Source organism: Nipponia nippon, unplaced genomic scaffold (genome assembly GCF_047370975.1).
Source record: "Nipponia nippon isolate SJK-2023a ecotype South Korea unplaced genomic scaffold, ASM4737097v1 scaffold_17, whole genome shotgun sequence".
NCBI lineage: Eukaryota > Metazoa > Chordata > Aves > Pelecaniformes > Threskiornithidae > Nipponia > Nipponia nippon.
Window position 1 is genome coordinate 11,114,223 of NW_028262333.1, and position 63,089 is coordinate 11,177,311.

The 63,089-nt window shown below is 40.4% G+C and overlaps 2 protein-coding genes across 4 annotated transcripts; one reads left to right on the forward strand and one right to left on the reverse strand.

The window, feature by feature from the left end:
• Positions 1-7,376: 7,376 nt before the first annotated feature.
• On the forward strand, positions 7,377-35,297 carry SMAD5 (SMAD family member 5). 3 transcript variants are annotated; one of them, XM_087753958.1, is made up of 8 exons: positions 7,400-7,514; positions 11,359-11,483; positions 25,342-25,948; positions 27,180-27,431; positions 28,630-28,749; positions 29,398-29,619; positions 32,025-32,281; positions 33,233-35,297. In XM_087753958.1, the coding sequence occupies exons 3-8, from the start codon at positions 25,546-25,548 to the stop codon at positions 33,374-33,376; spliced, it is 1,398 nt and encodes a 465-aa protein (XP_087610084.1). In that variant the 5' UTR covers positions 7,400-7,514; positions 11,359-11,483; positions 25,342-25,545; the 3' UTR covers positions 33,377-35,297. The 3 variants fall into 3 exon arrangements, with proteins under 3 accessions (XP_087610086.1, XP_087610084.1, XP_087610083.1); XM_087753960.1 differs by lacking the exon at positions 11,359-11,483 and having other exon boundaries at positions 7,377-7,514; XM_087753957.1 differs by lacking the exons at positions 7,400-7,514; positions 11,359-11,483 and adding an exon at positions 15,417-15,598.
• Positions 35,298-44,903: 9,606 nt separating this feature from the next.
• Positions 44,904-47,978, reverse strand: SMIM32 (small integral membrane protein 32). The gene has a single exon (XM_087753944.1). It carries the CDS (start codon positions 46,974-46,976, stop codon positions 46,602-46,604), a length of 375 nt encoding a protein of 124 aa, XP_087610070.1. The 5' UTR covers positions 46,977-47,978; the 3' UTR covers positions 44,904-46,601.
• Positions 47,979-63,089: the final 15,111 nt, after the last annotated feature.

The window sequence follows — 63,089 nt, forward strand, 5'->3', positions numbered from 1 at the left end:
CAAGAACATGAAACGGGCACAGATGTAGCATTGCAGTGTGCAAAAGTGGGGCACTAAATCGTGCATTAACATAGAGCTGAATTCTGCTGTCGTTAATCAGGCCCTATTCAGAAAGAAAGCAGCAAGGCATTTGCCTGCATAAAAAACCCATATGACTTGGCCTTTAATATACAATAATGTCATTTAAATTTTACTGAATTCACTGAACTTTATGAACTCAGAGTAGTTGCTCGGGTATACATTAATGGTGAACCGTCTGTAAATGATAATTTGCTCCAAAGAAGCTATTAATTCTTACTGCTTTTTTTCTCTGATTTCCAGGGCAGATAGAAAGCACTTCTGAAGCCTTGCATTGTACTTGATGTTTAAATGCAAAGAGCCTAGGAAGAATTGTCCTGAATTATTGTCATCTACAACAGGGAAGTGAACATGTATGGAGGTCCAAAAGCTCTTCTGTACTCAGAAGCTGGGATGGTTTAACTTTGTTCTCCTTTTCCATTGAAGTAGCTTCATAACCACCCAATGAGAAGTGATGGTTATAGTGTTGTAAAACTGGTGGAAATAACAGGATTATCTTTGACTAACCACAAGGTTTTCCACGTCAGGAATTTGAACAGCCTGAAATCATTCTGCCCCCGGACGTTTTTTTTCTTTTTAGAAGAAAGGACTAAATAATATATTTAGGGTTTATACATGGGATTATGCTTTTCTGAGTGCAAATCCTGTGAAAGTAAGTGGAAACGACAAAAGGCAGGCAGGGGAAGCAATCAGCCAGAGACAGACCTCTGCAAACCAAAACTGGTATTTCTTCAAGTTAGAAAAAGATATTTGTCAGTCAGGTGAAGGTTAGGACCTGGGAAAGCCATCCTACTCAGCATTTTTGTGGTCCATGAATTTTGGACCCCCCAGCAGCAGTACCAACATGTTGTAATTTGAGAGAAAACCTCCCGAGTTTGCTTTTCTCATAGTCTCACTTCATTGTCATCATCTTGTTTGCTGCAGCAATACTGGCCTGCAAGAGGGAAAGTCCACTCTCCTTCCACCTCTCCAGGCCCGACCAGCTCCCTGGGTGTGTGATGGTGCGAGTGATGGCTCTGCCTTCTGCTGGGGATATCCTCAAAGGTGCATGTGGCGGTTCAGGTGTTGGCACCCACAGCACCCTGCTTGTACCCACAGTCCCCTGCCAGTTCTTGCAGAGCTGAGCAGCTGGTGGCAGTTTCTCAGATCTCTGCACTGGTTGTGAATCATTCAAAACTTTTCAAAACTCTTGGTTTTGAAGGTACCAGCTTTCCTGTCTAAAGTTCTCCCCATATCCATTCAGCATTGTTCTTCCACCAGGAATATTTTTTCTTGTATATGAAAATAATTACGGTAATGTTCACAACATAAAAACAGAAGTATGCTACATGTATTCAATGTATTTTTTTTATACCAAGCTTTCATTAATATAATTATTCATAGAAGTAATTGTATGGAAAACAGAAATTCCAATTTTGCTGGGTTTGCTTTTGGTCTGGTACCATAAGCACTTAACAGTGTTAGAAAATTCTGCAAATCTTTTATTTCACGTTAATTGAAGTAACTATGACAACATTACACAATTTATTTCCTTTAAAATGGAATGGTGGTAAAATTGGCATTATTTTATGTCAGTTCTCAATTTGCATCAGAAATATTCTAGCCAGTGGTGTAAGCTGGTTTATGTTCAAATTTTTCAATTATTCTTTTACTTCTTTTTAAAATGGTCACTTCTCTGGTGAACGGATCAAATGTTAATGATGTTTGAAAGGGTTTTTTTGAGCCACCTAAGACTTAATAAACCAATAATTTTGCATTTTACTGCTTCAGTGGGGAAAAGCTGTTAATTAGGAGTACCACGGTAAAGAAAACTGCTTTTTGGCTCTGCCTACCAACTGGTTTATTCTTCTTATAAACAACTGGTCCCACTTAATGACCAGACCATACTGTATTTACTAGCTACCGTCAAGCATTCCCAGACCTCATAGTCCTATGTCTGTGAAACACTTGCATATTATGATCTCACCTCATGATACAGAATCTCTCTATTCAAGTTTATACATGACGTGGAAAGTCTCCGAGATGTACTCTGAGGTGTAAAATTAGTGTAATTCCCCTGGAATGAAAGAGACGTGCCAATTTGTATCAAGTGAAGCTATGGCCCACAATGTCTCAAAGACATTTGCTTTTGTCTAGCAAACAAGCAAACAAACGTTCTTCACTTCAATGGAAAATAACACTTATGTCTCTCCTTGCTTATGTACAGAAGGAGATCAAAGATGGCACAATCTGTTCTTGCAAGGCAGCGTTTCACTACCAGACAATTAATATGATAGTATCAGGGAAATGAAAATCTATTCCATGCCTAGGTGTTTCCCCTCATGGACTGGAAAACTACTCGGTTTATCATTTTCTGTCTTTAGGCAAAAAGGTAACTCTTATTTGCATGTTTGTCAGTTTGTGCTTGAGAGTATGAGATTTACTTAAAAACAAGCTCAGCCAGATAAATGAAATGCCAACAGTTTTATTATCCTGAGAGAGCAAAGCACTTAAGCCCATGATTAAAATGAAGTTAATTGAATTTAAGCGTGTGCTTAAAGTAAAGCATAGCCATAAATATTTGCTGAATAGACGGGAGATTATTCTTATGCTTAAATGTAAGCACTAATCAGTATTTTCCTAAAACCAAGGTTTATAGCCTTCTATCAGCAGTTCCAACTATCCCACTATTAAAAACTGGCACCAAAATCAGAGTTTTTCTAAGAAATTTGTTTGACAGAATGAAGACCAAGGTGCTGCTTATATAATAAATTGGCAGAGTAGGTTTGAAACAAGAACACAAATATTAAAATCTGGGTGTGATGAGTTATGTGTAAGAAAGGCAGGAAAGAGCTTATTTCAAGTTGAATTGTGTGGCTTTCTCAGAAACACATCCTTGGTAATCTAGAGTGGAAACACCTCCTTGTTCTACGAAACCCCAAAATGGCAGTATTTAAGGGGTAGTGGGAACTGCAGTGAAACTACAACTGCTCTGTGTTTTTACACCCGAGATCCTCTGTATCAGTTTAGTCTCTGGAATTCAAAATTGGGGGTTGAATTAAAAATTTCAGCTCTGAAGTTGCCACTGATATATCTGACTGATTTTAGACACGTGGCATTTTCTAGCTGAACATAATTTTCTTTGTATTTCTAATAGGAATGAAAATGTCTTTCTCTTAGAAAGTGTAATAATTAAATATCCATCAAGTATTTTGTTGTCCTTCTGAGCTGGACCAAAGAAACTCTGGCCTAAATCTGTCCCATTGGCATATATAAATTTGTTAAAATATCTTGGGAAAAACTTGCATTTTACTGCTAGTTTAGGGAAGGAGGAGAACAGACAAATGGAAAATTTCAGCTGCAATCCCATCTCATTACTGTCAAAGCACAAGTTTTGGAAATGACTTTTCCATTAGGTGTTCCTCATTTGCATTACTGTTTGAAAAGGAATTTTCTTTCTATCAAAACACAACTTTTCAAATGCCAAATGATCATCCTTCCTGTTACCGTCTTTCCTTCACAGAAAATGTAAAAAAGCCATTTTTTTTTTTTTCCTGTTTGGCATGAAGGGGAGTTTCCCATTAGTGCACAGCTCTGGTATCACTGGAGGAGAGCAGACACACATTTCAAAACATAACGTTCGTTGTTGTACATAATGATACAAAAACCTGGAACAAAAGATGTTATGTGGTTAGTTCAGTTAGTATCTGTGTTGGTCTACAAGCTCTGCATAGTTGTGCTCTACCATCTAGCTTCACTAAATTGAAGATTCTATTTAAATTACCTGTAATGTGGAGTTCTTAATAATAATTCCTTAATGTAGATTAAAGTAATTAATGCATTTTTGAGTTACACAGTGTAAACTCATTACTGAATTTTTGGAAGCTTTGCTCCTGAACATATTGAGAAAGCCAGAGCGGTGCACTGAACAAAAACGATTTCACAGCTTTTGACCAGGAGAGTTTTATTCCTATTAACAGATGCATTTATATGTGTAATTTGTAAATATGTAATGATATTTGTAGAACAGTGGAGAGGTAGAACTGGGGTATCACGCAATCTGGAAAAAATGCAGACCAGAATTTGTGATTTTTAAACAATAAAATATGACTGCAGTGAGATACGAGTTTAGGACGAAAAGCAGTTCTCCTAACAGCAAGTGAAGAACATGGATATGACCCAACTGGGCGGGACCAAAGGTCTGTCTAGCTCAGTGTCCTGTCCGACAGCCAGCAGCAGAAGATGCCCAGAGGAAGAATGTAAGTACAGGGCGAACAGTAATGGCACAGCATACTCGCCCCGCAATTTGCAGCCGAGGGACTTTGGAGCCAGAGGTTGGTGTCTTTATATTTAGTGACCTCTGATGGGTTTTTCTTTTGTCAATTTGCTCTGTCACCAGTTTTGGTTTTTGCACTCGTAAACTTTTAGCATCGACAATGTTTGGTGGCAAAGATTTGAACCCCTTATTATTTTTATTTTGAACCCCCCTTCACACTTTGTGTGAAGAATGACCTTTTTCTTCTCAAAAGCCTGCAGCTAAGCTTCCTTTCATAGAATCATTAAGGTTGGAAAAGACCCTTGAGATCATCGAGTCCAACCGTTAACCTAGCACTGCCAAGTCCACCACTAAACCATGTCCTCAAGCACCACGTCTACCCTTCTTTTAAATACCTCCAGGGATGGAGACTCAACCACTTCCCTGGGCAGCCTGTTCTAATGCCTGACTACCCTTTCCGTGAAGAAGTTTTTCCTAATATCCAACCTAAACTTCCACTGGCGCAGCTTGAGGCTGTTTCCTCTCATCCTATCGCTTGTTACTTGGGAGAAGAGACCGACCCCCACCTCGCTACAACCTCCTTTCAGGTAGCTGTAGAGAGCAATAAGGTCTCCCCTCAGCCTCCTCTTCTCCAGACTAAACAACCCCAGCTCCCTCAGCTGCTCCTTATAAGACTTGGGCTCCAGAACCTTCACCAGCTTCGTTGCCCTTCTCTGGACGCACTCCAGCACCTCCATGTCCTTCTTGTAGTGAGGAGCCCAAAACTGAACACACGATTCGAGGTGTGGCCTCACCAGTGCCCAGTACAGGGGCACTATTACCTCCCTGGTCCTGCTGGCCACACTATTCCTGATACAAGCCAGGATGCCATTGGCCCTCTTGGCCACCTGAGCACACTGCTGGCTCATGTTCAGGCAGCTGTCAACCAACACCCCCAGGTCCTTTTCTGCCAGGCAGCTCTCCAGCCACTCCTCCCCAAGCCTGTAGCATTGCACCTTCTCCAGAACTGGAAGACAAAGTCTTTCGCCTTCCCTGTTCCACTTGGGCTTTTTGCAGTTGTCTGTAATATCCCTTCTCAGCTGTTCTTTTCCAGATGGAAGAGACTATTTAGACATCCTCTGCATGGGACCCATTTGGTGTTTCAGTTCACTCTTTTTGGCCTTGTCTGTACCTCTGCAAAATGCAGCATTTCTTTTTGAGACAGAGAACCGGCCCTCTGCATGGAACCTGAGATGCCGGTGCACCAGGAACTCACAGTGTCAAAGCGATCTTTGCTTTATTTGCCATTCCTTTTGTAGCAATTCCTGACATTCAGTGCACTCCTTGGTGATCAAAAATGCATTCAACACCTGCATCGAACTACTATAAAATGTTGTTCCTGAGTAATAGTATGTTAAAGCACATCATCTTGGATGTGACCGCTCCCACATGTGCAACTTTACATTTACATTTACACCAAATTTCATCTGCCTTTTGTTTCCCACTCAGTATGGCGAACTCCTCCTTCAGTTCTTCATGCTGAGTCCTCATCTTCACTTTGCTAGACAACTTCGTTATCCACAGATCACTTTACTGCCTTCTCCAGCTCCCTCAGCAATACGCTAAGCAGCACCAACGTGCACACGCTTGCCTGTGAAATTCCACTTCCCTCTGCTGTGAGAAGCAATGAGATATTGCCCCTCTTTGCTGCCTTTCTTTTGAGTAGTTATACCTTCTTAGGAGGTATTACCTCCTACCATTACCTCCTGTCCCCTGGCAGATTATCTTCCCTGAGAAAGGTGGGCAACATTGCTAAGAGTCTTTTAGAAATCCAGGTAGAATACATCAAGAACAATTTTATCTTCCTCATACTCTGGCTGAATCCTTCAAAGAAATCCAGTAGTGATCTGCAAAGTCTGACTTTCCTTTGACAAGCCACACTCATCCTTTCCCACTCTGTGCCTTACGGGGGGTGTTTGAACCTTCCTTTCTCCTGTTGGCTCAGATCTTGCCAGATAATTGGAGCTCTGGCAAGGGAACTCAAGCTTGCAGTGTGAGGGAGACGCAAGGCTTCTCACGAACAAGGGTTTGAGAGGGTTGAGCTGATCACTTAGACACAACTCTAGTCATCTTTATGAAGACCAATGGCTAATGATTAGACATAATCATAATAATCTCATTATTTTAGTAAGAAATGCTTTGATTCTGTAAGCGTCTGATTGCATGAATTTTATTTTCTCTTTTAAGTGGTTCTTCTAGGGTGTGCAGCTGTCAGACTGTTCCTATTAACTGGACTTTGAAACCTCTATGAGCTCTGTTGTCAACAAGACTAATCAGCTTTTATTGTGTTTGGCTCAGTAGATTCACAGAGAATGATCCGTCTTTTGCAGACTTACACTCTCATTTATAAATGTTACTCTCTATTTTTGCCATCTTTGTGTATACACAGAGACTCGTAAAATGCAAATGCAGAAGGCCTGATATGAAGATCATCCATACTTTATAATTGTATTTTTCACATGAAAAGCGCCATTATCCTAATTAAACTGGCGCATTTTGAAGTGTGTGTGTGCATGTGTGCATAGACATATCATCTGAATGCCTCAAAGGTGTGTATATATATTTATATGTGTATATGTATTTATTTATATGTATTATACAGGTATATGCACATTTATATCCATTAAATGCATTCAGATTGCAAGTATTGTTTTTGTGCAGAGAGACTTAATGCAAAAAGTTAGTACACTGTGATTGTAGTTGTTCCCATTTTGCAAACTAGATAAATTATTCACCGAAAGGGATCAGGCAGCTCTGGCAAAGCCAGGATTTACACTGGCAAAATGCTTTTGATCTACAGATTGCACGAAAAACACAGCACAAAAGATGGCTGCGTTGCATCGGACCGAAGAGCATTATTACAGGATGAAGGAAGGAAGCAAAAATAGACTTGACACACAAGTATTGCAGAAAGTTTCTAAAGTGGGAATTTGTATTCTCTGCAGCCAGCTCTGGGTGTGCTGCTGGGTGTGTTACCCGATCCGGTCCCCGCTCCCCGGCAGGCTGGGGACCCTCTGCGCAGGGCTCCTCCCCAGCCGCCCTGCTGCCAGCATGAGAGAGAGAGAGAAATAGCAATCACTTGGAAGGGAACTAGTGAAAAAATCAAGGGTCAGAAAATGGAGCTGCAGTAATTTTCTGGAAGGTAAAGCTTTGTTATTGTTTTGGGGTTTTTTTACAAGAGCATGCCTGCCACTTAATTTGTTAAGCCTTGAAGTACGTTTTGCAGCAGAGAGAAGGAGATTCGCAGAGATGGCGCCACTTTATAAAAGTTTCCAGATTTTACTGAGCTTCTTGTTTGTTTTCTTTTTTTTAAGGGGGGGGGGGGGGAGGTTTGTACTATTCGTAATGCAAGTGGGCGATGTGGCCGAGATCTAAATATACGCCTGTGAAAACAGAACCCCTGAGATAGCGACACCGATAGCAGAGGCTATTGTTAACTTTTGGGATTCCAATTCAATCCTGCAATGTTAAATATTTATTTAATTACTGGACAGAGAGCAGGAATTCTCTCTGACTACACTCATGGAGTCAGAATAATGCAGTAAGGGAGAGTTTTTTCTTCCTACCTCCCCCTTCCAAATCTAAATAGCTATAGGCAAGCACAGGCTGGAATATGAACATTAAAGGAGAAAAAGTTTAAGCTTTGTTTCAGGAGTTGTATTTCAGTCGGGTAAGCAAACTATATTGCATGTATTTTTCCGTATCTTCAGCTCAATCCAAACATAACATTCCAAAGGATAAAATCTGTTACAAAATAAAACCTACTTCGTGACAGCTGAGCTTCTATGCAGAGTCTAAAAATTATCTAAAAGCGCCTTGAGAATCCTACATGTCATTCCCAAGATGTGGTGAATTGTAATTAGGGTTGTGAACTATTTTAGTGACAGTGCCTTACATGGGGCCCATCTAAGCAGCTGGAGCAAAATGTTTATGAACTTTTTAATATTTCCTTTACTGTGTGAAATATGAAGGTGGTTAGACAATAACAATAATCCAAATTTATTTCAGATTTGCAAAAAAGTAACCAAAATTGAAAATGTGTTGCCTTTTGATTTTCCTCCCTGTTTTTCCTTTTAAAATATATGTCATAGGGCAGTGCTTAAAGAGTGGAAGAAATGTCATCAACGATAAAATAGTGAATGAAAAATAACATTATTATTATTATTATTATTATTGTTATTGTTATTGTTATTATTATTAACTATTTTGTGATTCTCTCATCTTACTGGCTTCTCCAAAAAGTTTTAATTTTTGTTTTAGAAAATGATCCAGTTCCCTCTTTTCTTAACAAAAAGAGAGGAAAATAAGATTTCTGTGGGAATTTTCCAAAGAGAAGCAAATAGCTTGCAACATGCTGTGCAAAACCTGCACTACACTATGCCCAAAAGCACTTTAATTTTATAATAGCTGTGATTATGCTTGTATATGCAGATCTTGATACCGTACAGGAAATTATTAAACCCAACTATTTGGTCATGAGGGTGGAAAAAAAAGTTGTGTCCCTAAGTGTGCCACAGAATTTAAATACAAGGTGTAAAGGCCCAGCGTCCTGTAACCTGGGGACTCTGGCAGAAATAAACCCAGAAGGAGAAAGTCAGGTCCTGTCGGTTCCTACCTGAGCAAGCTTGAGTACTCTGCATTGCCATCACTAACTGTTTTGTGTTGTGAAATCCTGAGGTGATAAACTGCTGTTAGGAAGTTGGCTTGTGAGTAATTAAGTGCAGGTCTAGCTATTAAAACCTGATTTGTTACTCATAGGCTACACTCATCTGCTGTGTCTTCTCTCAAGCTACAGATAAACTCAGTGTCCTTTTTACTGGTCTAAGCCAAAAGTATCTGCATAATGAATGGAGAGAGATTTTAGCTATAGGTATTGTTCAGACAAATACAGTGGGATGAGATTACCTTTACCATAATAGGTACAATTATTGTAATAGATCGCTTCTATTTCAAACTGCTCCTTTTTCCTTTCCTTTTATTTATTTCCAGAGGAAATGCTGGAGGATGTGCACCTTTCTTCATTTAAAGTTTAAAATACTGATTTTACTCATATGCAAAAGTTTCTCTTGTTTTGATTTCTGTTTCAGAGTGTTTCTGTTTATTACGTTCATGCTTCTCCATACAGTGGGTGTAACCAGGAGAAGAATTTGGCCCATGATGTGAGCTAAATTTTCAGTGCTTCCACTATTTAGAGCTCCGTTGTGCTAAAAATAGTTTTCCTGTGGTTTTGGCCATGGAGCCACAAATACAAGTTTTCGGTGCACAGTTACTGTGGATGTTGGTCCCAACTATTGCTACAAGAAATGGAATTCCAGCTCATAACTGTGTCAACAGATGATTATGTTGAATGTGAGGCTGCATGTTAGATCTCCTCACTGTCCCAAAGCGAGAACGCGTCCCACCCAAATGCCAGTCACTTCCAAAAGGGAGCATCAGAAGGCAGCGCTTGGGCTGGGGAGTGAAGAGCCCTAGGAAAAAATGGGTCTATGCAGGCGATAACATTGAAGAATACAGCCAGGAGGCTCCGCCTTTGGCTAACAGTGTAGGACGTTAAACAAGTGGTAGGGAAGGGAGTAAATCTTTAAGAAAATAGGACACAATTTTGTTCATGGCTAATTTTGAGCAGAGTTTTCATAAAAGAAAAAAGCTCATAGTGATCACGTGGTCATGGTAAGTGGAAGGAAGTTAACCATAATGTTAGATTCATTCTCTTTCTGTACTACCTTTTCTATCCCACTTCTATGGTTCAGCTTCTCTGTTGTCCACAGGTATTTGGTCTGGTTGTTGAAGGCAGCTTTTAGGAGGCAGGGGCTATCTTTCTTCTGAATTTAGCAGTGGGTGTCAGACTCCAGAAAGTGTTCTTATAATGTGAGGTCATGTTCTGGAAATAGTTGAAAATCATTGATTTATAAGAATGAGAGTACTACATGTTTCTGGACTGCTGATGCAATGGTCAGGGCAAGCTGGGGGATGGTCTAGAAAAATAGCAACACTGGAGGAATAGTCAAAGAATTGTGCCATTTAAAATTCTTTTCTTTATCATTTCCTCTGTGAGAGCACTGTATTACTTTGTGTTAATCAGCTGGGACATTTTTTTCATTCCTCCGGGAAGGTTTCCACCCCCCATTCCAAGAAGCAGATCCAATTTAGCAGTACTTTGCCCTGACCAGACTCTATCCACAGGTGTCAATGGAAGAGGGTTCACACTCTGATGTGGACTTTGCAATGGTTCTCACGCAAAGGTTTCTCTTATTCATTACTTCGTATGCATCTTACTCTTCCCGCAGTGTCCTTTTCCCTTTTTTAGGATTTTGCCTTTTTTGTATGTTTTTTAGACATTTATTTTTTGAATTGTGTGTTCAGTTTTGCAACCTTAGTTGACTCTCAGATCTGTCAAGCTGGATATAGCATCCCCAATATATCCACATTTTTATTCTGTAGATAGTGAAGAGATACTGTTGCGCTGAACTTACAAACCTTTATATAATGTCTTTGTTTCTAACATCTCCATAGATGTACCAGTACTCAGTTATGTGTCTCACCTCATTTATTCTTCCAGTCTAGGAAGAAAAGTTTGCAGCTGTAAACTTGCCAGGAAGTGTACCTTTGGTTTGCCTTTCCCTCCCCGGTCTACAATTTCATGTTAATGTCTTATATCTGTAACTTCAGGAAACAAGACTAATTCTTCTCTCCCTTTCTCTGTATTGCTGTGTGAGTTGAGTCATGCAAGGTACCCAGAAGTGTGGCTGTAACAATAACAGGGTACATAATTCATTATCCTAGCAGTCAAAGGTTGTGAGCCAGTGAATGTAGCTTCCCAGGAGCCCACACCACCAGGGGCTTTGTAGATAAACACTTTCAATATACTTCCTCCAGACACTGAATATTTTTTTCATTTTCTTACATATGTGATGCGATGTACACAATGTTTGTATTGCCTTCTTGTTGTGAGGCAGCCACTTACCATCTATTGTGCTTGTTCTCAGCATGCTGGAATTTGTGGGGTTAGTTAAGAGGACCAAATGGCCAGAGCGAATGCCACCTCCCTTCCCACTTGCTGAACTCTGCTCAAACATAACGCTGTTTTTCTGCCTCAAAAATATACGTAAAGGTATGTATAGTATGTTAGCCCCTCCTTAGCCTTTCCCACCCTGAAACTTTTCAAACAGGGATGGCATGTTTCTTTCTTCACTGCCAAAAAAAAAAAAATTCCTTTCTCAGCATTTCCCCCTTCCCCTATTTCTTCTCAGCTGACAGCTGTGAGAGTGGAACTTTCTTGAGCTATCCTATCCATTTCCCCCAATTCTGTTTTTAAGCTAGATTTGGGTTAAATATCCAAGCCATCTTTCACACTACAGGAATTTTTAAACATAGTTAAAAATAGTGGCTTTGCAAATGTTTAATATGGGTAGAGACATGGCAACTGGTTTGTTTTTTATTTATTCATTTTTTAAATTTCCCCCTTCCCCCCAGCAATTTAGAAAGTTGATAGGGAATTAAGTTGAACAATGCAGTCGTTTTAGAAGTCACAGGAAGGCCAAAGTTTCATAATAAAGCAACTTTTTTCAAGACTATTTCCTTATAATTCAAACAATCTATTTGATTTTCAAACTATTCATTTCTAACCAAACAAAAATCTCATTGAGAAATGTAGGGATTATATTCAAAATCTGGAGAGAAAATCAAAATAACGTAACTTAAGATATTTGTTGAACTTCATGGCTGCTTCTCAACCATGCAAGGCCTGATACAAACCAGCAGCAGTTTTTCTGTTGATTGTTTTGTACTTTGATCAGGCTGTAAGGTTATAGCTAGCTCCAACACAAACACCTACAGTAGCATAGGTTTACAAGAAGACAGCTTTCTCCCTTCATTGCTGTTAGACTGTGTGCAAAGGAATGTGAGACAGGTACTTGTACTTTAGTTGACTTTACAAGGCAGGACCAAATGCATAAACGTGTGCAGTTGACTCTGCAGGATCTGAACATTAATTAATAATTAAAATATTCAGGTAAGTAGAAAGTTAGCTAGCCATTTTTCCTTGGATTATCACAGCTGCATCTCTATATGTTGGAAAATCTAGGTTTGCCAATGCTAAAAGAGGATTGATGGTTCCATGAGTTGTCAAATTCACGAATTCGTGAAATCACATGATTTCTGGAAATCATGTGCTCAGGATGCCTTGAGTCTACTTGGTGCAAGCCTTCTGTTGAACTTGATATGTTATTAGAGTGGACCCACTGGAGTGTGGCACTAGAGATTTAAGTAATGCAAACCATGTATGAAGTAGACAGTGGTGTAAGTGGTGTTAATTTTATTGTGATCTTAAGGATATACAGACTTAAATCATTAGATAGCAAATGTCGTTTACTTTGTTTGTTACTCTGTCCCATTGACTAGAAGGAGATAACTTGACTTTAGACATTTGGTCTTTCACCATTCAACATTAGCCTGTGACAAAATGGAAAAAAAAAAAGAGGAAAACTATTTTTCAGCTGGTAGATCATATTCGTTATTACCAGAGTCCAAACCAGTCTGTATGTTGTGCTTAAGAATCACGGCTTTCTGAGGAGTGGTGTGCTGCAAGCAGACAAGTCAAACTTGCCTGTAGTTTTAAACTGAGAACGTCTTGGAAAACTTACTTTTAGAAAACTTAAAGAGTTTTCCTCATCCTCTCCCGTACACTTGCATGCACACCTTCAGCTTTCCTCATCACTGGAACTCTAAAACCTCTGCAGGAGGAAGCACATCAGAGCTCTGTGTTGTAGCTTCATCTGACAACATAAAACTGTTTTGTAACTTCTGAATAAGAGAACATTTTGTTTCGTAGTGACATGATGGCTGGCACATGAACAACACCTAAAATGCCTGCTGCCAATTTGTTGTTTGTTACTTGGTTTATTAATTAAGTTACACAAAAGATTTGGAAAAAGACCAATTTTTTTTTTGTCCCATATTTTGGACTGCCTGGCCAAAGCAGAACAATTGCTGGTGCAGAGATACATAGGAGTCCCCAAAGGTTAGCTCTGTTCTTTGACTAAATTACACCAAAGCCTTGCTCCTTCACCGCTGTCATGAACTTTAGTAGAGATACCCTGTTGGGCTATTAACTGACCTCTGTATAGATCTGATCAGAGTACACTGGTGCTAAAACTTCTGTTTACATCAAAAATTATCAAGAACGAGAAGAAAATGTCTTCAGAGCTCAAATGTATTTGAAACTGAAACTTCAGTTTGGCTCACTGCATATTTTTTCCCTGTTGCTACAAACTTTACATTGCTTTTTCTTTTTTTCTATTTGGTAGATGTCTTACCCTTAATTTACACAAATAAAACTTGGGGTTTCACACGGTTTCTTTTTAGCTTAATTATATATGTCTTTGTATATAGACATATAGATGAATATATAAAATCACTTTTCATTACATTTGCTTGTTTCTAATATTTTTTCCCCAAAGGAATAGCAAGATTCAGTTGGCATGCCAGACACAATTGGCATGTCAGATTTTTAACTGCTACAAGATGCTGTAGTTACATGTCCTACAACTGAGATACAAATTTATGTACAAATTACGATTTTGCCCCATATATTTGTTCCCACATTATATTTTTGTCTGTGGGAATTTCTGTAGTGGATCAGACTAGGATTCAGTTAAGCTCAGTAGTGTGTCTGAAACAGGCTGAGATCGGCCTCCCCTGAGGAAGGCAGCCTTTGGGTTATGAAGTAATCTTCCTGTAGGAAAAGTTTCCTCTTAAAATCACTTTGTGGACTGAAGTGTGAAATACTTTCCCCTAATTGTGGATATTCCCATTGCCCATATAAAGCTAAATTTCTCAATGTCATCATAGTTCGGGCCTCAACAGTACTCTGCGGTGAGCAGTTCCACCTGCTCGTGAACCAAGTGAAGAGCAGAGCTGGATGTGGTTCAGCCTTCTGCGCGCTGCTTTAAGGTATCTTGTCTTCTGTAAGGGAAACAAGACTTTGTCAGTCCTTCCCTACAATGAGAGGCCTTTGAATGGACAACTGATTTTATTATTGATTTCAGTGGAAGTAAGCGCATTCTTCAGATCTAGTGGAAATGTAGTTCCAAAAGTCTATTGAGGGCAATTTAAAAGATGAGCACATTCTAACATCAAGTCATGGTGTGGAACACCATTCTTCTTTAATTTACCCTCATATCAATCAATTTATGTAGTTAAAAATGACAGAAACAATTATGCCTGCAGTATGCTTAACCAAGGTCAGCTGGTGGTGTGGCATGTTGGAGGTGGTTTTGGCCTGGTACCTCTCTGAAACTTTCTTCTGTGCTGTTCAAAAAATAGCTTTGAGGAAAACAGCGGTCATTTCCATTTAATGCTATGAGGGCAATTGTGAGAAAAGCAGGGAATTGTGCGACAAGCAGGCGCTTGTCCCATGCTGGCATTATATACAGTATGAAAATCCTCATCTGTACAGTCCTTTCTAGAGTCATTCCTAACATAGCTGTAAGGTTTACCACGTAGTTTTAGTAATGTACTACGAGGTGCAGCCATCTGAAGGGCCTCAGCTGCACCTCAGCACTGCGGCTAAAACCCAACCAGTGCCACAAAACCAGCCGAAGTGCGAGGGCCAAGGCTGGCGCCGGCCACTGGCAAGCCAGCACGCACCACCGGCCGGCGGACAGTGCTGGACCTCGGCCCCAGCAGCGCGCTGGGCATCGCAGCCTGGCCTTCGCCCACCGGCTGCCATTAGGGCCCCCGGTAGGCCCCGGCGGAGGCAGCCCTCGGGAGGGGTCACTGTGGGACCGCGCTCAGCTTGAGGAACCTTGTTTATTCCTGCGTCTTGGGGTAAATTACTTGTTCGACAACAAAGCCGAGCATCTGGCTTTTTTATTTATTTCACTTTCTTTCGCGGGTACGGGGTTTGACTCCCGCACGCCCCTTCCGACGCGGCCCCTCGGCGCGGCCCGGCCCGGGCCTTCCCGCCGCGTCCGCTTCCTCCCGCCGGCCAGGCGCATGCGCGGCGCGCAGGATCCCGCCCGCGCGCTCCCCCCCTCCCGCCCCTCGCGCACATCCGGGTCCCGGCGCTGGCCCCGCCGGCGCCGCCGCGCCGCTGTCCCCTCCGCGGGCTCCCAATAAAGTTTTGTTGCGAGCGGGCGGCCGCGGCCCAGCCGGCGCCTCCAGCCTAACGGACACCCGCCCCTGCCTCCGCCGCCGCGGCGGGGAGGCCGCCTCGCTCCGTGCCGGGTGGGTCGGGGCGGCCCGGAGGGGGGGGGACGGACGGGGACGGTCAGGGGTGTCGGGGGCGGCGGGCCGGAGGGGAGCGCGCCGAGCGGCGTCGGGGCGCTGCGGTTCGGGTTCCCGGGGCGGGAGGGAAACGGGCCCTTTCGGAAAGTTAGAGGGGCCGAGGCCTCCGCGGGCCCGGCGGTGACGGGCTTCGGGTCGTCCCGGGGGCTGCCGGGGGCGCGGGCGGCGGCGTGCGGGGGAGGGGGCCGGGGGCCGGCGTGCGGGGGAAGGAGCAGCCCCGGGAAGGGGAAGGGGAGCGCGGGACCGCGCTGCCGGGCTGCAGAACACGCTTCGTGCTGAGAAAAATAAGTCTGTGTGCGCAACTGTAGGAGCAAACTGTTGCAATGCTAATAAGGGGCTCGGTGTTTTTCGTTTCTTGGGGTTTTTTGGTTTTGTTTTTTTTTAAGACGAGGAACTCCGCTCTTAAGCGGTGTAAGGCCTGACCAAACCGAAGGGGAGAGTAACAAACCCACATGTTTCAGATCTGTCGGTAAAGAGGCGCTTTCCCGCGGAGGCGATGTTAGGGCACACACGCTTGTCCACCTTGGCCTTTCTTGCGTGCATCCAGCACTGACAGCTGCCTGACAACAGATGGACCGCTTAAGTGATTTAGAATGGCAATTTTTGTTTTCTGCGGGTTGTAAACTTAATAGAGGAAATATGGTCTTGCGGTTAAAAGCAGAAGACTGGGAATCAAGTGATCTGTACTCTGTTCCAGTTGTGTAGTTTCTGGTGTGACTTTGAGCTAATTAAATAAAGGTATTTCTTAGTAAAATGAGGCAGGGAAGAACTGATTCAGCAGTAGTTGTTGAATATATTATTGAGTAGGTTCAGTAACAGTTGTTGAATCTTTTGGTGGAATCTGTAGAGATTTTACTTGGTGAATGACTTGGGCTCTCTGCTTTAACAAAACCTCCAAGGAGTAACTGTAAAAATTTGCATCAGCCTCTAAGTTTTGTCTTGTCATGGGAAATTAGATCGTCAGTATGTGATGGTTTTAGGTGAAATCTCTTGCTAGTTCTCATTCCTTTGTTAATTTCAGATAACTTACCTTCCGTGGATGGCTTTGAAATACGGAAAACTGAAATGAGCATTGTTCATTGCATATCTCAGTTATTCTCAGTTATGGAAGTTAGGAATCAGAGAATTTGAAGAGAAGGGGGGGAAAAAAAGAAGGTGCAAACACACTATCGCAGTCATGTGCCCGTGCTCATCAAAAGCTGTAATACTTTATGAAGTTGGCAGCTGGTGGTAGTGGAAGTTAATAGAAGCAGCAAATAGCTTAATTGAAGATGTTTCATAATTAGTGTGTTGTAACTTTTGAGAGTGCTCTGTCTGTGTAGGGTGCTGTTGAATTTAATGTCTTAATCCCTACCGTTTGATAGTGGTTTACTCTTACCTCTGATGTTAAAATTTTGTTCACTTGGCCTTGAAATTGCTGCTAAGTGCTTAATGGCACTTATTTTTGCAAAACAAAACAAAATCCCAACAAACCATGTGCTTATTGGGGTACCCGCCTTTTTCAAACCTTTCTTTTCCTTTCAAATGTGAAGAAAATACACTCGAGGAAGGAATTTTCTTTTTTTTTTTTTTTTTTTAAAGAAAACTTTCCTAGTGGAAGCCCAAGATGGACAGTCATGATGGGAATGAGAAATGGGAAAGGAGAAAGAGGGGCTTCCTCTGCATTTCTTTCTCTTGATGACAAAAGATCACAACAAAAGGGCTTGCTGCTATGATGCTGCATACAGCTGTGGTGTTTTTTTTTTGTTTGAGGTTTGGAGTTTTAACCTCTGATGGAACCTGAAGGAACTGTAATTGTGGACCCTGTACTACTTGGTTCTGGTTAGATGGCTTGAAGATCTCAGTTCTTGTCAGATTTTTAATCTTGCACCTTGAGTTGTGTGATCTATGCAGAGTTTTCCTGGTGACGGAATATTATCCAAGCTGATTCTGTCTCTCAAGATGGAGTGCTCATGCTCTATTAACTGCAGCATATATTTTTGGGTTTATTCGAATGGTCTTTGCGAACTATGTTGTGATCTTTAATATTCCAGAGGACACTTATAATTTCAGAAAAAATGTCCTCCATGTTTTCTTTATAGTTCTCTAAAGAAAACTCTAAAAACTCTTGTTGCTCTTGGCTGAATTACATATCTGCAGAAATACTGCTGTGGCAATTCTATGCAAGTCCCTATTTCTTCCTTCCCTGCCAGTTAAATTTTGCATGTTGATTAAAATGCAAGTTTCTTCTAATGTTTATGGTAGATTTGCTGAAATTAATTTTCATGTGTTAATGTTTCTTCTTTAAAGATCTTTAGATTATATTTTCATAGCAACAGGTAAGGAGAGCAGCTCATGCTCAGAATTAAAAGGTTTGTTCTCGTGTGAGCTGAGAATACTTCAGATATTTCATGGCTAAAGTTGATAACTCATTAAAGCAAGTTGAACAGTAATTTAAGTCTTCTGAAGTTATCATTAGTTGCAGTGCAAGTTCCTGCACTGTTTTCTGGAAGCCTTTTTAGCCGTGTTCCTGTGACCACGTAGAAAAGTTTGGCTGGCACTTCAGCGTGCTTGACCAGTGTGGGTTGGCAAGGTGCAGAATGCCGCCTGCCAAGTCTGTATCCCTCCTGACCTACCACCAAGGTTGAGCCTGCCAGGACTGTCATCCTTGACAGAGGATCTTTGTCAGAATCGCTGCTACTGATCCACCAACTATGAGGTAGTGTCTCTGAATTCTGGGTCAGTGGATGTCACAAACTGACAAATTTAGAATACTTTGCCATTCATTCATTCTGTGGAAGGGGAAAAAAAGCTTGCTGAATTACTATTGTCAGTGTTCCCTCCAAATCCTGTAGCTTTTGTAAACTTGTCACAGTCTTAAGGCAGTTCAGTTGGAGTGGAAGTGTAGACACGCACACACATATACATCTTTATTTTTCTTCTCCTCTTCTAAAGCTTTATGAAAGTCTGTACAGTCCCTGCTTTCAGGTTACACTTCTTGTTGCCAATTCACATACTTAGTGGCAGTATTTAGGATCTTACTTTTTAATGAAGGTCTTGCATATGAGCATCTAAATTTTTGGAAGGTTTTGTCCAGCTTGTTAATTTTTTAACATACTTTAGGGTTTGTGAAAAGTATAAGATGTCCTTTATTTTCCCGATTTTTTTTTTTATTCCAGGAGTAGTACTGAGGTCATTCCTAATCACCCACTTGCCTGTCCATCTCCAGCAACCTACCAGTGGAGGCATAGGCTTTTGTTTTCATGTTTAATGAAATTTAGTGATGCTCTTGTATGTAATGTTAATTAAGAAATGGATGCGAACTTGTAGTTATCTGCTGTGGTTAGAGTAGATCTTAAATAACCTTAAAAACATGAGGCAGTTTCAGGGCTGACTTTCAGATGTGCTGACTACTGTTGATGATGGCATTTTTCAGCATAATGCTTCTGTTGGAAAGTGCCAATTAGCTGAAACAGAAGTGTGAGAAAATGCACGGTTCTGACAAAACACTTAAGGGAGAGAGATTTTAGTTCTAAGATGGAATTTGTAGTTTTTGAGAACTTCTACAAAAGCTAATTGCTCAGTAATTAGAGTAGTTGTAGAGACCAGGGCCATGTGAGCATTGGATTTTTGTGTTTTAAGTGGATCCCTTAAGAAATATATACAAACTTTTTTAGGCTTGAGAAGTTTTTGGGTTTTCTCCCTCCCTCACCCCTCCCCTGTATCACAGTTAAATTCAAGTTTTGCCATGATGCAGAACAAGTTCAAAACTTTCTGTTCTTTGGTTACGCTTTTTCTGAGGTTTTCTTGACATCAGTTGGAAATGAGGGTGCTTTTGAAATGCAGTGGAGCTCTGTTAGTGAACTCTTTCTGACTGGACCTCTTTTGTGATATAAATCATTATCACTTGTATTATTTTTTTTAACAGTGATTTTTGAGAAGACTTTAGGAAAAAAACAGAAGCATCGCTTTTGCAATCTGAGCTGTATGGCTTTTATGATACTAGTTCTTCCATGTACAATGCATTACTTGCTGCTTGCACTTGGCCTCAGAGATTTTTGTTATGTTTCTTTTAAGAGAGTGCTAGTTAAATACTTCTCGGCTGACAGAGTTATATGCTTCAGGGTTTTTTTTAAGCTGTGTTAGATGATGTACAGATGTGGAAATGAAAAGGACAAATATTGTGTGAGAAAGCCATGTCTGAATTTGTCAATACATTTTTTGTTTGGAGAGCAGTCATGGTTAGTAAAATTTTTGAAGATACCAGACAATTCTTTTCTGTTCTTGTTTACATGTATTATTAGTTAGAATATATTGCCTTACAAGGCATGTTTGAAGCAAAGAAATCTAGTGCTAGTATAAAAGCATTTATCATAGGTTTTGGTCAACTGGATGTGTGTTTGGATATGCAAGCCCAGTTCTGATGAAAACACTACAAGTTCCTTTTTGATATCGTTCATAAAATCTCCTTTCATCTTTACTTACCCTTAAGGGGAGGAGGAGAAAAAAAGATGAGTTAAATCGTTGATGATCATCTTCGAGTAAGATGTTGCACAGGATAATTAAAAGACATTTTTTTTTGTTGAAAGGCTATGGCAATGGTAGGGAATATGTAGGCCCTTCAAGTTTATTGCCCAAATTCTTTAACCACTGTGTAACTTCAGGATTTATTTTATCCTTGATGTGCATGGAAAAACTATGGAGCCAATGTTTCTTCTATACTTGTCCTCAAGAAAAGGCTGTAATGAATGCCATTGCATGGGACCCTGTGCTAGGCTACAATGTAAGATTTAGACTTGTGAAAATGATAATAAAGGCCAAGGACAATCCTGCACAATTCCTGTCAGGAAATTTATAAGGAAAGAAGGACCTTAATAAAACCAGGTGAAATTGATGTGCGAGGCTGTAGTTCTAGGTAGTTTTAAGAGAAAATATTGATAATTGAATATAGCATAATATACTGTGAGTTTCTGAGCTTTCTGTGTGAGTGGGTAATGTGTTAACATGGGTATGGAGTCAAAATATTTGAGTGTTTCTGAGTTTGAAGAGGCAATAAAGTTACGCGCAAGAGCTGACTGAAAAACAGTTTCAACTGCGAGTCTGAAGCAGCTCTAATGAACTACCAATTGTGTAGCTAGTTATAAGTGGTGGTTTGTTTATATTATGAAATTGAGTCTCAAAGCAGCTTCTAATCATGAGCAGTGAAGTTCCTTGTTTCAGATTGGGTATGATGTTACAGGAAGCCTTCTTAATTTGCAAACAAGTAAATTAAGCAGGAAAAGAATAGTGCTTGTACATTTGCAATACAAGCTTAGGATTGGCAGTAGGAAAGGATGAGGATCGTGTAGTTGTTACCCATTTTATTCTTACGCTTGTGAAAAGCATCATTCATTGCCATCCTGCCTGGGGTGATGGGTTGCTTGGTTAAAGGTACTACAAATTTAGATTTTGCAGGTGGGAAATTAGTTTGGAATCGATGTCAGAATACGTTACATAAAAAGTGTATCTCATTAAAATAAACGCACGGTATGTAACTTTGTATTGATCTGTCCTGCTATGAGTCCCGCTCAGGTCTTTTTAGCCAGAAGAAGATTCCTTGATAGCAAATCAAATTAATCTGCTAAACTTGCCAGTTTAATATAATAGGCTAAGAAAATCTCAGAAGAGGAACTAAAAGGTAGTTGAGTTGCTTAGTATTTGTGATGGTAGATGAAAGAGTCTTTCTCCCATCTTCACAAATGAAATGTAATTTGTAAGTTCAGCTGTTAACCAACTTTGTTTATATCTAGCTGGCTCGATGAGGGTATTAAGGAGGAGTTCAAACAATGGACCTGTTCACACAACTAGTTTCCTTCCATTTGCTGTAGTCATTAACAAGAACTTTAAATGTATAAATAATGCATGGCCCAAAGTCTAATTTTGATACAGTGATTACTTCCTTTTATATTCACCCATTAAGAGCCCCCTCATGCTACCCCATACAATGTGTTACACTTGCTCTTTAAAGAGTGTTTATAACTGTTTTTTTTTAAATGTAATAACATGCTTTTTGGCTGATGTTCTCTTGTAGCTCAGTTGAAAAGTTATTTAATAAAAGAAGGTAATGCATAATAGACCCTCTGCCTCTTAAGGAAATTTAAGAAAGCTTTTTTGCCCATGAAAGTTGTTACCAGCTGTGCCTAGAGGTGCACCGCTATGAATGAAAATGCAGCTCTTTAAGGCATTTGTTTCTGTGCTCAAATCTTAGTGATGCACTCTTGTACTGCAATCACAGCTCATAACATGCACTTTTAAAGCCTCGGAAGAAATTGATTGTAAATATAGATGATCTGGTGAAGCTGTTCCTAGCAGATGTCATGATTACTTAGAAACCTTTCAAAAATTAGATGCTGAAATGACATCAAATGCAAGTAAATGTTCTAAATGTGATTTATGCCATTCATTCAGAAATTCTAAAACCCTACAAGAGTTGCAGTTTCTACATGAAAATGTTTGGTTTGTACATAAATGCCTGAACCTCCTGCTTTGTGACCTTGAAATAGCTCCAAAGAAGGGAATAATTTTAGTCTACAAATAATTCATGAAGCTTTTTAATACTACCTTGTTTTCTTAAGAAAAAGCAAAAGCTATAAACCTGCGGTATTTTTGCCTTCCAGAATGAACTTCCGAAAGGCCTATAATGAGATAAATTTGGTGTCATTTGTACCTTTCAAAGCCTATCAGTTTGTTGCAGGGTTTCTTTTTCGCCGTTGCTGTTCTTGAACAGGTAAAAATACACTTCAGCAGAAGAGTCTTGAAAGCCTCATGGGTGGCCAGAATGGATTTACAGTAAATGCTATTGAAGTTTTGAACTTCAACAGTCTCGGTTTTCAGTGGTTATAGTACAAGCATGTATGTAGAAACTTTTTTTTTTTTAAAGAAGTTGAAACAGTTTTGATCAAATCTGTTATGATGCTTCTGGAATACTTGTTCTACTAGGTTTTGCTTTTGTTGATGGGTATTCAGACTAATGTAAAGTTTTTAGAGCTAATTATGTTATTTAGTCCAAGCAGATTATTTCTGAAATCATAGTTTATAGGACAGGGTCATTTATCAAAATTCTCTTGACACTTGCCCTACAAATACTAGTTACTGCAAAGCATCATTTTGCTAGAACTGTTCCAGCTTTCTGTGCTTTTAGTTAGCTTGTTTATTCCATGAGCATACTTGTGGGTAAATCATGTTGAAATGATATACAACCAGTAAAATTTCATTCCTAGTTGCTGCATGTTACTGTGTTCTAAATACGAAAAAAAAAAAAAAGGATTATACATGATCATAGAATAGAATCGTAGATCTGTAAACTTGATTGCATAATATAGATGGGACAGCTGTAATGGAATAGATCAGAGTGGCAACAGCCAAGAGGCGTTTCCTGAAATCTCTTCTGAGCGCTACTTAACTATAGGAATTTCTAGTGTGTGTTCTGCCGTGATGATTCTTAAGGTTCTTTGAAAGCATAGCCGAGAAACAGAAATAGAACTTTTTAATTGTCTTCTCGCTGGTCTGAGATTCTAGGTGCGTTCATTTCCTTTCTTAGGGGTGTGAGCAACTGCTGGTATCTTACAGCTATTGAATGTACACAAGGCTTGGAAGTAAGTTAATTGCAACTGTAAACAGCTTTTACTTTTTAGAACACTAAACTTTTATCCTCAGTAAAAGAATAAATTTAGTCTGTGTTCTTGGCCAAGTTTATCTCCCTTTATGTATTTCCTGTTACTTTGAAGGGTGCAAAGGTTCTCATGTGTAATAGTTCTAGGGAACGAAATTTATACTTAAAGTGCAGACGTCCTTATTTCTGAAGAAATAAGGTGATACATAATTGGTTTTCTTCTTTTCTTTTTGCAATACCCTCTTCTAAGGGCTTATTGAAGCAGTGAGAGACTTTTGTTCTTTTAATTTCTTTTTTTCATTTTGTTTTTTATGAGAGCTTAGGAAGAAAGATCTTCAGACAGTTTTTCTGTTTGTTTTGCTTTTCCCATTTTTTTCCATATTATTGAAACAAAGCTGAATAGTCAAAGAAGTACCAATGGGATTAAGCTACTGTATGAAATAAATGGCTTTTTTCCTGTAAAGGGTGTTTATAATTTTTTAATCTTACTCTTCATTGTAGCCAAGTGTCCTTGGGTCTGTTCCCTACTTTCCTCACCTTCTACCTCCCCACTAAAAAAAATCTAGGGTGATTACATGTGGGACATTATAAATGCTTTGTCTAGGGATCTTTGCTGTATCTTTGGCTGATGATGCTTAATACGTGGTTCTGTTATAGGAAAGTACCCATCCATGTGTCTGAGTAAGCTTGTAAATGTACCTAGACACTTAGAAAAGCCTTATCAGATGACTTTAATCAAAGATGGGAGGAAAAAAGATCCGCTTGATTAAAGAGAAGCAGCACAGAAGTACTTTAATCTTGCTTCCCCCCCCCTCAAACCCCCCCCCCCCCCTTCTCTTATGTGCAGATTTGGTGTCTCGGGGTATGTTAGGTGTTCTAATTCACCATGGTTTATCAAAAGTTGAGAGACAATGTTGTTTGGCAGTCTCTGTAGCAAGAGAGGAAGCATCTTTTGTTATTGACATCCTTTCTCTTAGCTCTGCTCTTGCTTTTTGCCAGCTGCTCATTGTCTATACTTGCTTATTTAGTATTCACAAGGGATTTTACAAGTTCTTATCAGTTCGTTGCCACAGCACATCATTTCCTCTTGTCATCGTTACTCCTTAAATTGGGGGGGTAGGATTTGCATTAGAGCTGGTGAGCGGTAGGAAGCACCACCATTCATGAGCGCAGTTTGAGCTGCACAGTGTTGTTTTGCTCCTCTCCTTTCTGAGGCAGTTTGTAGTAAAGGTCACATTTCTAGTACTTACTCTGCCATGCCTTTCCCCTCCCGTCTTTTTCTGGGGAAAAGAACAATTTTTTTTTTTTTTTTTTTGCCAAAGGCTAAAAATATCCAGTGCTTCAAATATGCTTCTTAAAAGATATAAGGAAGTGCAGCATAAAAAATAGCCACAGCTGAAACGGTTGACCACCTTTGAGTGGCTGGGGAGGGATTGGTTTGAGGGTTTTATTGGGTTTTTCTTTTAATTGTTTTTCTTTTAGTTGTCTACAGTTTCTTCCTCTTTTTTTTTTTTTAATTCTCCCCCAAAAACATGGGGTACCTAACTAGAGCTCAAGAACAAGTAGATGCCTAAATATTTTCTTCTTTTGGAAATAAAGATCCGTTTGAGAAGCTGAGTACTTCTATGTGGTACTGGCTGTGGAACCACTGGTTCCACTGTGCCTCTTCCGTGTTTCTTCATAGCAAGTTTAAGTCTTCTGGTGAAGCACTGTGACAGGGATGTAATACAAGTTTTAAAGCATATTCCCCAAGCCTGTCTTCTGAAGGAAACTCATGGATTTAAGGAACATCGCTAACAGAAACCATGCTGTCCCTTTGGTCCCTTGACTGTCCTTTTTCCCACTAATCAGTCATGCAAGAACTGGGGACTCTGATCACATCTCACTTTATTTAGCTTTGAGGTGAGGTCCTAGTACTTCTGGGATTTTGTTTTGAAACAAAATCAGGTGCAACGGCTAGGGTTGAAACAAGCATTCTTTTAATATCTGCCTTTTTCTTTTACCATGTTCTTTACTTGTTTACTAATTACTTGTTAACTTATCTTTTTAATAGAACTAAATTGGAGGAATCAATCATTATTTTTGATGTGAAGACTTCATCACTGACATCTCTTCATTTGTAAGCCTCCAAGAAATAATACAGCTGATCAGTGGCAATAACTGCTTTTGGTATACACCGACATTTATTTGAAAAAACAAATAAACAAAAAAACCTCAACAGACAAAACCCAACAAACTTTTTGAAGACTTGTGTCAAATGACGTCAATGGCCAGTTTGTTCTCCTTTACTAGCCCAGCTGTAAAGCGTCTGTTGGGCTGGAAACAAGGAGATGAAGAGGAAAAATGGGCAGAAAAAGCTGTTGATGCTTTGGTAAAAAAGCTGAAAAAGAAAAAAGGTGCTATGGAAGAACTGGAGAAAGCCTTGAGCAGTCCAGGACAGCCCAGCAAGTGCGTCACTATCCCCCGCTCTTTAGATGGACGACTTCAAGTTTCTCACAGAAAAGGCCTTCCCCATGTAATTTACTGTCGTGTTTGGCGTTGGCCTGATCTACAAAGCCATCATGAGCTGAAGCCATTGGATATTTGTGAATTTCCTTTTGGATCTAAACAGAAGGAAGTCTGCATCAATCCATACCACTATAAGAGGGTGGAGAGCCCAGGTATGTTTGAACAGGGCTGTCTAAAACCTGAACAGAATCTCCAGGAACCACCCTTGTTCACTCCCTCCTCCTCCTCCAGTACTGTATAACAAATTACATTTGGTGTATGGGGGAGTTTGGAAGAGGAATGTTCAAAGTGTACTTTTCTGGTGGGGTTTTGGAGAGGTGTGTTGTCCATTCGGTACTAGCTGTTTTTCTTTGTGGTAAATCACACTTTTCCCACAGATCTCTTGAGCATACTGCCCTTAAAGGTAGTGGCAAAGTCCTCTTTTATAAGAAAATAGGAAAGTAGTAATCAAAAGATTTCAATTTCTTTGAGAAACTTGTTTAAAAACCTCAGTCCTCGCAAGGAGGTTGGTAGCCTTCTTCCAGCGGCTTAATATTTCATCAGTGAGTGACATGAATTGAGGAGATTAAAAAAAAATTCTGGGGTGCAATGTTCCCCACTTGATTTCCCATTAGCAGGCGGCAGAGCTGAACAGAACCAAGAGCAATGATCAGTTAGCGCAAGGTACGTACCAAATTTATGTCAGGTAGCAAGTCTGCTGTTAAGGCATGTTGCCATGAGAGAAGGTGAGGAGGATCGTGGTTATTAGTGGGAGAGATGAATTATGTTGCTTTGGAAAGTATAGTGAAAAGTTGCTTCTGTTGTTCCACAAAATAGTTGTAACTCTACTGCAACCAGCTATAGTGCTCAAGTGCTCTACTGTAGCGCTTGAATTCCAGGCTCCGGCACTCTTGAATTTAAAAGTTAAAACTCCAGCTTAGCAGTAGTTGTATATTGTAGTACAGGTTTTGTCTTCAGTGAAAAGGACTATATTTAACTATATAGTTTGACTATAGTAATATAGACTGTATTTCCATTTTTACTGATTTGATAGTATACACATACAGTGAGTTTTGCGCTTCTAAATCAGTACTTTGGTACGTGCCACAGGTGGACTGTTTTGGTTTGGTGGTTTTTTTTAAAGTCTGCTTCCAGTTGCATGAAATAGAAGTGTGTTTCTGCTCTGATTTTTGTAGGAGTAAAGTTTGAGTCTTCCATGAAGTGTAATGTAAAAAAAAAGAAGAGAAGATGGCGTAAAGGCATGACAGATGAATGCCTTACTCCTCTTTCCACTTCAGCTAGTCTTGAAATTTTCATGATGAGCATATTATTTGTATCTCTTTCCTTCTATCTTAGTTTTTAATCTAAGTTTCCCTGTTTTTTGTTTGTTTTTTTTTTTTTCAGTTCTACCTCCAGTGTTAGTGCCTAGACATAGTGAATTCAATCCACAGCACAGTCTACTAGTTCAGTTCAGGAACCTAAGCCACAATGAACCACATATGCCACACAACGCGACATTTCCAGATTCTTTCCAGCAACCCAACAGCACTCCATTTTCCATTTCGCCAAACAGTCCCTATCCACCTTCTCCAGCCAGCAGCACTTACCCAAGCTCCCCAGCTAGCTCTGGACCATCTAGTCCATTTCAGCTACCGGGTAAGTACAGCCTAAATGTCAGCTTAATAAAAATAATTGAAATGTCACGTGCTGTTGTGACTTATTACCTCAGGAATTTGTGATACTTGTTCTCTTTGCATTTTAGGGGCTTTTCTTCCTAGTTTTGTCACTAGTCAGAGTTAATTGTTATAGTTTTATTTTTCCAAATGTTCTTTTGTCACGGATACTGTAGTGGTGAGTTATTTTGCACAGCTTCAGTGCAGAATAACTGATGCATACTTCAGAAGAATATCTAGCAATGAAAAGAAAGCAGATGTAAGAGGCTGAGCAAGAAGTTCATTGATGTCTTTCTCTAAATAGACACTTACATGTGGTATTTAACTGGAAAAAAATAGAGCAAATTTTTGACAGGAACTGAACTGATTTGGGTGAAAATAGGGAAAAACCAACAATTTCTCGGGGCAAAGGAAAGAAGCCTTATTGAGTCTGTCTGGTTATTGGTGTGGTTTATAAAGCCAAGAAGTTAACAGATTAAAGAATTTATTTTTCCAGTAGCTCAATGGCCTCATCTTTGTTCTTTCTGACTGCCCAGTGCTGCAGAAAGAGTGGGGGTATCCGGTAGGGTATCCCTCTTGGATAAGGACTGTGACCACTGGGACAGATGCATTAATGGTATCTGGAGGGAATTTCTGAAATAGGGGATAATAGTGTGTTGGTGCACTGACTACTGTGCTGAATGGAAGAATGTAGAGATCCTTGCTTTTATAATGAACTCATCCTACAGAAGCAGCAAAAAATAACTGGTTTAGGCCTTTGTTACGCTACAGCAAATAAAGTTATTTCTTCTACTACTTCTTTCTTTTTGAAAGTGGAGAAGAGGGTAGGCAAGAAAGCTAATGTTTGTGTGGGGAAAAAAGGTGGGAGTCATCTTGCCCAGCTGCAAGAGTGCAGTTGTTAAAGAAAAAAGAGCAAAAAGAAAAACGCCCATCTCTTAGTTTTCCTCAAGTGTCCAATCTCGTTATTAGTCCCATAGGTAAGAATCCAACTGTTGAAGGAGGTTACTGTAAAGACAGCTGGCTGGGTTGTCTTCAGGTTACTTTGAAAATGAGTCCAAATATTTTAACATCTCTTGTTCGAGAGTATTGTCGTGTGTTTACAACTGTAGAATGAATAAATAAATATTCTAAATTGTTGAGGTTTCTTCTTCTGGTTTATTCTTATTTTTTCATGTTTGTAGCTGATACTCCACCTCCTGCATATATGCCTCCTGATGATCAGATGGGACAGGATAATTCTCAATCTATGGACACAAGCAATACGATGATCCCTCAAATTATGCCAAATATATCTACCAGAGGTAAGTTGTATAGTATAGTGTAAAATTACCATAGTTTGGCTTCTTACAACTCATGACTAAATTGAACGAATAACTTCAAATGGTGCAGTAAACCTTGGTGGTAAGTGGAAGCAGTCCTCCAAGGCAAACTGGGGCTGTAACAGAAAGAATTGAGAAATAAAACTTGCCTTGCTTATTTGCATCTCCTGCTTTTAAAGCCTCAGGTGCATAGTATGGCTTGCAACAAGTTGAACTTTTTTCATTTCTCAGAATTAGTCTTTTCTGCTACCTTTGCCTGCAGTTGGTATTGTATGTGCACAAAGACTCTGAAAATTGGGTCCCAAAATATAAATTAAAACAGTTTTTTTTTAAAAAGTGGACAGAAGAATCATGTTTCACCTTATATCACAGTCATCTATGGTTTTTTGTGTAAGTTTTTGTTTGTTTAAATCAGCCTTAAAATAGGAATATAATTATAAAATCAAAGCACTAGCTAAAATGCATGAAAATAGAAATCATTAAAATCTTAATCAGGACTGTTCTTGCCCATCATAACTGTTGACTAAGCTTTTAGTTATTTGTTGATGTTTTGGAAGGCCTGCTTTACTGTTCTAGATTTAATGTTTTAACATTTATATAAACTGGTGTTTCCATTTTGCTTATTTTCAGATGTTCAGCCTGTTGCCTATGAAGAACCCAAACACTGGTGTTCGATTGTGTATTACGAACTAAATAATCGTGTTGGGGAGGCTTTTCATGCATCTTCTACAAGTGTCTTAGTAGATGGGTTTACAGATCCCTCCAATAATAAAAACAGGTTCTGCTTAGGTTTGCTCTCAAATGTTAATCGCAACTCAACTATTGAGAACACTAGACGACATATTGGAAAAGGTAAAACTTAGCTGTGTTACGCATGATTAAGAAGCTAAGTCCGTGGTTTTATTTCACCTTCTGTATGCTGCAACAATGATTATTCTCAGATAAGAATAGTAGAAGTAATCTGTGACATATTATCTACCTCTCCAGTATGTGAAGGCAACTTAGGCATAGTTTGATTCTAATTAGTCTAGGAATTGCATACATATTTCTTCAGCACTAATTTAAAAAATTAAATATTACCTTTTCCTTACCAAACTATATTGTCATAGGGGCTTGTTTGTTATCATTAATGATAATCTGTATGTAGAATTTCATGTTTCAGCACCAAGAAACATATTGCAGGACTTTGGATAGTCTATATTATATCTGCTCTTAAATCAAATTCTTCATACCACTTTACAGTGTAGCAAAGATTTTTTTTTTTTTTTAATTTTATTGTTCATGCAAGGTATTACGCTGCTGTCTACAGTATGTTCAAATATCTTTCATGAGTTGGAAGCAGGACTTTGAAGTGCTAATGCAAAACTGCAAGGGCTCATTTGTCTGAGTGAATCCATGGGGTGTGTATGTGTGTGGGAGGGATTCCTGGAGACAGCAGGTTTTGCAAGATCTTCTGGTTTTCCCATACTGTTTGGCTGATAGCACGTATAGACGCACAGTTTTCATCTTTGATGGAATGTGCTTCGGTTATCTTAAAATGTAGTACTCCTTTTCTGGATATCTCCTTTTTTGTAACTAAGTCAGTCCTGAGAAGAGAACCCTGTTCCTGTTGCACATATCTAGAGGCCTTTTTAATACCCAAGATCATTTGGTACACTTGGTCTTGAGTTTTGTTTGATGAAAGTCACTGTTGCTTGTAATATATCTTCAAGACCCATCCTGTCCCTTAACAGTCTTTTAATTAGAAACTACTATAAATATGGCAAAATTTTACAGATAATCTGGAGACCACGAGTTATATTAAAGTATTTGTTGGAAACTTGGCTCTGCAATGCTGTTGTCTGAGAAAATTTAATGTTATAAAGGGGAACAACTGGTTTCTGGTGTGCAGGTGGTTTGTCAGATTCTTAATTATTAAACTAAAATTTTGCTTTATGGTAACAGTTCTGAGAACAACTAAGATTGTTTTGAAAGAAAATACTATTTGTTTATGGCTTTTGTTTGGAAGGTCTAGGGTTTTTGCCTCCCTAAAACTACCCAATCCTATTTGCTAAGCTTTTTTCTGTAGAAGTGTTGCGTTGCAAGTATAAGTGACTTCTAATTGTGCCTTGGATTATTTTTGAAGTATCTATGTTCTTCTCAGACTGTTGCATTACCCATCTGCCCTCTTCAGAGATCTCTGGGACGGTCTTTCCCCAAAAGAACTTAGCTAGCAAGTGGTAGTCTCTGTCTTTTTAAATGAATAGGGTTGTGTTGTGAAAATGCATTCTTGCCCACCCCAGATTTTCTGATAGCTGCTTATAGTTGATGAAGCCAATGGTTCCTCTGTGTAACCTTCATCCTACCTTAGTCCCAAGTGGCTCTAGCAATGTTCACAACAGTTGCTGCTGTCTGAAAGATTAACTTGCATCTGTTGACTTGCTGCAGCCTCATCTGGCAAATCACGGGATAGTCTGCAGTGGATTCTCAGGGTATTTATTGCAAGGAAGACTTAAACTGAACTGTATCCCAACCATAACAGTGTTGGGTGGGGGAAAGGGAGAAGATCTGGGAGAAGGAAGGTGAGTATCTCAACTGAAGTAGCAGTGAGAATCTGTGTTTGGATGCTGAAAGGATCAGCAGCTTTTATATATAAATTTTTAGTCAGCAATAGTGTTATATGGGCTTCAGAACGTAAAGGGAGGGAAGCACTTACATACATAGCTGAATCCAGGCAGGTGTGATAAATCTAGGGGCTTTGTTGATTTTTAAGGTCTGTAAAGCCTGATGGTATTTAAATTGTGGAAGTAAGTGGACTTACCTCTCCTTTTGCTTGATAAAATACATTGAAAATCAGAGCAGACTGTAGATATACTTTCTCATTCATGTCTGTCACTACCTCTTCTCCCAGGACACTTTTATTTCTGTTGGAATAGCCATAGGCAGAAGCTATCAGTTTTATAAAACTGGAGTTTTAAAATCCACATTAGGTTTCTAGGAAAATAGTTTGAAATAACTGTCGACGTGTGGAATTAGTTTTTTTTCATTCTATTCTGTAATTGATGAGAGAAGGACATCTAGTGGCTGCTGTATAATGAAGCCTGCTGTATTTTGCAATGAGAAGGTATGTCGTAGTGTTGGCAAAAGAGCTTTTCTGAAAAGCTCTTCAAACAGGAAATTCACTTTGCTATCTCTGATTACAAGGGGATTGTATGAAGTAGTATATTTTTTTGGGGAAAAAAAAAGTAATTTGAAACATTTTTATCTTTGTTTTCAAGGAGTTCATCTCTACTATGTTGGTGGAGAAGTCTATGCTGAGTGTTTAAGTGATAGCAGCATATTTGTACAGAGCAGGAACTGCAACTACCACCATGGCTTTCATCCAACAACTGTATGCAAGATTCCTAGTGGATGCAGTCTGAAAATTTTTAACAATCAGGAGTTTGCTCAGCTTTTAGCTCAGTCTGTCAACCATGGATTTGAAGCAGTATATGAGCTGACAAAAATGTGTACCATTCGAATGAGTTTTGTAAAGGTAAACAAATTATTTTTGGGGGCATTTAAATTGATTGTGGATTTGGGTGTTCAGCAGCGTACATTAGCACTGTAGCAAAGCTGTTCTGACCTGATGTGGTTCTTATCAATGATAAGTATGTTGAAAATGGTTAATGTGGAGAGAGGAAAATCAGTGCAAGAAAGGAAAAGCACAGATTGCTGTATTGAATATTGGCTATGTATTTAGTTACTTCAGTATTCGGGACAGGGGTTTAATCATTGTGGTTGCTATAATTTTATTAAAGGAGATTTGAGCTCATGCTCTAAATTTGAAGGAACAAAGTAAACTACAAGACCACTAAAAAGAATGTGAGTGGAGAGGAGCATAAGTGATTGCAGAAAAAATTGCAACTCCTTCAAAGATATTAATATTGCTTTTAAAAAATTTATTATGGAAAAAAGGCATGATTTGAATTTATAAAGTCAAACTGTGCTGTTATTCTCACAGTAGTGTTTTCTCAATGTTGTTTAATCAAGATTCCATTTCAGATTTAGCATGGAGTCTAGACTTAGACCTTCCAGGTTGTTTTTTTCTGCATCTTGTCCAAAAGATGTCTTGTTTGTTTTGTCAATTATGATAAATACTGCTCAGTTTGAGAGTGTGGAGGATAGGGAGCAGGAGGGAGAAACAGAAGAGAATTGTGGCCATAGCCAGGAGTCATTCTCAAGTCAGCAGTGCGTTCCGCAGAGGAGCTTGTGTAGTTGCTCCAAGTCTGTAGCAGACAAGACTTGATTCAGGCTTCCAGGTGCAGCCTCCCTGCCGCTCCTTCCCTACCTCAGTTTTTTTCTTTAGATAAGAACTGTTGCTAGATTGTGAGTTAGCTTCAGATACGTATCTTAAAAGATGATTTCCTGCTTCTTGTTAGTGCAGTTATTTTGAAAGACAAGCATGTTGTCAACTTGATGGATAACATTTTGTTCATTTTTATAGGGCTGGGGAGCTGAATATCACCGACAAGATGTCACGAGCACCCCATGCTGGATAGAAATTCATCTTCATGGGCCCCTCCAGTGGCTGGATAAAGTACTTACACAAATGGGTTCTCCTCTTAATCCCATCTCATCTGTTTCATAGTGCTGAAATTCTATCTTCAGCCATATTTTTAGCGAACTTATTCTAATTCTAGAGAAACTTCCAGTGTGGATACTGTGAGCTATATGGAGAATGGATCTTATGGTTTAACTTTTTTTTTAAATCCCTTTGTGACCAATTCCATTGTGTATAGCTAATCAGTTTTACATTTCAATTTGCTCTTGTGATGCTTAAGTGACAGTTGAGCCCTAAGGGAAAAAAGTCTATTGAAAAATTGAGAACACTTTTCCCCTCCTTCAAGTAGAACTTAAAGAAGCATATGTCTTAACTGGAAAATTTTTTCTTTGTCCTGTAGGGACAAGAATTATGAAGACTGACTTCAGAAAATAAATACATATCATAGTTTGGGATTTTTTTTTAATGTTTATGAAACTGTTTGAACATGTGCAGCTCCAGCTTGCAAGCTGTATTTTTAGCGTAATTGTTTAACATCTTACGGTTGACATCTGTCATAAGCAAAATTAGACTTCATTATGGCTAATTTGACTCAGATTGAACAATGTGATTTTTTTAAGTGTACACATGAAATATACTTTTTACAAATATTGGAGTGGTGTAAAAACACTTGTATTGTCTATTGGAAAATGCTGTCATAAACACACTGTATATTAATGCAGAATAGCAGTTCTTAGCCTTTTCCCACTTCAGTTTTGTAATAGCTCTTTTAACCACCGTTTTAAATAGTAATTGATACAAGGTAAACATCTTGCACGTTTCTGGAGTAGTAATTCTTGTTTTGCTTTGATTTACACTCATGCCGTTTGGATTTGGTTGCCAAGGCTCTTTCTTTTTAGGTACCCTTCTCTATTTTAACATAAACACTACTATTTGTAAATGGCAGTGCTTACTACTTTTTGGAAGGAATAAGTTTTTTGTTTTCTTTTTGGTGTTCTAGCTGTTTATTTTACCTGTCTGGAATTGATCTGTGTTAGGCCTTTAATCTCTCCGTAGACATTACGCAGTATTAGTGATTACACTGTATTTAATTCACTTTCAGTATGAGTTTGAGTCTCTTTGAAGACTGTGAGTGGCTTAGCAAGTTAGTAACTGAATGCAGCAGCTTTTACTTCCAGATCATGTAATTTAATACAGACCTGTTGGTAATGACCAAAAGTAATCACTTCTTTGTAGCCTACACGAAACAGTGGTCTTGATCCTGTCCCTGATGGCAGGTGTTCAATCAGAAGACTCGAAACTGTAGTTGGCAGCTTTATGGGATTGAAGGACTATATTAATATGATGATGAAATTTCTCTCTCACGTGTAAATTCTCTTGCCTGTGCTGTTGTATTACTCAGTAGAGAATTTAAACACTGTACTAAACACTAAAAGAAATCAGTTAAATAACGTATGCATATTTTCCCCCTTTAAATAATAAAAAAGGAGGCTGAAAGAAACATTCTAAGAGAATTAGAAGTGAATTATATACAAAATTTCTTTGCATGCAGAAAAAGACCTATTGTATTTTTTAACTTCTTACCCTCCTTTTTCTCTTTCCTGAACACTTCTTCAGAAAAGGGTTCAGTGTTTGGGGAAGAGGCTGAAAACTCTAAAATGCACATACTTATTAAAAGATGTCTTGCAGTTAATTACTGCAATCCTGAGACATTGATTGCTTACACAAGTTCTTGTGTCTTCTGTTGAATGACAGTTTCTGCTCAAATGTGGAAATCATGCATCATATGGTACCTAAGTAACAAATGATCTTAAAGGAATAAAATTGTTTACGTGTCATTAAAATGTTCCTCATGAAATGCCTTAAAGGAATAAACTGTAACACTTCTGCAGAACCCTAATATTCTCTTGTACAGGAATTTCTGTACTACTTGGTGTTTTGATTTTTTTTTTTGTTTGTTTTGGGGTTTTTTAAGCAGTTTCTCAAGTGTGTTCAAAAACAACAAGTGCATCTTCAGGAGAAGGGGAATAACGTTATTTGCCACTCACCTTTGGGGTCTTCTCTTTCATTCTTTGCAACTGCAACCCGCAGATGGTTCTTTTGATCGAATAAGATGCGAAGTCAGTTGGCCACAGGATCAGGCTTCTATTTTCTTCTCCCTGGGCCTGACTTTTGTTAAGTTGCTGAACATGTATATTTGACACTACAGGATTTTTTTCTTGACTAGCGTTTATAATAAACGTCATGGCACATTGGATTAAGAAAAGATCTCAGTTGTAGGTACAAGATTTTACTTTATCCAAAATGTTTTTCACCTGGCTTCATCTCTGTTCAGTTGTATGTTTAGATGTGGCCAACTAAATGACTCAAGAATGAGTGTTGAACCGGGTGTTCATGAGCCAGAGCTGGTGCTTAGTGCTAGTATTGTGGTTAGATTGGCTTACCCGTGCACTGAACCATAATTTCTGCAATAATATCCAGTTAACCCACTTCTGATGCTGTCATTAAGTACTAAAGTACTCTGGCATTTTTCTGCTTGTGTACATAATCTTGAACTGTAATATATGCAGTGCTGGGGATATCCTTGTGACTGCTGATTTTGCCAGGGTAGGCTTGCAGGAGCAGACCCAGTAAAGTTTGTCTATGTTCTACTTTCCTGTTCCTTTTAAGTAGGACTTTTTGAGAGCTTTCTAGTTAGCAAATTTTGTGTGCTACTGGTTCATGGTATTTCTAATCATGTTTAGTTTATCTGTGCTGCTGATACAAAATTCAGGTATCAATGCATAGAGGGATTGGATGAGAACGGTTTGACCCTAATGATGTTTTAAGAAGAGCAATAGCAGAGAGTGCTGCTTCTGTTGCAGCATACTTGTGTATAAGTCACTTTGTGATCTAGACGGAGGGATGGAGAAATTAAATTAGCCAGTAGTGCGGTAGTAGAAGATGGAGCCTTTCCAGTATAGCCCAGCTTAGACTGAATGTTACTTTTCGGTGAAAACTGTTTTGGCTTTTGTAGAGTAAGTATTTTCTTCTTTTTGGGCATCTTTCTACTTTGCACCAACCACAGCATTAACTAACAGCTTTGGCAATACCAGCAAAAAGCCTAGAACAGGCGTATACTGAAGTTCTTTCTGGGTTTGCTTTTATAGTCACTAACATATGATAGTAGCTTGGATATTCCTCCTTAGAGGACTTCAGTCTTGCTGGCAGTCAATCCAGTGCCTTGTGTAAGTATTACGTTCATTTAATTGCATTAGGCATGAAGTAGTTGTTCATGAAGGGATGACATTGGGTTATAGTATCTATAGGACCAAAATAAAACTCTCTAGAATGACTGACTGATGAGAGACAAATCTAACAGAACAGCCCATCAGTCAAAAGAATGATGAAACAGCCCATGTGTTATGATTCGGTATAGAATTCTTTAAAATATTGGAATTCTTTCGGGTTTTGCCTGAAGCTATGATTCCCCCCCGCCCCCAGTATTACAGTGTGAAAGTTGTCTATTCTTGGGCAGATACTCTTGCAGTGTAAGTCTAGAGAACATTAAAATGTGTCAGGCTTTCTCCCTAGTTTGAAATAATACTTTTTTTTCGGGATATTGTTTTAGTTGCCCAAAGTGTTGCTAGGGATGGTTTTCAGGAGAACAAAAAAAAAAAAAACCCAACCACACACAAAACCAAAACATTTTTTAAATGTTTTGCTTCAAAAGACAAACGTGACTAACTTTTTTTGTAGTTGTGAAGTTTCTGTTTAGGAAGGTAACCCATTCTGAATTCAAATCAATAGACCAAACCATCAGATCACAACATAATGTTGCTTTATTGTGCTGCTCCATAAACCTGCTTCTGTGTTCGTTGCAAGCATAACCTTTATGCTTTTGTTTACATTGTAGGAAACACAGTTCTAGCAATGAGGTTTTTTTCATTTAACTCTAAACATCTTTTTATTTTGTTAATTTTAAAATTATTAGGTTTTGCTATGTTATGTTTTTAAAGATATTTTTTGCATACTGCTGCTCATATTTCAATAAACAAAACAAAAAAAACCCACAGATTTTTCTGATTTCCTTTATCTGTTACTCAGTACGTCTCAAATATTTGTTGACAAAGGTTGATTTATGACTTCTTGTAACTCTCGCTGCCGTATATATTCCTCCTCATACAAATGTGATGGTGTAATTTTAAAAATACTTTTCTACAGCGTTTTGGTAACACAAAAGCTGCAGTGCTCTCGGAAGCAAAGACTAAATTATTTCATTAATCTATTTAAGAGTTCTTTTTTCTTCATGTAGAATGCAGCCAGCCAAAACAGTATCCACTTGTTAGTATTTATAAAAATGTTTAAATCAGTAGTGCAAAAAATGCGTACGTGTAAGACTTCAGCAACACTCTTGATTACTGTGGGGGGGTTTTGGTTTGGTTTTTTTGTATCATTGTGGCCGACCATAACATTTTTAAAGCTCTACGCGTTCAGGTATAATGATGATTGTTCAAACTGATGACCGATAGCCTTTTCATTGAAGTGAAGGCTGTTCGATTATCGCTTGAAACTCAAGTACTGTTCCAATAAAATGGAAATTTAGGAAAAGTTTAGTGAGCTGTTCTTTTACTGTCTATTAGCCTTATTTTTTAAGATTGAGGGGAAGAAAACTTTTCTCTTGTTTACCAAGATACTACAGAAATAGAAGTTGAAATAGTAATTGGTGGTGTGCACAAATTAAAAGAACTCTACTTTTTTGGCAGGATGAGTACAAAAATTCTGAGTCCCAATTCCACAGGGATATCCATATAAGAACTACAGAAAGGACAAATTATTTTTTTAGTGTAGAACTGAAACAAAAGTGTTGATACTGCTTGATCTTGTCTGTGCTTCCTGCTTTGGGATTTAATTTGGCTAGCAGACTGCCACCTTGCAGTAATACTCTGTGAAGTTCTCTCATCTTCTCAATAATAATAGGGTTTTTTTCCTGTGAATGTGCAACTGTGCTATACTAAGGAGGATCCAATCACTCAGGCAGTAATTATTTTTTTTTATATCTCCTGATCCTGTTTTAACGGTTTTGCTTCCAAAACAATGATTGCCATGTAAAGTTCCCAGAAGATTTACTATGATAGTATTACCTAGATTATACAGTCTAATTTGTGAGTAACATCTCTAAGTGTTGCAGTGGCTTGTTGGCTTTCCAGAAAACTTTATATGGACTTGTATTAATAGCTTTCTATATAAGTTAAAAAAGCCCCAAACCAAACAAATGAAAAAAAAAAAAAAATCTTGGTAATTATTGTATAGAATTGAAGAGTTTTTGTTAATCTTACTAGTCTTTCTGGGGAATTTAGAGGTATGGTAGCAGTTGATAATTACATCTCTGGCAGTAGCTAGCCAAAGTAACCTGTGAAATTTTTTTCAGAAGAAAAATAAGCTTTGGGCAAAACATACCTCTTCCACCCCCACTCCAACCTGCATTGTGTGTTAAATGAGTCAGAGGCTACTTCTGTTCACTGCTACATAAAAAGCAAATGTCTCACTGGCATTTAAAGTAATTAAACGTTGGGTGTGCTGTGCCCTGTGCCAAGAGAAATCTGCCTGCCTTGTCCTGGAGTGCTCCCTGCCCTGTTGCAGCCAAGAGCAATGCCTTCTTGGACACTATCCCAAGAAATCCTACCCATCTAGAAAAACTGTTTCATAGAAGTTAGGAAAACTTGGGAAATAATTTTTACTATAGATACTCTGGTCAGAGGACATTGGTGATTGGAGTGTCAAGTCAGTGCACTAAATGGGGCTTTTCCAAATAGCTTTCCCAAAGTAAGCACTTGGTATCGTGGGAATGGTGATTCCATTTAACTTGCCAAATTCAGTATTTTGGCATATGTGATTTAGAGCATGTGTTTGCCAGACACTACTGGCATAAAAAAATCGTTGGACTACACTCGGTGATGATACTGGCTCGAGTCTCCTTTTAAATCTTAAGCAGTGTTAATCTTCTGACTTAGGATGCAGAGCAAGCTATCTTCTTCTGTGTGCACTGAGGCATTCATTAACAAGTCCTAAAGTACCCGTGAATTGTCAGTCGCTCAGTTAAATGTAAATGCTTTTAGATACTGCATCATCTTAATGCTCAGTTAGTATTGGCGAGAGAATTGGCTTATGCTGATTAGTGTTTTGTAGTCAGCCAGCGCTAGCACTTTGGGCTGATACCATTCAACACAAATAATCATTCCCCTTAGTTTTGGATATCTGTGTATAAACTTTGAAGTAAAGAAATACCATCCCCTGCATTTTTATCATACAGGAGCAGCAAAGATGGTTGTCTGTAGCTCTGTAGTGTCAGTTGTCACTCCAGCCACTTGCAAATTTAACAGCGAAGCAGAAGAAAGCTGCGTGCTGGGAAGTAGCTTACCTAGACTGAAAAATGAACCCTACGCAAGCTATAGAGTGGAGGTACAAGACTTGCAATCCGTCTAGCATCTGTCCCCAGACTTCCTATTGTGCTGTGGGAACAGCAGAAGTCCAAGTAGAAACTAAATTTTTGGGGGGGAAAAGAAAACACAACCTACTAATCCCCACAGTGTAAAACCATCACCAAAGCCACTGAAAAGACAATACTCGTGCTGCTTCTCGTGGACATTCAGTCCAGTTGTTCTTTTCCATAACTTTCCAACTACTGCGACTTGAAAGAGGGGTCCTTTAGCCTCGTAACAAATGTCATTTTGAAGTCGCTGTTCCTTTTACCTCTTACCATGTGTGTTGTCCTCTACCCAGGTGAAGGCGACTGCATGCTTGTGTAGCCGTGGCCACATAGCTGTTCATGGGGAGTGTGTAGGACACTTTCATTCTTGGCAGAATATTTGTGTTGCTGAACTGGTTTTCAGACACGCCAGGGGAAATGGCATGTCACGCCTTGGGTATATGCCAGCCATTTGTTGCGGGCAGACTAAAACACGGTCTGGTTTTTCTTTGCCCTGTGTTTCTGTATTTAGCACTATTTTCCTCTAAAACCATCCTGAGAGGTCTCCGAAGTCCAGCACAGTCAAAGGCCTAGACCTCAAGATACTGAATAGGAATCCTCTAGCTGATGAAGTGTTAGTGGTGTGTTCACATTAAAAGAGGGAGCAAGCCTTAATAAAAGACAGCCCAAACAGGTACGATACCCATGTGATAGGTGCTTCAGTGTTTTACAATTTCCAGGCAGTTTGCATCAAATTCTTTTTGAATATGCTGTTCTTGTTAACTGCCTTGTAGGACCACATGTTGAAATGTGCTGTACAAATGCCCCTGTAAGCAACATTTTTTTAGCTCTAGTTGAGTGCAAACCCAAGGTAAGGTCTGGCTTGTGGTTCTCTTAATCCTGCTGTTCTGTGCTTCTAAAGGTAAGTCTGAGGCTGCAGTCTCATCAGCTGGTAAATGTGGTTGTAGAGCACGTGGGGGTCCAGTTAAAAACAAATGTTGCAGCCACTGACAACATGTAACATTGAAATGACAAAAAAATCAATCTAAAAGTTCATTCCAAAAATCTGGAGGCAGGAAATCTGTCGCAGCAGAGATATCTTGCCAGGCAAGATTTTTTTTTTTTTTTCAGCACTACCTTAAGTTTGTGCTGGAGTGGTGATCGTCTGCTCTTCTAAGGCTGGCAAGAAGCCAGCATCACAGCAGTGTCCTGTTTTCTGAGTGCAGTGGTCATACCTGATCTAGAACAAGCGGTTGCTGTTGGGCAATCCTGCAGCGAGCAGGTCTATGTGAACGTCTCCGTTGAAGGAGCTTTGCTCTAGAAGAACACTGAAAGTATTCATTTTAGTGCAAGAAATGAAGACACAGATCTATAGAAAATCATATGAGAGAAGCACATTGTTAAATTCTTTTATCCACGATTTTTACTGTGCTAGCCACAATGTTTCCCTTAAATGTATGTGACTGGGGAAACTGCTAACAAGCCAGACCAGCCATAGCTGCAGAGTAGATTTATGCCAGGTCAATCAGTTCTGTATTTAATTCATTAACTTTCTGTATTGCTATTTGGTGCTTGCTGGTGCTACGCTAGAGGGAAGAGAAGCAGGACGAAAGCAGTAAGGCAACACATCCAGAGGGTGGTCACAGGGCAGCTGTGTTGCCATACGTCACCTGGAGCCCACCTGCCTCCCGCTCAAGGTACGAGTTGGTTTTGGTGTGGGATGGCAAAGCTGTCGTCAAAGGAGTGTCCTGAGGTGTCAGGGACTCGGCTGCTCCGGAGGGGGTGGGTGGGGGGTGGCTGCAGAAACAGCGACAGTGTCGTGGACATGCGTTAGGTACCCATACCTGCTACAGGCGATGCAGGACAACGAAGGCAAGGTGAAAGTCAAATAAAGGCAAAATGACAGGTAGTTTTTATACACATCAGCAAATTAATGTGAAATCTCAATTTTTTCAGTCTTAAGTCTTGTAAAACAAAATAAAATTCAAACTCGTATTCAAAAATAAGTCTAGTTAGTTATCACACACACACACACACACCCCAAAGACAAATGCTGTAAAACTACTTCACTCCAGTGGACATGCTTGTTGAGGGGTTTGGGGGGTGAGGTTCTGGGGGGTGGAAGGTGTTGGGTCATCTCCAGCCTTTCCATGTTCCTGCTCCTTGCAGAATACCACCTTTTTTCTGTAAGATTTTTTTTTTAAAAGCTTTTTAAATTAACAGCTCGTTTGTTCTAAGGCCAGTTTTATTTTATCCTTTAAAAATACCTTTTTTCCATTCTCTTTTTGAAGTTGTACATCTGCTATTGCAAACAACACGGTTATTTCCAGGACTAAACAAGAAGTGCTGTGTAATCCAGTCATTCCTGTGAAATCTCATTTTCTGAAGTCTCTTAGATATAGAAATTGCTGTCAGCAAACTCATGAGCCTCTCGAGAAAGCTCTGAGCTGTGTGGGTGATTTTGACTTTAGAGCTGGATTGGAGGAATTTGAGAGACACAGCAAAATAGACAAAATAGGCTCTTTTCTGCAAGAGCCAAATGGAGACTAGTTTTCCTGAGGCCTGTGAGATTTCGGGTCTCTGATGAACAGTCTCACTCTAAAATATCTTCATAGAAGGAATTCTCCTTAAGTTTCCTGTAAGAAACTAGAGGTAAATATAGTATGTTAAACCTGAAAGCGCAAGTTTAGGAGTGAACAGGTTGTGTCCATGGAGATTGTTCAGTGGTGGTACTATAGGCACTGCCTGGGCAAATGCTCAGCCCTGCAGGGAGGAATTCCGTATTGCCAGGAGGGTAAAAGTGAGGGAGAGAGGAGGCAACACACTTGCAAAGATGTGACTGTGTGTGTAACTTGCTGCTCAGGAGACTTTCTGTATGGATTAACGGATTTAAACCAAACTTCTTTCCTTATACTTGTAGTTTCTGTATTGAGGCTTGGAAGAAACAACCTCCTAAAGCCAAATATGTTGTGAACACAATCCAACAGTATCTTCCTTTCATCTTCTCAGTCAGATGTATCTGCTGGTGTTCTAAATGTTCTGAATGCCAGGTAGATAAACCTCCAGACTCTCAAAAGGCTTAGGAGAACGAGGAGCATAGTCAGAGCAGCGTTCAGGAAGGGGCACTGTGCACTGGCAGAGCAGAGCCGAACCTCTCGCCCAGCCCATCTGCTGGGACGGGTCTGGCAGCGCGCTCCTGTGTATGTGCCAGGGCAGACGCTTGTCATTAGGAAATCAAAGCTCAGACCCTACTCAGCCTCTTCAGCCATCCTCTAAAATCACTCTTCGTAAGTTTGGAAGGACAGAAAAAGCTCAGGAGTGTAACTAAACCCTCGCTCTTGTTAGCACTCACTAACGGCTTTATGTAAGTCCTCGGCCTTTTACTTTTCTTAATGGAAGCTGAGTTGTGGAGGAGCCTTCGTCTTGGTGATTCCTGTTTTGAAGTGCTATCCTGGGATAACGGCTTTTCATTTCTTTTGAAGATGCTACTAGAAGAAAACTCATTAGAGCAAGTGCAGTTACAAATTGCTGTGGCTCTTGTGGTTTGATACCGGTTTGGAGAGCATGATCATGCAATGCAGCTTTGCTTTCTGCTTTGCCATGTGGCACCAGGGCATTTACCAGCCTGAGGCATCCCAAACAGATGTGAAATATTTAGCTTTTGGGATTTATTCTTTGCGTTTTGCCTCTCTGCACAGTGTGACAGACTTGCATGTCCTACAGATGAATCCTTTCCAGGCATCAGTTGTGATCACAGTGTGGTTTTTGCTTGGGGGAAAGGGAAATGCAGGAAGGTGAATGCCCACAGAAAAGCCCATCACAGCCCACCTACAGGTAGGAAATGCGAGAAGAAGGATGGGTCCTGCTAGGCCCCCAAAATGTTAACAGACCTGGTGTTCAGGCAGAGCAACAGGATGAGCAAGCACCTGATTTTGGGGTGCTCTTGCAGAGGAGCATCATGCTGTCGGCTCTTCCTTGGTTACTCAGTACCAGCACTGCAGCAAACTCCCAGCGGGCAGTGTCTGTGACAATGGCTTGGGCAGCTGGGTTCAAAACCAGCCGTGGACTACGATTAAAGCCAACAGACTGAATAATAATAATAATAATAATAATAATAATAATAATAATAATAATAATAATAATAATAATAATAATCTGTTGGAAGGGTGGCATCAGATGTGAAGGGTCTTGCTGCTTCCAGGTGGAAGTGATGAGTTGTTTCCCTGGCCCAGATGAAGAAGAGTTAAAACCTTATTTAACATGCAGGTCCTGATTCAGCAGAGCACATAGCCATGTATTTTAAGTGTATGGACACTCTCCAAAGCGTTATGAGAGCTACTCATCCTTCGAAAGCAAAACATATCATTAAGACCCCCTCTGAACTGGGGCCACCCCACTTCTCACAGCATTGTGTCCCAGATTTCTAATGTTTCACTTGTCCTTTGTATTTTAGCATATCGACCTCCAGTCTGCCTTGAAGAGAAGCCATCAGGCAGGAGGCTGCTGCAGGGCTGCAAGTGGCAAGAGGCTTTTTTGAAAGGCACATTGAGAAAGTGGGATTTGCTATAAAGACACAGTGAATGCTATATTTCTGTCAAGGCCAGAAGTGTGAGTGGCAGAAGGTGAGGGGAAGGGATGGAGTAGACATTTGGGACCCTGCATGTGTCATGCACCTAATAAACCAGTTACAATAAGTGAATAAATGCCTGTTGGTCCCTCTCCTGGCATGCCTGTGGTCAGGAAGTGGATTTTATGGTCAACTTGAATTTTGGGCCTGGTGAAAGAGAATATATCTGATGTTTTCTATACATACGTGTCATACATTTGGTTAAAATGTCATTAACAGAACTTTCTTCTGCAATAGAAGTGATTCTGGGTATTTCTGAGAGTAACACAGGGCATGCATAAAAGCTTTCCCAGTAAATCATCTAGCACTCTCTGCATGACAGGTTCTTCTGGGGTATTACTCCAACTATCGGGCTGTGGGGGAAAAATAGGATTATACCAGGTGTATTCTTGAACCTTTAAAGTACAGTAGGGTGCAATGCAACATGTGCTTTATCAGGTTCTGAGGCTTTTGCCAGCAGAAATTCTCAGACCAAACTCATTATGGCTGATAGCTGAAAACAAGCTGTCGTTACTTAAAAATAAATAAGAAGTGCCTGATTTGAGAAAACTTGATTTATTCAAAAAGGGCTGAGATAAACACACTTGAATTTATTCTTGCTTTCTACATTAGAGTAATTGCTTGGAATTACACCAGTTAAATTTCATTCAGAGGAGATAAAAATTAGCCACCTGTTGAGGAATAAAATATTTAATCCTGTTATATAGTAGTTAAACTTACTTGAACATAATAAAACATGGTAACCAAGACAATGACATGGAAGTGTTATCAACTGCAATTTCTGTGTATAAAAAGCTTGCAAACAGGCTCCCATGTAGGCACGCTTTATCTGTGTGTTTGAGTGCGAGCCTGTATGTGTATAATTGCATTGTAAAATCTTTTCATTTGGCTTAAATAAGTTATGTACATATATACAGACAGTACTTCTGCTGTACTCTGCATGTTAAGAACGGATTTAGGGGCACAGCATCTGACACCACTTGAACCCCATTCTTCTGATAGGTGATCGACTAGCAAAAACTGGAGCAAAAATAGGATTTAGGAGTTTGTGTTCCTGGATAGCTGCAATTCAGTTGTATGTTGAGCTACTGGGGTTAAAAAAAAAAAAAAAAAGCCCTTTGCCCACTGTTTGTGGGAAATGGAAATACTGTTCTGGGGTTCATGCAGTTGGATCTGGAGTTGTGCTGTAACTGCAAGTTTATTAAAAATTGGCACCTATAAAATAGCATGTCAGCTAACAAGGTCAAGCAGAAGCTTTTAGAACAAGATCAGATAACTAATAATCTAAACCGGTGGGTTTTGCCAGTGATTGTTATTGAATCAAACTGTTGCTATACTGATAAAGCATGCTTCTAATTGTTCTAGATTTATATAAAGAGCAAGGAGTGGGGATATCGTGCATTAAAGCAACTGCTCCTATAAACTGTGTTTTATGGCTTTCAGAAGTTATCTACTTTTTGTACTGAACTCTGAGCACTCTGCTCTCCCCTTTCATTAGTTTATATACTATTAATGATATTTATTTTCTCTCTTTTCTTCTCCCCATGCTGATTATTTTGGTGTCATGCCGTGGCGAATAATTTCCTTTGTAGCTTAGGAAGGTCGAAAACAAATTCCTTAGGTATTTAGCGTTTCACATCATTGGTAACCTGTTCGACAATGCAGTAAAACATCAAAACCACCCTTAACAGAATCACAATCAAAAGCCTAAATAAACATTTTTCGTTTTCTCCTCCTGCCTGGCAGGACTCCCACTGCATGACCATGCAGTTGAGAGAAATGGGTCTGGAAAGTAAACTCATATCCTCAGCATGGAGCTGCTAGGTAAATATACTGTGTTTTTTACATTTGATGTTATGGTTTCATAAACATGGGTAACAAGCTCCACCAGATGCCCAAATCAGAGATTGTTGTTAATGCAAATATCCTTGTATGGACACTGAATGGGTGGATGATGACATTTGCATACATATAGAGCTTAATCTGGAATCATGGGGCAATTTTTTGCACAAAACTGTATAAATTTGCTAAAGCATTCTCTCTCCAGTTCATAACAAAGCTTTTTATTTACAGCTATTCCAATCTGCATACAGCATATTTTTCAGCAATCTTTTCCTGTGATGCAGTCTATTGCTTTAAAGAGGGTCAAATCCAGTCACTGACATATGGAAATAATGCCTTATTGCACAGGGTTTCTGGAGCCTGCTACTGTTGTAAGACATGGTTTCTCTCTAGTGTCAGACAGCTTGTGTCCTCCACGGGCTCCTTGCTTCTCTGAGTGACCTGTCGTAAGGAAGAGTGGCAAAAAAAGAATTTTTCAGCTGGCAGTTTATGAAGAGCACGATGAGCGCCACAGTCAAGAGCAGAAAGAAAAACAGAATGATGTAAGTCACCAGGTCTGGCTTATTTATCTCCCCTTCTTTTAACACCCTGGCTGTTGACATGTAAAAAGCAGAGGAGCTCACGGGTCTCGGTGTGCCGCTCAGGTAGGGTGTGTTGGTCTGAATGATTAGGTGAGCTTCAGTGGCACTGGTTGAATTTAGCAATTCACTATACATGTTCTTGCTTAAATTTCCTCCACGGTAGAAGTAAAGCAGGGAGAGCAAACACATTCAGTCTTTGGCATAGGAAAGGAATAATGTTCCTGCTTGTAAAAGGCTGAAAACCAGCCGCATTTTGTCTAAAAGCAAATTAATTCACTTGTATGGCTCAGTGACTTTCTTTTAAATCTTCTTGTCTCATATTTACAGCATTCATCCACAAATATTAATCAAAAATGATACAGGTACCTCGTGTCCTGGCCCTCGTTCCCCCAGCACACCTCTTTTGGGGAAATGCGCTGGATCATCTGCTGGTCAGCCGGGACGGGCTGGGAGCTCTGGGAATTTGCTGGGAGCCCCGTGCCACCACTCCACCTGCATGGGAAAAGGCTCTCCCTAATCCAGCTCCGGTGCTGGCAGCCGGGCAGAAAGGAGCCAAGGCTCTGGCTGGCAGTGCTCACTGTCCGTGAAGGGAAGGCACGACGGATTTCCAGCTGATTTTCAGAAGTGGGATGCACACAAATCCAGGGTTAAATGGCATCTGCGGGGAGAGGCAGCTGCTGCTTTGAGATCCTGCTGAATTTGCCGTCGCGGCTCTCTGCCTCGGGAGGCTCCGTGCTGTTGAAATCCTGGTGCTGTGAAGCGTTAGTTGACTTTCTTAATCCCAGTTAACGGCATGCTGTGGAGCCAACGTTAAGAGGCTGAGCGTTCTGCTTGAGCTTTCCAGGCACTCCTTTCAATTGCTTTGAGAAAGATAAATTTTTAAAAAATACAAAAATTGAGCAATGTCCCTTTGTTTAGAAAAGAAACACCAAAAAAGCCTCCCTGTAAATGGGAGGGGGGTTAGTTCTTCGGAAACCTCCTCTCTGTCCTTGGCTCAGCTGAGCTGCGAGGTGGGACTGTGCAGGGTTCTGTCAAACATGACTTTTTCCCCCCCCAGCAGAAGCCCCGCTGCAGTGTCACTTGCTACCGTGGGAAGGGGAGAACTGCGTGGTGGTGCCGACTGACTCTGCAGCCCGTGGTGCATCTGGCAGTGACACGATGCAAAAAAGGAAGAGATCTTCTGATAAATCCCTGTGAGTGCCTGAGGCTCTGGCTAGAGGTTTTGAGCTGGGGGAGGGTAGCAGAGAATGGGACAAAAAGAAGAAAATTGCACCAGAACCTTTCTTTCTTCCTCAGACCTTTATTGTTAAAATCTAGAGTAATCAGAAAATGTCTTTTTTGTTTGTTTGTTTTTCTTCTACATGGTCCCCAGCACCCTCTCCAGCCTGACAATTAGCATGTTAATTTTTTTTTTTCTTCAAATTGCTTTTATGCCATTAGCTGCTGGCTGCTTGCCAGCTCGCTCTCGCAATCTCTCGCTCCCATGCATCAGATAAGCGCCGTTCATACTTTTATTTTAATGCATTGCAACTTGAAAAAGGGCAGGGGGCAGGGCCGGGGGCAAGAGCAGCGGGGAAGAGAGGAGCACTTGGTAACTGGGCAAAGGAAAGGGTGGAACACGTTCTCCAGTCTCAGGGTGCTGATCCAAGCAAACGTTAAAGCTGCTTATGATGAGATATTGCAGCCAACGGTCCCGGGTGATTAAACGTTTCAATTAGCATAATAAATGTTTCTGCTGGGAGAGGGGGAATAAAGAGAGGAGAAATCTTCTGGTCAGTTAGATTTAAATAAAAGTCTCTACTAGCAGGCAACACCCTCTGAGGCCCTTGTCAGCATGTTCCTTATCTCCTGCCACGCTCCAGGTGCTCCAGGTAAACCCCCTGTGCCTCCGGTAGGTCTGCTGGGGCGGTTGAGGGCTGTCACATCCCTGTTCACATCCTTCTGCATCTGTCCTCAGAAAAGCCACCACCCGTGTGTTTGCCTCCAAGTCCTGGGGATCTTTTGAATTCACAAGGAGATTTTCCTCTAAGGGTTTGCTGATTTTTGTTTCTCTCTTTTTCTTTTCCCTTTTTCAGCTGAAGTGAGCTGACTCTTCCACATGCTGCTCTCCAGGGAGGCTGGGGGTCTTTCCCCACCTGCATCTAACGCACCTCCTGGGGACACGTCTCCTGTCTGCAGAGCCGCAGTGGTTCTACCTATTTACTCTGTGTGGATTCAAAGCAACAGGGCACAGAGGCAGGGAGCCAGCACGGGCATTGGAAAAGTCAACAGTCATAAAAAAGCTAATATAGTTTGCAACTGTTTTACCTATCATGTCTCCTTGAAATAGGAGAGTTTGTGGGCAGCAGCATGACATGGATGTCTGGAAGGCTGGATATCTTCCCAGGACCATCCCGTCTTCAGCTCTCTCCTCCCTGAACTGTTTTTGAGTTTAACCAAACTTTGCATCCCTTTTCATTTATTTACTTTATTGTTTTAATTAGTCTGTAGGAAAAGCAGGAAGGCATCTGGGGGCTGGAGTCCTATAAATAGCATGGACAGTCTTAATGTTTCACATACTTTAGCAAAAAGTTTGTTATAAACAGCTTCTCTGCAAATGTTAGCAACTCCGCAAGAGGGGGGAAAAAATATTACAAAAGATGCACGTGATGCATATTTGTGGGTGCATTTTCTCCCTGCACAGAAGTGTGTTTTGGCAGCCCTGTGGTGCTCCACTTGATGGCTTGGAGTCAAACTGGGCAGAGGTGGAGAAGAGGAAGGCTCTGCCACGGTGGCTCCTCGGTGGCCATGCGCTCATCCTCCACCTCCCTCGAGCCTGTGGGGATTGTTTCCCTGAGCCATCGGAGGTGTCCCTGGAGGTGGATGGGACTGCCACGTTAATGGGACAGCCATCTCACTGCTGGGAGGGGACAAACAGGCTGTTTCCTCTGCCAGGTCAATGCCTCTGTACAACCTTATGTGACTGTGTGTCTCTTCCCTGCAAACACGGGTGCCCCCTCTGAGCCTCCTCTTTCCACCCCTTTTCACATGCAGGTTGCACGCACACACAGAGCCGGAATCTTTTATTTATTTTTTTCCCTGTTGCTCCTACAAAATGTTATCTCTCATTCCTTCAAGGTTTGTTTTCTGCCCTGAAGATACAATAGTTGAGCTCCAGCGCTAATGCTTTTGGTTGAGGACTATTGGTCACGGTCCAACCACCCGGCGCTGGGATAAGTCCTCTGGGTGTTTTACAAGTGCCCTGTGTGCATGCAGGCTCGGGAGTGCACAGAACTCCTCCTGCTTTTTGGCTGGCTGTCTGGAGCTGATATAGAAACCGATGAGAAGACCTGGGAATAAATCAGATGTTTTCTGCAGTACTGTATCCAGGCTTAATCTTAAAAAAGCTAAATTTCCATAAATAATACCTTAATTGCAAAAGTAAAAGCTGATCCTTTCCCTTTTGTTCTCCTTAATTTGGAAAAACATTTAAAATATTTAGTTCCTTGTAATTTTTCCTCATTAACTTATTTCTTATTTAGCAGCTCTGTTGTTGCTTGTTTTTTTTTTTTCTTTTTTCTTTTTTAAGGTTTCCAGCATTTAATGACTTGTTTTGTTAGTTTTTTAATGTGCACTGACAATGGTGCTGCAAGGACAAACATAGATGCTGGCTGGAGTTTAACAATAATAAACCTTTGAGTGTTGCAACTTCCTGGTGTGTTTGGAAGCTGGGTCAGTATCACTGGCCTTGGTGGCATCACGGGGACAAGTCCCGGGGCTGGAGATGCTCTCTGCCTCCTCCTGTCTCACCTTCCCCTATGGGCATGTCTTCCCCCAGCTACATTCAAGAGCAAGAAATTTTGTCTCAGAGGTGTTGGAGCCTCCTGAAGCCCCAGATGACCCCAAGGAATTTATCAACGGTCGCGGTGACTTGGCTTGGTCCAGTCTTGCTGTAGTGTGAAATAAGTAGTGGCATAAACTATCCAGAGCAGAAAGAAGGCAAAACAGAGCCTGCGCCCCTCAGGACCGTTCAGCTTCTGCTCTCTGGGCTGGCAGGGCGATCATATTTGCTTTAACAATCCTTCAGCCGAGCTACCACTAAATATGATGCAAACCTTGGCGGGTGGGAACTGCTCAGGGTTCAGCTGCACTGTAAAAGGCTGGAGCCTTTCCCCAGTTCCAGACTGGTAAATAATGCATGAGCTCTCTCTTACGCTTACGCAACCCCTACCACGATACATATCAACTGAGGGAAATGAAAATGGAAAGAAACATTATCTTTCTCAGTAATGCAACTATTTACAATCTGCGTTATGATCCTTCTACTCTTAGGAGTGAGCGGCAGTCGGGGGGGTGTTTCTATTAGCATACCAGAATGCAACAACTCACGGGCTGTAACTTTCCAGTGCTGCATAAAAGCAGCCTTAAAACCGTATAAAGGAAAGAAAATAAAAATAATATACAGAGGTGATTTCTGTTTTTAATCACTCCAAAGGAAAATACTTATTTCCAGGTGCCTGAGAATCAGATACTAAGGACCATATTTTCAAATGCAGGGGAATAAAACTAAGCACTAGACACCTAATCTGGGGATCTTGCCTTTGGTGCTTAAATATGGGGCTGGGTGCCTGAAGAAATTGGCCCAACTGCAGAGAAGTGTTGAAAATATTTTGTTTCAAAAGAGCTAGTGTATGCTATTTAAAACTAACTTATAACATTAGGTTTCTCTGAGCGTGTTTGCACCAGCTGAAGCAGAAGCGTTTAGAAAGTCTCCAGAAAGGTCTGTGATAAAGGGAGCTTGTGTGCATTTTATCAGGGCTGCGTCCAAATCATTTGTTCTTTTCTGGGTTGTGAGGAGCGTCATGATTCACCAAGGCATGCTCCATCGGAGGACAGGGAATAAGCATCCTGCATCTCCTGCCATCCAGGTAAGTTTTGCCACTGCTCCAGTAGATGTAGTGAAATAACTCTGGCTGTTCGGTAAACAGTGGCAGCATCCCAGCCTCCCTGCCCTCCCATCACTGGTCCAGCATGCTGCGGCAGCTCGACAGAGCTTCACAGGGGTTTTGCAGTGCTAGGAGCTTCACCTAGTGAAAGGTTTTGTGTCCTTGTATGGTAGATATGTGGATTCCCTGCGTCCTGAAAAAACCTCTCATTTTCTCTTTGCAATAGCTTGTTTGGTGTATGTAGAAGGGAAAGCACAACTTGATTGAGTTTCACGCAGCCAGGAGCGTGTGGGTGGGTGTCCAGTGGTGCTCCAGGGGGTGCAGCATCAGTATATCCATGCATATAGAACGTGAGCTGGAGGGTGTTTTGGAAGTAAAAGCAAAAGGTAGAGAGATGGTGTCTTTGGTACCTCCTTTGCACTTAAACCGATTTCTAGTCACGAGGCACTGTTTCATGAGCTGAGTTGGGTGCAAAAGGAGACACAGACGCTGTGCTGGGCAGTGCGAAAGGGGACACAGACGCTGTGGGCAGGAGAAAAGGCTTCGCCTGGGTCATCAGGTGTGTGGCAGCTTGATCCTCACACAGACACGGGCTGCTGCTCTGTGGGCTGCCTAGACATGTTAGCTTGTGACAGCATTAGCCCTGTCTCTGCACCACAACGGTGCGCCCTGGGGCTGGTTCCTGGTCCAGCCTGTCGCTACCCAGGGAGGTACGTCCAAGAACAGGTATGTGCATTAACGTGCTGTAGGCAGTGTCTGTATTCCCAGCGTTTAACCCCAATTATCGGGGGTTGAATTTTAGTCAAGAAAAGAAGGGAAGAAGCGTTACAACTCGCTGTGAGGTTTTAGTTTTGAATACATTTTGCTTTTGGTGCTAGCAATCCCTTACCAACCTGCAATATGAATAAAAGGCAAGGTCTGTCCCATCCTGAATACGCTCTCTGGGGATCAGAAGCGGATTTGGGGAGGCTGTGGGGAATAATGCTTTTCATCTCTCTCCTATTCATGTCTCTTCTCAAAGAGAATAAAAGGAGTCTTTCTCCAGGCTGCTGCACAAAACACATCCCACCTGTATATATAACCCTCCTCCTGCCTGTTCCACTGGTATGCTGTAACACTTCATGTTTAACCATAATATTAGCTTCATTGTAGGGAATTCAGATCAGGAGGGGCTGGGGAGTCCCCATCATCTTTTGAGAAAGAGTTGAACTCTTAGAACTCCTCTTCCTCTGGCATTGCCCTGCTTCTCCCTACCTTAATTTTGCCAGCATTAGGTGTTTGGGGTGAGACAAGGATTGTTTGGGAAGTTTCACATATCATCACAGGGTTCTTTTATTAGTGGAGCCTGTCTTTATTCATGGCTTCTTGCTTGTACAACTCACCTGTCTGGTGTCAGAATTTTTCCTCCTTTCTTGCAGGTGCCTGGCATGGTCTGTCAGTGATGGGAAGCTGTGGCTGTGGCTGTCAGACAGCAGATGACAGGTCGGGTAGACAGGGTTCCTCTTTCTTCTCTGGTTATTGATTTTTGCTTTGTTTTTTTAAAGTCCATATTGATTGTGAATTTTGAGGGGAGTCAACACCAAGTAATGAGGGTGAGTTATTAAACCTAGATGATCCCCTAGACATACATATGGAAGTTTCTTTTACAGACCAGGGGCACCCCTGCCTCCCTGCAGGCATGCCAAACCTGGATATCTCTCTGATGAGGTTATGTGCAACAAGGTGTCTATTCCACAACCCCCTTCCCAATTTGAAAAATGGGCTTGATAATCCTCCCTTATCCTGCAGGGGTCTGGAGGATTAATTACTGAAGGTGTCAAGGTGCTCTGGTGTGGTAAAAAAGACTAAACAACCATGTAAAACAGGGTGGAAGAGGGAGCTGAACCTTGGGAATGATGGAGCTGAAATCTTAACAGTTGTCAGCACTCTCTGCAAAGTTAAACCTTCGTCCCGTTGCTCTAACACAGCACCGCTGCCCCAGCTACACAATCCTCACCTCTGAGCAGCATTAGGGTTTGCTTGCATGAGTTAATAAAGCAAATGTGTTGCTCAAGGTTGGTTATTTATTATTGGTCTCAGTGTGAGCTCAGCCTGCTTACAGCATTAGCTCAGAGAAACTATGATCATATAAACGGGGCTGACTAGCAGGTCCGTGGGTCCCCCTCGGCGTTAGAAACCGCAGATCAAATTAGAGAGCAACACATCACCCTTCCCAGACTGGGCATAAACTTCAGATTTTTAGCTAAACCTCATTTTGGGAATTACCAGACTCTCAGTGTGGCTGGATGCCACTTTAAGGCATATTTCCATCTATGACTGCAAAAAAATTAAAGGAAAATTGAACACAGTGTTCCTCCACAGGCCAGGGAATTGGGGAATTTAATTGTTTGCGTGCTGCTTGATAAAGAAAAACAGTTTTATAATTTCTAATTTGTCATTCATAACAGTCTGACTCAACAAATCACATTGCTCGTTGATTTTAACTCAAAGGTCTTTTTGGTATTAAGACAGAAACCTTCTGCAAAACACATGTAGCATCTCTGGAAGCAGGTTGCCTGCCCATGGCAGGGGATGGGGCTGCCTTGGCCACTGCCAGTCCTCAGCAAAGCCAAAGTTTCAGTCAGCTGAACTCTCGTCTCCCAAACTGAAGTCAGTCACTTGTAGGATGGCGGAACAAAAGGATTTGTTTCAATTTTGGGGGGTTAAATACTTCATTAAGAAAAACAGTCTTTTCCCTTTTTTCTGCTTTCCAAAACCATCTGCAGATGCACCAGGAAAGGGTAAAGTTGTAGTTTCAATTCCTGCAGCAGAGCTGATCTGAAAGGTTTGCACTAATCATCAAACATATTCACCCAAAAAGGGGGAAAAAAGGCTCATAGACCTGTATGTCAGGTTTCTGCATCTGTTTATTCCTTCTTCTGTGGCGGAGTCTGAATCCTGGAGAAGGACTTGATACATACTATCAGCACTCTATATTGAGGCTCCATTTGATTAAATAGGTGACTACGCAATGTCCCTGCCTGGAAAAGGCCCAGCCTTGAATCAGATGAAATCAGTCAATTTTTCTCGTGTTTCAGATTTCTAAGGCTCCCCCTAGGAGCACCCTCTCCTTGGGAGGTTACTAGTCAGGCCTTTATGGAAAGTAAGGTTTGCTTTAGGTTATTTGTGTGTTTGTACAAGCCAGAAGAAAGAGGAAAGCCCAGCTGTCAGGCAGAGATGGGAAAAGAGATTTGTGAGCGGCAAGCCTGGCCAGCAACATCTGCTGGAGGTGAAACCACTCTTACTCATCTTCTTGGTTCTCCTGTTAGCGTGTCTTAACCTTGTAAGTCCTCTTCACCCTCTTCATTAACTCTGATGGCTCGGTGTCATTGCCTAAGACTGTAATTATTATTAGTCAAGACAAGGTAGCTGCCCACAGTTGCCAAATGGAATGGGACTGCACCATGCTGGAACTGCCCTTGCTTTGGGAAGTCTTGGAGAGGTGCTCCATCATAGGGTGGTGGCTTGTCTGTGAGTATGCAGCATCCTGGTGGTCACTGGCCACCACCCAGGGAAGCTGTAAAATGCCCTCAGCGAAGATGGTCTGAAACTTATGCTCATCGAATAGACTGAGAAAGAAAATCCATCAGCATGTGACAAGGGTTATTTTAATAATCTAAAATCTTACTGTTTCTGGAACATCTGCTGTTTCATGGAGCAAACAAATTGGTTTTAATTTCATTGCCATAACTTCATGGAAATAAATTTGAAAAACTCAAAAACCAATATAGGAGGGACTGTCCCTTTTAAAATGCTAGGGTTTTATCTCTCATGGCATCCATACTTAAAATTAAGCAAAATGACTAATGAAGTTAAGAAACTCATTCTTTAGAAGATCAAAGTCATAAAATTCTGTTAATTCCCTTTGAGACAAAACTATGAATTATGGCAGATTTTTCCCTGTAAGTTTTTATTGTATCTTACTACTCTCTAATTGTTCCCCAAGACAGTCTTCCTTTGTATTTTGCTGTAAACTGATTTGCTGAAGTGTCAGGAACATAAAAAAAATCTCTAGGACAAAATCCATCATATATTCTTCTTAAGAACCAAAGTAACACCCTATTCCTCCTTAATAAAACCCAGCACAGGCTGTTTGGTTTAACAGAGAGCTCTGCTGGTGTTAGAGTACACAAAATCCACGTTCATAGAAAGAGGGGGATAAATCTTGGTATTTTTGCTTAGAGTTTATACTTCTGGTTGTCTGCACTCTGAGTTGCCTTGGTCTTCTCTTTTTGTGCTTCAAGACTCTTTGCTGGATGTTTATAGGGTAAATTTCAGCTGAATTTCTTAAAATTCAGCCTCCCCAAGTGTATTTTTTTTTTGTCCTCATCCATTTTTGGGGAATCCTGGAGAGTAGGGAGGGCCAGAGAGGTTTGGCTGTTGAACCTCAGGAGTGCAGATGCCTTGTGTGCACAGCCAGTGATAACTGCATGGTTGCGATACAACAAAATTTGTCTGTAGTTTGTATCTAGCTTTAACTAGAGTTTTTAACTCTTCCAGTGCCAGATTATTCCTAGAGCTGCTGTCATTGCTTTGCCCTGTCTAGTGTTGCACTTGGCTGCAATATCACAGATCTATGTGGTACCCACTCCGTAGCCTGGAGGTGCACATCTTTTCAATTACTGACAAATTTCCATAGAAGTATTTTTCCCTTTGATATTTTAGAAAAATCTCGTAGGATGAAAATGTTGCATCAATATTTTTAATGGTTATTTAGAGAGCGAAGTGTTTGGACATGCTTGAAAATACCACTGGGCACCTATTTGCATGTGTAGGTGCCTAAATATCCGAGAAAAACGACCATCTGGTGTCTCTGGACTTAGAAAATACATAGACTACTGAAACAAAGGGAATTTGGGCACATATGTTTCTTTTGATGATTTGTTCAGCTCTTAATGTCTCTCTCTCTATTGTGCAGAGGAAGAATATACATAGACTTTGAAAGGCTCTGATACCTTTATACTGTCTGGATGTGTTTTACAGATAACATTATGGAAGATTAGCAGGAAAAAGCACATATATTTTGTACAAATATTCTGCCCTCCACTTTTAAGATACATTTGAGCTCTTACTTTATAAAATAAATAATTGCCTACCTGGTGCCTAAATAGTATTGCCAATTACTTCTAACTCAATAAATTTCTGAAATAATTTTGAGCTACCTCAAACTGCTTCTCCTCCTTGAAGACTTTTTCCTTCCATCCTTTTCTAATAGAATTTCAAATTTGGCCTTTTAATTTATGTGAAACTCCTGGGTTGGCTATAAGAGAGGATTTGGCCTCAGCGTGCTGGAATACAAACCATTTTGATGTTAAAAAACTGAAATCAATCCTGCTTTACACATACCTTTGCTTGGCGCAGAAGGCAGAAGCATTAGTACCCCGATGCAGAACATTTTCTGGTCTGTGGATGGTGTCACTGCTGCAAAGCAATACAAAATCCTGTAATTCAGAGCTAAAGACCATATTTTGCCAGATTTGGGAGGAAGTTCTCCCAAGAGATCTGGGTAATTCCCAGTGGGTGACTGCCAGCATTTTGGGTTTTTTTATGTTTGGTCACTACATTAAGAAACACTGGAAAAAAGCCACTCCTAAACCTAGAAGTTGTTCCAGCTTCTGCAAGGGGAAGCCTAGGACAGGGAATTAGTAAAATTGTTAATGGTGGCTCTTTAAATATAGGACAACGTATTGATTCTGAACCTGTTACATGACCATTTTCCTGCAGTGTTGGCAGTATTTACTGCCAAAATTAATTAGATACTTGTTGATGCTGGGCCAATTCCCTGACTTGCACGTTGTCAATCAGGTAGAAATCCAAATGTTCGCCCACTCTCTAAGCCGTTTTCTTTCTCTCTGACACCATCAGAAGCACATGACACATCTTGTGGATCATGTGGAAGAAAATCAGATATTCTCTCCTTTTCACTCTGATGGAAAAAAAATCCCCATGATTCTCAACTGTATAATCGTTTCCTATAAAATAAATTACTTTATCTGTCTTAATACTGTCATACTTCTGTTCTCCAGTGATCTACCTCTTCCATCTGTGTGCATAACTGTAATCTTTTCTACACCTACTCTATGTACTCTCAAGTGTCAAAATCTAGCCTCAATCATTCCTGTCATTAGTCTCTTATTCCTGATGGGAGAGCGGGCAAAACATCACATTCCTCAGACCTCTTTGGATAATTTCTGGGCTCACTTTGCAGAGTTTACGCAAGCTATCAGAAATACAACCTGACTGAGTTTTGGTTTGTTTTTTGTCACCTGAAATTTTCTACTTGTTACTCTTGAAACGACTGGGTATTTTTATTGCTCTGTGTTATCTTGTCTCCATCATGACTGCTGCTGCAGCTAAGCATAACTTCAGGAGATATCCACATTACCCAAATCCTATGAAAGTTGACTTGCTGTTTCTTACTGAGTAATTCTATGTGACTCATGCTTTGTTCTCTGATATAATTTTTTACGCTCATTTGCAGAATATTGTTCAGACAATTGAGCTTACTTACCAAATCACCATCTTTTGTAGGGAGACAGTGTAATTACTTTCCTCTTTCACAAAGCCATTGCAAGAACAATGGGGTGACCCATAAATTACGACCATCTTGTTTTCCTTAAAATACGGATTGTACTTGGCTAAACGAAATAACTGCAGAAAAAAGAAACCCTCTTGGAAGCTATGCATCTTCATAGTTTAATGTGACAACGTGCCTCTCCTGCTGAGCTATGACCTAGTTTGCTCACAAAATGCTCTCATTACCTTCCCCAAAACACAAGACTGTGGGAGCCTCAGGAATTCTTCACCTCGGGATCCGAAGTGTCAATCACTAAGGAACGGTCCTGCAATCATTTCCTTGTGAATCACTCTATCAGGCACTGCACTGCTTATCGCCTCTCATGTTAATACCCCCTCTTCTCCTACAGTTGCTGTTTGTATAATCTCTTGTCTCTGCTCCAGATTTCAGCCTGCCCTCAGCATCCACCCCTCAAATTCAGAGCTGGATAAATTTTGCCATCTTGTGAGAGATTTTGATACTTTTTTGGACTGATTTTTTCATCAGCTCAATTAAAATGCTCTGCTAGTTCAAAATGTTTCTCATTCTCCCCCCTCGCCTTTCCTTTTTTATTATTAAAAAGGAATCCTTTTCCTCTTCCCAATATATTATGTGAATCAAAACTTGGTAGGATGCCTGCTCATGGGGAAACGGGAGACAAGAGATTAAGCAACAACAGCCGTGGGAATGACCTATAACATATGGGACATTTGGTAGTTATCCAGTCTATATTATGTAAGACATAAAATCATGCAGCTCTGCTAAAACATGTAAGCAGAGAGAAGGAAAATGATGGCAAATGACTACTCCCAAAGATAAAGGTCCTTAACTGTACATTCATATTTTTTGGCTCTTCAACAAATGCCTAAAATCTGCTTGTTTAATTCAAGTTTGTTACATAGCAAAGGCTTGTCTTTGAAAGTTGTTTATTGATAAAAGAAGAGATGTTTGCAGCATAAATATCCACAGCTAAGAATGATTTGCAAATGCGTGACTGCAGGCACTGGCTGTAAAAGGAAGCCTGTGCTGGTCTAACTCCGCTCCCGTTGGAGTCAGGGGAAAATTTCTGATGTGTGTCAGAAGACAGAAGGGCAAACTGTGGACTTTAAAAAATCCTCCCACTCAATGTGTGGTATTTTATGTCCAACTGAGGCAGGCACTTATACTTCCAGAGGGGTGAAGTCATCAGAGTAGAAAAAACTTACAGTAAGGAGATCTGTAAGGTTATGTACAGAATAGATCTTTTCATAACAAAAAATTAGGACATTCTGCCCTACCAACAATTGATGTTGAGTTGGACACTGCCATACAGTGAATGGGATAGGGCAACTCTGCAGAAGACCCAACATGTAGCTGTTTCCACTGTCACAATTTTGGTCAGAATTTCTTTTTAAAGAACCTGAGGGTTGCTGACCTGTCTTGAAAATCTTGCTCTGCAGCCCTCAAACTCATATTCAAATTCTTGTCTTAGTTAAGCATCACAGCACTTGCAACCAAAGGTACTGGTCACAGGACTCTCATCCCAAGGAAACTGGGCTCCTCAAGAGGCCAGCTCGGCAGAGCTGTGAGGAACCGCTTCCCTGGTTACACAGGGAGTCTCAGCACCTGCCTTGGTGCTAGGGGAAATGGCTGAAGTTGGTGGAAAGGCTATCTACTCCTGTGATTTCTAAAGGGAATTGTTTTTCCCCCAGATTACTTAAAGTTGTTGAACCTAGTAACACATAGGAAAACCAGCTTGCATGCATAGTGATTTAAGGACCCCAAATTAATTTACAACCTCGCTCTGGTCCAGTGCATAATTCCCTCCCTGAAATTGGAACTTTGAGTTATATTGAAGAGTCTTATTGCACATTTATCAGCTTGAAATTTGGATACCACTGTATTGTTGAGAAGTAGAACTATTGTATAATAATATAGACCATTATTTTTAAAAATGTGTGTCTTTGTAATTAAAGAAGATGTGTACAGAAGTGGCAGACTGAAAGTCAAGGTATTTATAGACTATGTGTTTAACAATACAGCCCAAATGATCAGTCCTGGAGTATTGTTACAGTAAGGTATAGCCTTCCATGTTTTAAATGATGAGAAGTCACCCTTTGCAATAATTCTCAAACTCTTTACTTAGTAATTACAAATTCATTTTGTATTATGCTTTGCTTGCTTATGATATTGCTTTACTTGGATTTACAGAACTCATCCTTGCATATAGAAAGAAGCTGTCTGCACTGTATCTTCTAGGAATAAAAGGCTGTAATCTGCTGTACTTGGGTTAATAAATATTTTATTATTCACAGTTTCAAATATTTTCCTGGTGAATCTCAGCAGCTGTACTTTCTGAAAATAATGCCTGATTCAAGGATGAAAATTGTCCTCCAAGTTATGAGAAAGAAACACAACCCAGCACTGCCCTTCCTCAAGAAACCCCCAAACAATTGCTGAAGCGTTGCTGCCTTTTTCCCCTGACTGCAGTGTACTTCTACCCATTGCCACACATTGTATTGAGAGAACTTTATAAGAAATAAATGACAAGTAATAAAGAATTCCTCTCTGAGCCTGCAGGAGCCTCAGCAGCAGCAGAGCCAAATAGTGATGTCCTGTGCTGTTCTCACTAAGGAATAATATGGAGGTCCTTGACCAGGAGGTAACTCTACAGCACTGTGATGGAGGGATGATAACCAGATCCCTCTTGGTCCCACTGCTCTGGGCTTCCCAGGGTCAGCTGTAAGGGGTGAGAGAGGGTGCAGGAGGAGGAGGGTGTGGGGTAGATGAGGAACTTCTTCCTAGTACCATCCAGGGCCATCTTGACCCAGAGATGGTCAAGAAAACAGTTTCATCCGACACCTGGTTGGCTGGGCTAAAAAGTCTGGTGTGATATGTAAAAAACAAAAGGGGAAGGCACTGGGTTATAGCTCAAACCACAATCTACTATTGGAGTTCATTTATCAATAGTGGGTCAGACACTGCTTGCCTGCCTCATTTCGAGTTGTTTCTTACTCTGCAGTCGAGTACCTTGATTTCACCAGGGCTTCTCACACTCTTGAGTACAAACTGTTGTGAGGGTGAGAGAATCATACCCTAATCCTTAAACTGTGTTTCAGACCTCTTTGTCCATCCTCTAAAATTTTGATGCCATCTACTCAGAGCGAAAAAGTTAATTGTGTAAAAAACCTTGGGCTTAGCTAAAATACTTGAGTTGTTTTTTTAAAAAAATTAAGTGTAAAACTACCTCTCAAAATGCTGCAGATTCACTTTTCGGATATGCAATTTTCATTCTATTGAATTTTTTGACATACGGTTATGTGAAGCATCTAATAGCAAACTCTATCCATTTACACCTTTCAGAAGGCAGTAACTTCAGGAGTTAATGCAGAATTATTTTTAGTATGTATTCAAGTTTATTCATGCTGAAAGGTGGTACTTATCTTTTGTAATTTTAGGGTAGTTATTTGAATAAAAACATGAGTATAGTTCCTTTTTAACTGCCATGTGACATTTGGGAGCTGGTTAAAACCTCTCCCAAGATGCAAAAATCTCAGCATTTTTTCTTTGCAACATCTCAGTGGTACACACAATACCTGTGTATGTGTTTGGACCTATGTCTGTAAATGCATAAAATATGAGTAATCTCCTATATGCTAAGATAATATTATACTATAAACAATGGAAGTATCCATCAGCCAGAATAAAGTGCAATTTTCAGTGTTCTTTGTAGGAAAAGCTTGTTGAAGTTCAATTACTCTTCTGAGTCCAAATTCCATATTAAACTGTCACCAGAGAAATTGTTAGATAAAAATCTGTGGCTGAGTATTTTCCCTAGAGCTGGGTAAATATTTCTGTTAGCCAAGTAACTGAGCCCTTTTTTAGTCCGTAGACTATCTGTGCAGAGGTTGCAAGTTTCTCATGTTTTGGGGTCACTGTTTAGATAAGCCTTATGCTGTTGTTTCTACTCTCTAATGGAACAGTGAAAAACAGGGGGTCTGCAAAATCAGTGTGTAATTTTGGTGGAAGGAGTTTAACTGTCCAAGAGGACACACAGGGATTTGGCTGGGACAGACTAACAGGAAGGCAACAGCAAAAGGTCAGCAAAATGTATTTTGCAAAATCTTCTTTGTTCTGAGTTTGATTTACAAGAAGGGGAATATAAACTGCTTATTTAGAGATAACTGTGGGTCTGACACTGGAAAAAGCTATGCAGTAAAAATAATAAGTGAGTCATGATGATAATGAGGCTATAGTTATGCAATACCAAGTTATCCTTATTTCGTTTGCAGGCAATGCACGATTGTACATTTTGATATTCAGGATAATCTGGGTTGCTCCTGCTTTGGGGCCTGTATTGATACTTCTGTGCAGTATTGTCTTGCAGAAGAAAATATACCAATATTTGCAGAATAATGACTTTCACAGTCTCTTTCACAAGCCAACATACCATAAAAGTATTTGTACTACTAGGTTCATTGACAGTAATGTTCAAAGAGGCATATTACGATGTATTTCTTCTCCTAATCTATATTTCTATTCAGTGCATTTTCCAGCTTGTGAGTCCTAACGAACCAGCCCTGTATATGCTTGTTTCACAGAATCAATCACAGAATCGTAGAATACCAGGTTGGAAGGGGCTTCAAGGATCATGTTTCCTCAACAATGACACTCTCCTAACTCCCAAGCAGCATTTTGCAGTTGAAATCATGTAGCTGCTATAGATGAGTGGAAAGCAGATTCACAGCAATTCCTTGTGATGTGACCAATTCACAGGAACAGGAAAGTGCATTGAGTGACCAG

Excerpts from the sequence above, each read along its gene's own strand:
- SMAD5 (XM_087753960.1), top strand. The coding sequence starts at position 25,546 with ATGACGTCAATGGCCAGTTTGTTCTCCTTTACTAGCCCAGCTGTAAAG. Across the intron at positions 27,432-28,629 it reads TAGTCCATTTCAGCTACCGG|CTGATACTCCACCTCCTGCA; the intron begins GTAAGTACAGCC and ends TCATGTTTGTAG. Across the intron at positions 28,750-29,397 it reads GCCAAATATATCTACCAGAG|ATGTTCAGCCTGTTGCCTAT; the intron begins GTAAGTTGTATA and ends GCTTATTTTCAG.
- SMIM32 (XM_087753944.1), bottom strand. The coding sequence starts at position 46,976 with ATGTGTTTGCTCTCCCTGCTTTACTTCTACCGTGGAGGAAATTTAAGC.